The sequence below is a fragment of the Crocodylus siamensis genome, chromosome 2 (assembly GCF_052110815.1).
Source record: "Crocodylus siamensis isolate JL-2025a chromosome 2, ASM5211081v1, whole genome shotgun sequence".
Taxonomy (NCBI): Eukaryota; Metazoa; Chordata; order Crocodylia; family Crocodylidae; genus Crocodylus; species Crocodylus siamensis.
In genome coordinates, this window is record NC_143396.1 from 197,941,166 (window position 1) to 198,013,254 (window position 72,089).

The following is a 72,089-nucleotide window of genomic DNA, read 5'->3' on the forward strand; positions in this document are numbered from 1 at the left end:
GGGCTGGGGGGCCCCGGGCTGCATCCGAGCGGGCAATGAGGGAGGAGGCACGCGGAGGAGCTGAAGCCACCGGGTCCCGACGGGCACCAGCCTTGGAGGGGAGCGGGGTGCGTGGCTCGTCCCTGCGGTCCTTGCTCGGCTTTGCCCGGGCACCCGGGAGGTTCCTCGGGAGCCGGCCCCAGCCTTGGCCTGAGGGGCAGCACGTCCAGGGAGGCTCTGGCCCGCTGCCCCGTGCGCAGCGCCCAGCGCAGGCCGGCCGGGCCCCTGGGCACGGCTGGCCCTGCCCGCGCCGCCCGGCCACGCAGGCTGAGGGAGCGGCAAGCGGGCACGGCCTCCCCGGGGAAGCACCTGAGCCGGCCTCTCGCCCCGGGCACCGGCCGCCTGGCCCTGGGCACAAGGCGCCCCCGGCAGGAAAGGCAGCGCCCGCCTCCCCACGTGCAGGAGTGGGCTAGTCCCGAGGCGCTGGGTTGGCTCGAGGTGATGCTTTCCCCAGAAATCAAACACGTAACCCGAGGGCTGCAGCTTCCCTTCTCCACTCGCGTTTTACGCGTGCTAGCGCCGGACACCTCAGCCACGTGTGTGGTTGCCTGAAGGCGAGCAAGGGACGTCGCATCTTGCCCTTTCCTCGGGGGGAGAAACACTCGCAGAGGCGCGGAGCTGTCCCGCGCCTGTTTGCGGCGGGGCCGCGCCAAACCGCTCTGGGCCGACCCGCGCCGGGCTGCGGCGGGGCAGGGCCGGGGCCAGGGCCCGGGCAGGGGGGCTAGGTGTGCAGATGTGATGGGTTAGGCTAGGTGCGGCTGATTTGACCGGCCTTTGGTCAAAGTTCGTTTGTTAAAAACGAGGCGGATGAATCGCTTCGCCCCGCTGACTCGTCTCATCGCTTTCAAGGGTCCAGGCCGGGCCCATGAACGGGGGGCGGCGAATCGCGCGTTTTATGCGTATTCTTTATCCCCTTCTTACTCTTAGCGGCTTTGGCCGCGGGCAGGGGGCAGACGTGCACGCAGCTGCGTGGGAAGGCGCCGGGGCCAGTCCTTGCCCGGGCACCCCGGGAGGCAGCGCGGGCGGAGCCGCGGCCTGGACGCGGCCGGGGCTGCAGAGCGTTACTTGGGGCGCGGGCGTAAGCGGGGCAGCGGTCCTTCCCGCCCGGCCCCGTGTCCGTACACACGACCTGCGGCCGGGGCAAGGCGGCGCTGGGGACGGCACAGGGCTCTGCCCTGCCCCGCCCGCCGCAAGTCCCGACGCCGCGCTGCCTGCCCGCCCCTGCCGCGCATCCCGCGCTCCAGCTGCCCCTCCACCTGGGCGGGCAGGTGGCCCGGCGGCCCCGGCTGAGCTGCGGGCATCCCGGGGACCCGCCCCGCCCCCGCCCGAGGGCAGCGACTCACCGCGCGGCGGCTGCGGCTCCCGGCTCGGGCCGCCTGGCGGGGGGAGCGGGCGAGCGCGGCCGCCCCCGCCCTCGGGGCCTGGGGGCCGTGTGAATGGAGCAGCGGAGCCCCTGGCTCCTCCTCCCGCCGAGCCCCGCTATTTGAGCCCGGGGGCCCGGGCGCGGCGCCGCATCCGCGGGCAGAGGCGCGGGCGGCTGCACCGCCACGCCACGCTGGAGAGCCCCCTGACCCTGCCGCTGCTGCCGCCGCCCGCGGGGCTGGAGCCGGAGCCCGGCTCGCCCAAGGCGCTGGGCGCGGCCGCCTGGTGCGTGCCGGCGGAGCCGGGCCGCGGGCAGGTGGCGTGGAGCAAGTGCGGCGCGGGCGAGTGGCTGGCGGGCCGGCGCGACGGCATGGGCTCCGACGTGCGGGACCTCAACGCGCTGCTGCCGCCGGTGCCGGCGCTGGGCGGCGGCGGGGCGGGCGGCGGGGCGGGCGGCGGCGGAGGCTGCGCCGTGCCGGTCGGCAGCGCCGCGCAGTGGGCGCCCGTGCTGGACTTCCCGCCGGCCGCCTCCTACGGCTCGCTGGCCCCGCACTCCTTCATCAAGCAGGAGCCGAGCTGGGGCGGGTCGGACCCGCACGAGGAGCAGTGCCTCAGCGCCTTCACCGTGCACTTCTCGGGCCAGTTCACCGGCACGGCGGGCGCCTGCCGCTACGGCCCCTTCGGCGCCCCGCCGCCCCCCAGCCAGGCGCCGTCGGGCCAGGCCAGGATGTTCCCCAGCGGCCCCTACCTGCCCAACTGCCTGGAGAGCCAGCAGGCCATCCGCAACCAGGGTAAGCCGCGCCGCCGCCGGCCCCGCTGCCCTGCCTCCCCGCGCCGGGCGTGCACGCCCCCTGCCCGGGCCCGGGGTCTATTAACACGCTTGCCCTCGCACGAAACGGGAACCACGGGCAACGCATAAAGCCTTGGCTGGGGGAGGCAGCCGGGGACAGTCCTGCTTGGAGCGGGGCTCGGACGGGGTGGCCTCCCGAGCTCCCTTCCAGCCGGGTTGCTGGGATTCTGCCATCCTATCTAATCGCTTCCTTCCAGCGCCTGCTGCGATTAAAACTTCTGCAGCTGTAACTGGGAGCGGGGGTGGCTGGGGGGGAGGCGGTAAAAAAACACCCCTGCAGCAAGCTACAATAACTCAGGTTCAGTTCCCATCCCGCTTGGCACCGAGACGGCTGTATTTTTATATAGGTTTTTATTTTGTGAATCTCTCTCATTTGTTTGGTTTCTTTTCTTCTTTTTTTTTTTGGGGGGGGGGGTGTTACTTTGCAATAGTCTCTTTTCCTAATTGGAAATCGTAGGATTTTGCTAGCTAGTAGCTGCTTAAATTAGATTAGTAGCTGGTTAGATTAGATTAGGATGCATTAGATTAGTAGTTGTTAGATTATATTAATATTTGGTTAGATTAGATTCGAATAGATTAGATGTGTAGTTGGCTAGATTATATTAGTTGGTTAGTCTATGTTAGATTAGTATTTGATTAGATTCGATTTGATTAGATTCGATTAGATTAGTAGTTGCCAGATTAGATGCTTCGTTAAAAACATAGCAGCACTCGCAGGAAACCTGGTATCGGAAACCCAGAGCAGCAGTCCTGTTTGAGGGTATCTGGCACAACAAATTCAATATGCATTTACGAATAATAAGACATTTCGGATAATCCGAGAGGAAAGGATGAATTTAATTATTCCCGCTCTTTTTTTTAAGGCTAGGGCTCGTGAACAGCGCGGGGGCCCGACCTGCCTTCCAGAGGATCGGACACTGGAAGTGCATTTTCCAACATCCGCGTTAAGGCTGAGTTTATCCTCCGGGATAAGTCGAGTCCTGGCAGGGCTGGAGCCCGTGTGCCTTCGTCGTTGCCCGCGGGGAAGCTCATTCATAGGCCGCCCCCCTGGCAAGGACACTGGCCTTGCAGGAGCAATAGCATCCCTTTCGAAACTAGACGCTTGGGTTGGGGGGAAAGGGCTGCATCGCAAAAGAAACTCCCCCAGCATCCGCATTTCATACCTAGCAGTTTATTAGAAATGCAGCACTGGACACTGAAAAGGTAACAGCCGTGGTTTTGGATCTGTTTGGTTGTTAAAAAAAGAAAGTAAACGGCTGGTTAGTGAAAGCCATCATTGGATTAATTATTGGAAGCTTGTGTGGGGGGAAAGCGGGTGCGGACTCATTGATTTGACACTTAGACTTGTGCGAGAGGTGGAGGGGAGTCACCTTCTTTATACCGAGCGGTAGTTGAAAATCAGGATCTCTTCTACTTTTAGTTGAGCTGATAGGAAGCCAAGGACTTTCCGTGATTGCAAACCTTCCCATTTCCAAATACCTGCCCCAGTTTTGTTGTATTGTATTAGTTTTTCATTTGTTTTTAAACAGTCGTTGTCCTCGGGCTGATGCTGGGTTTCTGATGCTCCAGCCATCAGAGCGCATTTCTGAAGTCACTTCGCTGTGCAGAGAAGCGCTGCGCGTATTTAAACCAATAGCGCGGTTCCCAGCAGCGGACAACCCGCAAGAGGCTTGCAGGGAGGCGCACACTTCCAAGACCCTCCCAGAGCAGAGCACGCAGCAAACGGCCCCCGTTTACACCGGCTGGCCGAACCGAATTCACCGCGCCGTTTTGCTCTAGTAAAGAGACTTCAGTTGTAATCATTCAAGACCAGAAAAGAGCCCCATTATTATTATCCCCTCTCCCCCCCAGCTGGGAAATGCAGTGATTCTCATCGAGGGGCTCAGTATTAATCGGCGCGGGGGGAGCAGCGGGGGCAGAGGGAGCAAATCTTGGCCCCGGTGATGTTAAGAGAATTTTAAAATACGAAACAAGAAGCGAGGCAGGGAGGGCCGCAAAGAAATCCGATTTGTGCTGAATGGACCCTCTCCCTCGGCTCCATTCCTAGGGGTGCAGGAGGCCAGAGCAGACATTTTGTTGTTTTAATGAACGCAGTAACCAGCGCAACTGTACCGGAGTGCGGGCGCACGGTTCTTTAGTGACGCTAATGCGGAGCAGATTAATTCTACTGCACAGCAGCGCACTAATAAAGGCGTGTAAGGAATTGTTCGCTCGAGAAATCTAGGTTCAATCCTTCCCAAAAACCAAAAAAAACCCCAAAACCCCAAACAACCCCCAGCTTTCCCACCGCAACTTGCATCTAGGGCTCCTTTCGGCAGAGCTCGGCGGCCTCCAGGCAAAGCAGGTAGCTGATGTCCGGGGAAACAGCCCCAGGTCTGGGAACAATCGTCCCACAAGTCAAAGGCCGCAAGAGAGTCGGCGCGCTGGGGCCAAGGGCAGGGGCGCAGGTGCGCGCAGCCCCGGGCACTGGCCCCGCGCCTGGGGCCAAAGCCGGAGCGCGGCGCGGCCGCGGGAAGGAGAAGCCGGAGCTCAGGTGCATGCGGCCCCGCGGGGGCTCCCGTCCCGGCGGGCCGCGTTCACGCGGCTTTGCTGTGGGTGCGAGCCTGGCCTCCCCCCCGAGATCCGCCGCGCGGCCCGGCCCTGCCCTGCCCGCAGCCCCCGGCATCAGCCCCGGCTTCGCTAAGGCCCTGAGCTAAAGAGGGCCGAGGTGGTGGGCGCCCCGGGGGAGGCGCGGCCGCGCGCGGGGCTCTGCGGAGCGGCCGGGAGGCGGCGAGAAGCTCCCCTGGGCGCGGGGCAGGGGGCGAGGACCCGCCGCAGCACTGGGATTGGGGGGGGGGGGTTGTCTCTGCGGTGGCACCTGCTGCCAGTGTGGCCACGAGCCTGGTGCCCAGAGTGTGCGGTCTCGCTCCTGAGCCAGCCTAGGGCGGGACCCGGGGCGGGCACCGCGGGAGAGGGGCTGCTTGCGGGCACAGCACATGGGGACCCCGCCTCGACGGCGGGCAGCAAACATCTCCCTGTGTTGCTTTGCCTGAGCTGTGCTCCTCAAACACGACGGGGCTTCCCATTTCCCACTGCCCCCGGCCGGGCAGAGTCAGGACCCCCCCTCCCCAGCAAAGCCGCCTCGGCCAGGGCTGCCCGGAGGGGCCGGCGGGTGACCCCGGGGGCGGAGGAGGCTAAGGCGGCGCCCCCGGGGAGCGCAGCTGCAGGAAACCCGGGCCAGGCTATTTTGGTAGCCCCCGGGGAGGGAGCGGGGATCTGCCGCCGGGAGCCGTGCGGAGCTCCCGCAGCCCTCGACGCCAGCCCGGAGACGCTGGGCCGGAAGCCGCCCCGGCAGCAAGGTCAAGGGCGGGCGGCTAACGCGGGGCCCCGCTGTTGTTTTCTCAAGGTTACAGCACGGTGGCGTTTGACGGGCCCCCGAGCTACGGCCACGCTCCCTCGCACCACGCCGCGCAGTTCTCCAACCACTCCTTCAAACACGAGGACCCCATCGCTCAGCAGCCTCCCCTAGGTAACTCCCCGGCGCTGCCCGCCCCGCGCCCCTCGGCTCTGGCCCCGAAGCGATCCGGGCGGCGCGCGCTGCGGAGTCACTCCGGAGTCGGGGAAGGGGAGCGAGGGGGCGGCCCCCCGCGCCCGGGGCTGGGGGGCGGCGGAGCCCGGGCTGAGATCCGGCTAACCCTGTGCTCTCTCCGCAGGAGACCAGCAGTACTCGGTGCCCCCGCCGGTGTACGGCTGCCACACGCCCACGGACAGCTGCACGGGCAGCCAGGCCCTGCTCCTGCGGACCCCCTACAACAGGTAGGGCCCCTGCCTGCCCGCCCCGGGAGCCGGGCACTGGCTTGAGCCGCGCCAGGTGGAGCCGGGCTGGACTGGAGGGACCTCGCTGGGCTGCGTGCCAAGCGACGGGGGCCCCCACCAGCGGGCCCGGGGGTGGCACGGATTGAAAGGGGGACCGGCAAGGCTGGGTGAAGCGGAGCTGGACGGGGCAGGGCCTGGAGACACTCCTCGACGGACGCTGCCCTGGATCCATGCCGCAGCCCCAGGCAGTGTAAGTGAACCTGGAGGCGCCTTCCCAGTATTGTGGTTCTTGGCAGCAAGAGGCCTTCCCCTTCCCCTTCCCACTGCTGCTGCTGCCTGCTAGGCCGGCTGCTCTCGCTATGCTATTTTCGGTGTCGTTGGCAGCGGTGAATCAGAGCCCCCCCAGCCCTCTCCACTGGCATGAGCGCGGATTAAAACGATGATCCTAGGAGGATTAGGATGCTAAAGGAGGACTTCAGGCCCAGATCCTGCAGTCATCCGCGCCTATGCTTAGCTGGAAGAGCGGCAGGTCTCCCGATGCGGGTGAAGGGGATCCAGTCTCCTGCTGTTGCGTGGAGACTCCGCAAACAAAAACATTGCGTTGCAGGCTCCGATCCTGCAGCTCCCAGCGAGGGGCTCCTCTGAGCCAGCCCGGCGGCGGCAGGGGGGATCCCTAGCGAGTTTTTCCCCAGACTGACCCCGACTGCAGTCGATTTCCAGAGCTCTGCCCTCGCAGGAAGGGACTGCGGGTGTTGTGGGAAAATCGCTGCTCACTTGTAGCGAGCATCAGCAACGCCTGCCAAAATAGCTGTAATCTCAGAAACAGAGTTAAACAGCAGCCCACACTGCGGCTTTGCATTGCGAACGGAAACTGTTTCTTCAGGCTCCCTAGTAAGATACATTTTAACAGCGGGATTTTAAATATGCAAAGAATAAAAACATAAGATGGGTGAAAGCCATCCCCGCTTTGCTCGCGATCAGTGCGAGCAGGTATCTTGTCTCCCGTCTCGTCTTAGATAGAGGACCTTTCCCAATAGCTACTTTCCTTGTACGTAAGCTTGGCACGGGGGCCGGGTGGGGCTGCTACAGTTTTGCAATGTGTTTGCTGAGCAAAGAAGTTCCCCCAAATTTATTCCTCAACTTTTTGTGAACTTGGAGCCCGTCCCGCATCTCGGAGTTGCTAAGTAACTTCTGCACACAAAACAATGTGCCTCTGCAAAGGAAGTTGCCACTGGCCTTTCTTATAGGCTGGTTATATCATCTTCGATTAATCAACACTGGACGTGGGACAACAAAATTGTGTCACTTCCAGAAGCCACTTCTCTAATGAACGTGAGTTGACGTCAAGGGAAGGAGGGAATGAGGTAATGAAGGAAGGAAAGAAGCCTATCCAGAGAGATTAGTTGTGGAATAATTGGCGAGGAGAATTCCTTCGTGCAGTGGACGCAGACCGCGCAGGGAAATCTATAAATACGACTTGTCGGGAGGCTTTTCCCGGGGATCAAAATGACTGACTCTAAAACTGCGGGCAGCTCAGCACGCCAGGGGGTTCTCCCTAAGCAGCTCACAAGATCCCCGCGGATCTCAGCTAACCGGGGGCTTTCTGTCCTTTTGAACTAAATACGGGCCTGTAGGCGACTTAAACCCAAAGTACACCGGATTAGACTTTACCGGGGACGTTATTTTGTTTGCCGGGCCATAGGGCAGGAGTCTGGCTACAGAACTAGCAGGACACAAGTTACAGAAGAGGCTACATTTTGAAACATCTTTCTCCGATAGCTCATCCAACCAGGGTCAGATTTTTTATCTGAACGGCCATTTCTTAAACTGTTTGCAGCCCAGCACTTACGTTTGGTCACAGCTTTCTGTGGTTAGATCGGGGGAAATTGTCACGTCTGTCTGCACCAGCCGGCTAGCCAGAAACCATCTCTGCATTTAGAAAAGGTCTCTCTCCCCGAGCTATTTTAACCAGGGCGGCTTCCTCCTAGGAGACTTGCTTTGAATAGTTGTCGCCTTGCATTAAGCATTTACTGAGACCCCCACTCCTCCCCACAAATTAAGATCATGGAGAAAGATCCCTGCCCCCGCGGAAGAGCCGGTACCAAGCCTCCCGGCGCAGCAACGCGTCCCAGCGGGGGACTGGAGCGAGCAGAGCCTGAAGGATACTTTTTGTGCTGCCGCTGATGCAGGTTTTTTTTTTCTTTTAAATTTGCACTAATGATGTTTAATGAAGCAAGCCCGGCACTTTGATAGGCGCGTTCCTGGAGGACAGGGGAGAGCTGTGGCATGCTCTGGGACTCCAACAGGAGGTCCCTGCTTTCCACCTCCGCGCTGGCCGGGATGTAGGCATCGCTGGGTGGCACTTCCCGCCAGGACTGCGGCGTTTCGCTCCGGGCTCTGCAATGAGAGCCTCGCCTGCTCGCGGCTCCGGGGCTCCGTGCCCAGCTCGCAGGGCAGCCTGCCGCGACTTCCCCTGGCCTGAGCCGGGACCCTGCGCTCGCTGTAGCCACTGGGAGTTTTCCCGCTGACTTCAGAGGGATCAGACCCTTAAACCCCGCTGGAGACAGCAGCTATGGGTAGCCGTGTAAATCGGGGCAGGACTTGTCCCCTCTGCAAGCTTTGCGGACAAACAGGTGGGCGAGCTCCAGTCTCGCCGCTCCTCTTACAGGTGTAGATTTTAAGCTACCCCGTGTGTGAACGGGCTTTCCCTGCACGTTTAGCTCCCCCCCCCTCCCCCAAGACAAAGGGGTGACTAAAGATGTGCGGGGTTGGCCCTTCCCTCTTAAACCAGTTTGTAATAATGACCTGCTGCTCGGCAGAAGATCTTTGGAGAACGAGATTTCTTGGGGTTTTTTATAATCTCTCCCCCCACCCCATGTGATCGTGCTTATTTCCAAGACCATCTTGAGGAGGGATTGGGCTCGTCCAGTCCAAGTCAGGTTTGCAAACTAAGTTCTGGTGGAAACTGGCAGTCTCTCGGTTTCACTCCTGCATCTGAGGGTGGAGAAGCGAGTTGGATGGGAAATACATTTCTGTGTGAACAGGGAATAGTGCAGTAACCTGATTCCGCCCTAGCTCACCCGGCGGGTACATTAGTGAGAACCGAGCCTGCAGACTGCCAGCTCTCCCTACAGGGAAGCTCTTTGCCAGGGCTTAGTCCAAAATAAACCTGTTAGCAACTGGCCCAGTCTGGGATGGGGGTCCCGAGAATCCCTTAGCACAGTGGCATCCAGTCCATTCTGCTATAACAGGATCCTTCGGTTGCTCTGCTTACTTTTTCGGTACCTACGCCCTTGGAGCCGCTGATAGATCTTCGCGAGAGGCATGGGTTTTTGTGGGTGGGAGCTTTTATTGGGCCAACTGTATTGTTAAATTTGACTTAGTTCAGCTGGTTACATCTCCTGTCCTCGGCAGCTCTCCTGCGTAAATAGACATATATGGCCACTAACCTCCGCTCTGTAGGAGCGAGTTGTAAATGACCCTTGGACAAAAAAAGCTTACGTGGGTTTTTTTAAACCACATAAAAAGCTGAGCATCAGCGATGCTTTAATCAATGTGATAGCAGGGCCCGTGCTTGAGAAACTAGGCTGCAGTGCTGAGTATGGCGGAGCCACGCTCCCCTTGCTGCTGTGCTTGGAAGGATCTCCTGGGATCGGTTTCTAGCTCACCAGAGAGTGTCAGGTCGCGGAGCGGGACCTCGAGCGGGGCCCGGGGAGGGGAGCTCAGCAACTGGGATTTCTGAAGAGGCAGACTTGTCGAGGAGAGGCATTATCCACGAGTGTGAGGTGCCTAGGGGAGCAAACAAAAATGCGGGGTGGGACAGGGGCATTGGAGAGTTAGGGCCGATTCTCCGGCCCTTCACACCGCCGCTCGCTGGCTGAGAAATGTGATCGCGGGTGTCACATCTGCTCCTGCTGGCCCCTGGCACTTGGCTGCACAGACTCGCGGTGGCTCGCGGGCCGCAGCCAGGGAACAGCCGCCCCCAGCGCAGTTTGGGCAGCCGGTTCCTTTGACCTCTTCTCTCTCCACCCTTTGAGTGACTAAAAACAAGGCTTGGTCCCGGCCCAACGCCCTTGAGGCCGTCTCCCTCTGCATGCAACCCCGGCTTGGGTTGCGGAGGGTCGGGGAAGACCACCCTCTGCTTTCGCGGGTGCCCATCCCTCCATCCCTTGGCTTCTGAATTAGACCAGTGAGGCTGGGTGGAGCCGAGTCTAGTTAAGTAAATGTTTGCGGCAAGACGTCAGGAAGAGACAGGTCTTGTCGGGCCTGTCACAGCCCCTCGCAGTGCAAATGCTCCCCAGGAATCCCCCTGCGCTGAGGACATGGCCCCTTCCCCCATCCCCGAGCCTCAGTGACCAGCGCTGGGGTTTGAGAGGCTCCCCCTGGCCGGAGAGTTTGCACCACTGCGCGGGGAGTTAGCTCCAGCCACCTGGGAAAGACAGGACTTTCATTTGGGGGGGGTGGGGGCGGTTCGAAGTAAGGTTTTAGGTACCTAGTTTAGCACCCTCCTCCCTCTTACACCGCTGTGGATGTGTCCAGAGGGCTGCGGGCATCTGTGTCACAACCCTCCTTCGTGTGGGAAAAGCAGTGTTGTTCTAAGGACAGAGACGGCAGGGCTGCAAAAGATCCCTCAAGCCACAGCAGACGGCTTCCCGCAGCGCGCCTGGCCCTGGGGACCTTTCCATAAATGCTGGAGCATGGCATGGTTACAGGGACGTGGTAAATGCAGGGTGCAAGGCGGCTTCATGTAGCCCAGGGCGGTCGTGCTGGCCCGGCACTATCAGCCACCTGCCAGCTGGGCAGTGCCGTCTCGGCCCGTCATGCAACACCTCCCCGGGTGCTGTGCGGTGGAGAGGAGTCCTCCTCCTGCCTCAAAGCCCGGCCACAAAGCAGTCCCGACCGTGTCTGCTAAGTCGCTTATTTCAGATGGTTGTTAAGCCGCTTTTTTTTCTGGGCGTGTATAAAACGGGCCTTTTCTCTCTTTGGGGGAGAGGAAAGGTGGCGGGGCGGGGGGAGGTTGATGCCCCTGGGCACAGGCACGGGCTGCCCTGCGATTCCATGGAGTTCAGTGTCGTGTCTGGCAGGAGCCGGGGCTGCGGGTCCCGAGCAAGAGCCAGAAGCCAGCGGTGGCAGAATCGTGTCCAGAGTTAGGGCCAGCCTTTCCGTACCCGGCTGCCCAAGGCCGGAAGCCTGGATCCGACATTATTTATTTAAATAGGGTGGAGGGGCATGCTGCTTCAGAAAGAAGTTAGAACAGCGTTTTTCAACCTGTGGTCCGCAGACCCCTGGGGTCGGCAAACTACATCTAAGGGCCCTGCAAGGTGACTATGACTGATGTGTATACTCACCCGGACAATTCCAAGGGGGCCACATTTCCATTCCAAATTGTGTAGGGGGTCTGCAAAGGAAAAAGGATGAAAACCATTGAGTTAGACCATCACAACTGCCATCGACTGGGTCAGACCGTAGGTCCCTCTTGCCTGGCATCGGGTGGCACAGTGGCAGAGAGTGGATGCTGAGGGGGAGTGAACTGGGTACGACCAGGGTGTTTTCCACATTTCCTTTCTTCCCCTGCACATTCCAGCATGTAAGGTCTAGGATTTAAGTTCTTCAGACGGATAGTTTTCCTCCTAAGCTGCCTCACTCAGAGGGCTTGTGCTCTCAGATAAGAGAGCACACGCCTTCCTCTCTTTCTATATCCTGACTAATAATGTACCTCGCTCTGCCTGCCAGAACTCCCCACCACCTTAGGGCTACGAGTCCATGAGTGTGAGCCAGTGTGTTTAAAAAGAGGGACTTGATAACAATTGGGTCGCAGCAGGGACTTAAGCAGCTCCGAGCTCTGAAAGCAGGGAGGCAAAACCCATGTTCTCCTGGCCAGCAGCCGCCAGTCTGCCTCCTCTTAGCTCTCATCAGCAGAGATCCTGGTTTTCTCTGATTCAAAAAAAAAAAAATCCCCAATTTTCAGATTAAAAAAATAACCAAAATCCACATTTTGCCGTGATTAAAATGAAACACCACTATATATATATAATATATATATAATATGTGTGTGTGTATGCATGTATATAGTGGCGTTTCATTTTAATCTGTCTGATTCAGCGCCGCGTGGGGCTTCTTGGCAATATATGTGTGTGTATATGTGTGTGTGTATATATGTGTGTGTATATGTGTGTATATATATATACAATATATAATAAAACGCCACACTTTCTCTCTATGTGTAGCTATATGTATACATGTATAGATATATGTATACAGAGAGCGAGAGAGCGAGAGAGACGCATTTAATTTTAATCACGGAAAAATGTGGATTTGGGTTTATTTAATCTGAAAATTGGGGATTTTTTTTTATCAGAGAAAACCAGGATCCCTACTCATTAGTGTGTGATTCAAGGAACACATCGGATGTGACAAACCAAATGGCAGCAGTGACAGCCCATTTAAAAGAGCCCCCCAGATTTCCAGATACGGGAACACGATTCACCTTAAACTAGTAGCAGGCAAGGAGCAAAGAAGCAAGCAGAAAATATGTAGGCAAGTCTAAAGTGGCTTTGTTGTGCCCTGCGAGGAGGGAGAGGGAGTCCGAGAGGCGATGACTCGAAATAAATATACAGAATAAATATCATGTGTATGGGGGAAACAGCGGTCTGGCGGAGATCTGTGGCACAGGCAGCGGCTCTGCCAGGACGCCCCGCGTCTCCGCCGCGGCCAGGACGGGGCTGGCAGCGCTGCGCGGCCGCGCCTCGGCCCCAGCTGCAGCGGGGCGGCGGAGCCCTCCCCTGCCTCGTGCTGCTCGGTGTAGTAAACATGTTGAGCGCGGAAAATTTACAGTGAGTCACACTTGCAGAGGTTTAAAGAGTGGAGGAGTTTCGGTTCAGATTATAGCTCTCGCTGGGCAGGGGTCAGGAACTCGGTAATACTGCGGCGCAGGCCAAAACAAACTCTCTGTGATCTACTACTGCTTGCCTTTCAAGTTCCACCCCCCTATATATATGTGTGTGTGTGTGTATTTGGTGCTCGGGGCTAACTTCCTTCTATTCCCCTCCAGCTCATATCAATCCCTCTCGCAGAGCGATCTCTCTGCCCCCCTCCCGTTTTGCAAACATCCCTTTCACGAAAAGAAGGTCTCCTTAGTGTCGCCCCCGCAGGGCTGCCGGCGGGACCCACAGCAGGGCGCGATCCGGGCCGGGGATGGGGTGGGCCCGGTCCCCCCGGCCCCGTGGGTGCCGGCTTGGGGCCGGGCTGCTCTTGCCCGCGCTGCGCTCAGCCTGCCCGGGGTGAGACGAGGAGCAGTGCCCAGCAGGGAGGTGGGTGGAGAGGGGGAGCCCCGGGAACCCATGCACCAGCCCCGCCTGCTGGCCAGGGCCGGCGTCTAAGGGCGTCCGGAGCGAAGCCAGGGCTGCCCCTGCCCGAGGCTGCCGGCGGGGGAGCCGCTGGCACACTCCCTACCCCCTTGCCCCGCAGCCCGCAGGGAGTCGTGGGGGGTGGCGGTGGTTTCACAGGAGCCGTCGCCTCCTGCCCCGTCCGTGCCGGCCCCCGGGGCATGGAGCCCCCCGAGCCCAGGCCCGCAGCGGCGGTGAAGCGCCTTCCAGCGGGATCCGTCGGGGTCTCCGCTCCGGGCTCTGTCACCCCGGCCGGCCGCGAGCCGTGACAAGGAGATGACTGAGTGTATCGCTTATTGGAAACGCCCGCGGGGGGAGGAGGGCAGTGGGTAAGGTGGGGGAGGCTCTTATAAATGAACTGTCAGAGGGAAGAAAGTCCAAGGGAAATCTCCCGCTGGAAATGCACCGGGCAGGCTCTGCTAATAATAATAATAAAACCCCCAGCCCCGGGTCCTGGAGGATTTCATTACAGCAGCGTTAGGGGAAGAATTCGCGGAATTGCGAGCGCCGCGGCACCGCCCGGCACGGCCTGCCTGGCCCTGGCAGGAGAGCCGCGCGCTCCCGGAGCCGGCCGGCGGGACGTGGCAGGAGCATAATAGCCGGGCAGACGCGCCGATGAATAATAGCGTCCAGCCACGCTGACGGAATGGCATGGGGCATACTCTGAGCCTGGAGTCGTTTAATTTGTTTTTATATATGCCAAAGCTTCCCACTGGAATCTGATTTTGCTAGATCGCCTCTACCTGCCGTGAAAAAAACAACCCCTGTCTCAACAAAACGATATCAGATCACTACATAAGTCTAGCCTGTCATTAATCAAGCGGGCAACCTGCGTGGTTCTTGCGAGCTGCTGTTTCCCTGGCACTTACATCCATCGTCGAACCTGTTGGGCCGGGATGAAGACCCCGGGCGCGGGCGGGACTCTGCAGAAACGGGGTGGGGGAAATGTATAGGGCCAGAAACCTGAAATCCCAGACGGGCCTTTCCACAGAGCTTTTCCATGGAAGGAGTCCGTGGGGACGTGCTGTGCCGATGGAAAGCATCTGGTCAGGCCTGGCTGCATAGTGACACTCTCTTCTTGCTGCCAAGAAACCTCGGAAAAACGAGGACTCGAGTTCCCGAGCTAACTCTCCCTGTTTCGCTTCACCTCACTCACCTCTACCGCCTCATCTCGACCCGACGATCCTTCGCGGTCCCCTCCAGCCCGGCGATTCTATGATCTGAAGCTGTTTGCGGGTCAAGTGTGGAGCAGTATAATATGTCTGGGCTTGGGATCCCAATTTTTTTGGTTACAGCTCATGTCTCCAAAAAACAAACAAACAAAGAAAACCAAACACCCCCCCCCCGACAAACCCCAGACAAACCAAAAAACGGGTTTTGGTTTAAAAATAGAAAAATAACCAATTGGAGGTCAGTAATAGTTTTCTTTGTTGCAAGATCGTAACGTTTTAGAACAATTCCACTTGTGAGACTGATTTGTTGTTCAGCCACTTCATTTCCCCCCCTCTTGTCAAGTCACTATGTGTAGTAACATCCATCACTAGTCACGATAGTCGTTTGGGTCCATTAACCACACGATCCATTACATCCTTGAGTAAAACAATTATTTGATTTGCTTTCTTTTTTAAACAAATGATCTGCCTTGTGTAACCTACAAATCGGAATAGCTAATGTTCTGTGCAATTAAGATACGAAACCAAGCCTACTTTTTCCAGAGAGAGCTTTTTTGTGCATCACTTCCAGCCATTTGCAATTTACAACTTAGTGGATTAGCAAGAATACCTATTCCTTTTTAAGACATTCTTTTTCTTTCTCTTAAAAATGAATACCACAAAGCAATAAAAGGTTTCACATAAAATACATTTTCTTGGGACTGTTCTGTTTAAAGATACATTTAAAAAGAAAAATGAAAATATTGCTGCTATTTTAAATATTATTTTAATTTGATCAAGTCATTTTAGTTCTAATTCTAGATATTTTCATAACAGTGACAATTTATACCAAATGACCTCGCAGCTTGAATGCATGACATGGAATCAAATGAACTTGGGATCCACATTAAAGGGGTAAGGTCTTTCATTATTTTGTAATCTTCTACCACAGTGTAGTTTTATTAGTTAATTTTCTTATGCCTGGTATGCTGTCACTTGCACAACCCCCCCCCCCAATCCTATCTGAATGATGGGTCATCATCTGTTTGTAGCTTAAGATGTTGATCTTTTATGTCAAAAATTAAGTCTACTACACTAGTAAGGGTTTTGCAGCTCTGCTGTTTATGCCTTCTAAGATTTTTATATCAGATTTTTTCTTATACTTTAAGATAGTCAAAGGGGAAGAAATAGCAGTGTTTTCTTAAAGTAACTTGCTAGTTATCTTTTAAAGGAATGTCCTGGAGAACAATACATTGGTTTCAGAATTTTGACTATTTTAATATGTCCAAATGAGTGATCTCCGTTGTAGGGTACACATATGGGGTGCCAGATACATAACAGCTTTTAATTCAAGACTTTTCCAAGTCATAGACTACAAATATTTGAATTTAGGTTGGGATAACATGATTGTGAGAACCTATCTAATTATATCGTAACTAGCCATAAGCACCCAAATATACAACATGGATATGAGAGATTAATTTTATAGGCAAAGCCCTAACTCCAACTATCTAACAGTTTAATTAAACCTGTGAGTGAAGGATGGGACTCAATAAAAATTCTTGAGAGTGAATGATGAATGCTTACAGAGCTTGTGTGATTTCATAAGACTCTACCTTAAAAATATCATGCTTTATATTAAAGACTGACGTCTTCAGTCCTCCTTGTGGCAAGGTGGTATGCTCCTCATCTTACAATAACCTATGCAGTTTTGAAACCTGCTCTTTTCTGTACAGTAGTTGTGAACCCTTCCACAGTGGGCCTCCCCTGCTTGGGAAGATGGGTGTGCATGCTTGCATGCATGTGTATATGCACGTGTACACATGGGACTTCCCATGCCTGGAGCAAACTGCTACCTTCTAGTCCTTTTAGTTAGCTAAAGCATGGGCAATTCACAATTAGGCATGAAGGTGGTTTCACTCCTATGACACAGCAGGGCAGGGGGACATGGGACATGCTTTAATGTTATGCTACCTCCTATGCTACCTTCTCTTCTCCATTCCTTTATTCCTTTTCTGGTTTTAATCTCACTCTCCCCTTCATACTGTTTTTTCTTTCTCTTCTTTTCATGGTTTTCCCTTCTCTAGGCCTTACATCCTCTGTCCCTGCTTTTCCTGGCTCCTCCCATCATTTCTGGCTTCCTTCCTTGAACCCATTGTCCCCCTCCCACCTGCAGGGAAAGAGCTCTGGCCTGTTTTCTGCTTGTCCAGTATGGGCTTCCTGTTACTCTGCAGGCAGGAAGCCCCCCTTGGAAGCACTGCAGATCAGAGACATTGGTGGGGTGGCAGAGATGCAGGGTGTGGTGCTTATAGGGTCAGTGTGTCTCTCCCTCCTTTCCTGTTGGCAAGACAGTGACGGTATTGAGTGAGAGATTTTGAGAAAGGGTCTTTTGTACTGTCCTAGAGTTGACAGAAAATATAACCCTTCCTGCCCTTCCAAAACAGGACAAGCTTTAAGAGATGGTATCCAAGAAGAAATGAAAAGAGAATATCAAAGGAAGTGTATTGATTAAGACAAAGAAGGTGCATGGTTTTAGCATGTTAGATAGCACGTTATAAGTAACTGTTTTAAAATCAAGTGTGGTTAAAGCAAGTTGTTCTTTAGTGGTGGCTGATTGGCCCAGTTGAAGACTAGGGAGAGCTTGGACTTTGACTTGATGGGCTAATGTGGGCTGAAGTACAACTTTCCTTGTCCACACCAGCTCTTTAGAAGGTGCTAGTTAACACATTCAAATGAATCATCTTTTGATCCCTGTCAGGACAAAGCCAAAGGTCACCTATTGTTCCAACTAAGGTGAGTGAGAGTCATGAATTATTCTTACCCACTTCTAAGTGAGAGTGTTACCTCCTACTTGTAAGATGTCTTCAGGTGTTACAAAGTTTCAAACTACAAGACTGTTTTTACAAGAAGAAGTTGTAAAGACTGAAAGAAGTTCAGCTTTCAAGTATATATATTTAAAAATGAAACTCCCAAGTCAGCCTTCTATTTAAGGAACTGCCTCTATCTCGCACAGTATTGTGTGTAGGTTGGTTTTGGTATTGCATGATAAACCACTGCTGATCTGGTTCTAAATCTCATTCATGAATTGTATTTGAAGGTTAGAGCAGCAAGATAGTACTGTAGTAAACCATCTGTGTCAGCCTGGACTAGTAAAATGAGTATACAGCAATCCTTGTCTGAGGTATATATGAAATACATCAAACAGCCCTCTGACTAGAAAGGAAGAGGCATCCTTTTCCCTGCAAACTCTCACTGTTGGGTTCAGTTCAAGCTGTTCTTCTCTGCTGCTGCCTCTCTTTTCTTAAAAGCTACTTCCTACCTTTTATTCCGCCTTTACTGTTTGTGATTTCCTCTTTAAACTGCACCCTTTAAAACCATTCATTGCAATATTAGACACTGTTTTGTCTCTTCTGGAGAAAATATCCTGCAAAATGGAGAAACACATCAACCTTGACTGAAGTCCAAGTTATTAAAGCAAGGAAGAGGTTATTCTTTAGGGAACTCAGTGAAACAAAAAAGGACACAATAGAAATTTTAAAAGGAGTCCTGAAGAAAATAAATGGTCTTTCACTTGTCCAAAAGTACAGACTGTTAGCAGTGTAAAGTATGTGACCTAGGATGCTTAAAAGGAAAAGAAAAAAACCATGATGAATGATATATGGTAAAAAAAAAAAAGCTGAAAGTTTTGGTATAGGCCAAGATTGTAGAATCTGTAGAAAATCAGTGCTAGACATAGCCTCATCACTGGTAATATGAGCCAAAATAGTTATCTGTCTTCTCTGGCTGAGAGTTACAATGTACAGTACCTCCAACCTTGGTTGCCTTGAACAAAGGTATTCTTCCTAAGATTTACATCTTTAGGATATATGAACTGTTCGTAAGTGATTTCCAAGCATTTAATGTTTAAGATATTTTTCTTGGTCATGTAGTTGCATTTTATGAATATTGGAAATGATCTTTGTATTGAAATGTAGAGCTGCTTTATTTCTCTTCAAAGATGACAGTCCTTTATATAGAAACCCTACATCTGTCCTCCCACAACTTCTTCATGGCTAAGATAAGGTTTCTCTTATATGCTATGATGAACAAAGAAATATTACTTGTAAGCCTGCAAAAAATTGTGAAATGTAAAATGTTATCTTATGATTAAGAACTAAATACATGACATTTTACATTAGATGATTTGGTAGCCCTCTTCTTGAGATGGTAGTCAATTGAAGCTTTATATGTTCAAAAGAAAGCACTATAAAATATTTTAGGTAGAACTTTGTAATTAAAGCTACCTGAAAGTTTCCATGATAAGATGCCAAATTTAGTTGCTTATAATTTTGCGAGAGTTTAAATACTTAGACTGAAATTCAGTCTAGGCTGAGTGTTTGCTTCAGACTGATTTCTTTTACAAAGACTAAGCAAAATGGTTAGGAATGAGGTTAAAGAAAACTGTTGCTTTGCCCATATTTATAGTCATACAGTTATTGTATTGACTAGGTCTAGAAACCCTCTTCGGAATACAGATTTGAAATTTGGCAGGGATAATTCCCTGGTGCTAAACATGTGTCTTTTACTGTCATTGTGAAAGTCCAACCAAATCTCCCTCCCTCTCCCTGCTCAGTTGTCTTTTGTATTCTAATTTCTCAGTCTTATTTATACTCTGTTTTCTGTATGTCTTTTCACAGTATTTGATGAAGTGAACTTTGGTTCAAGAAACATTGTGCTCTATTTATATCTTATCTAGTTAGTTTATAAAGGTGGATATCTATCCTGCCTTCTGACTGACTTCAGACTACAAGGTTAACTAACTACCTCCACCAACTTCTCACCAAATCTAGCCAAGGGACATACTCTCTTATGTGCTCACATTGCTCTGACTGATTTGACCAGGTAGGTTAGAGGAAAAGGAGGAATGTAGAGGCATAAAGAGCCTGGGTACAACGAACTGGGGACAGGGGAGTAAAAAGAAGTATTGCAGAGAGTACAGATTAATAGCAGGAAAGTAGGAGAGGAACAGAGGCAGCTTGGAGCGGGGTGATGAAACTGTGTAGTCTGACTCTATATACATAATAAGGGAAAGTGGCAAAAGGGTTGCAACCACTAGCACGCTCCTCTAGAACTTGGAATAGAACCTTAGGAATCCTATCATTGTTCTGATGTCTGGTAAATAATGATGAAGTCCACTGACAAAGCATATTGCTTCTCTCCCCCTGTCACTCTAGTGACTTGTCCACACAGGGTGCATTTACATATGCATTTACATCACATTAAATTTACTGCATAGTAAATTACTGCACAGTAAGCAGTTTTTAGGCCGGTGTCTACATGTATAGTCGTTAAAGCACAGTAATACTGTGTGTGGACTGACTTGGGACTAATGTTAGTCCCAAGTCTGTCCACATACAGAGTGTTACTGAGTAGTAAGGCATCTACGTGTGTTACTGCGTGTTAACTAATCAGGCATAACTTTGACACCTGCATGATGCAGGTATCAAATTTACACTCAAGTACGGGCATGCATGTATAGACGCATGTCCGTACTGCTCAGTAATTTTCGGTTACTACATAGTACTTTTGGTTATTGTGCAGTAAATGTGCACATGTAGATATACCCACAGAGGATTTCACCCTTGTGCACCTATAGCTCAGCCTTACCGGCAGAGGTATGTCTTGTGGTATTACAAGTTCAAAACTTGCTGATAACTCATCTGGGGGTCAATATGTGTGCAATTAGTTGTTTAGTTCTTATTGTTAGAAACTTAGAAATTGCATTAAAGCCAGAAAAACAATTCAGAATAATGTTAAATTGGTAAATATTTAAAAGTTAGGGAATAACAGGGTTAAGGTCATCTCTGCCATCTTAATCAGTTCTCTTTGAACATATGCAGTATTGAACAGTCTTTGATTTGGAGCTACATGTTGTTTTATCTGTAGGACCTCTGCTTCATTCAGTAATGGAGAGGGAATGAATCCAGTTGGTGGGGGCAGTTTGTCTGTAGGTTCCCTCCCTGATTAGTTGCAGAAGTTGGAAGGTATGTAATGAATTAAGTAGGTGCTGCAGGCTGAGAAAGGAAGTCTTATGGTCAAGGTACTCAAATGTTACTCTGGAGAACTGGATTCCATTTTTTCAAACTTTTCACAGTTGGGCACTAATTGTATGTTCCTCATTTTCTGGTATGCTGCTTGAAAACATTGTAGCCTGATTTGTATTGGTGCAAATGAAATTAATGGGTGCTGTCATCTGACTGTATGTTACAGTCACTAAAACTCATGACCTCTTCATCTCAAGACAGGCACGCAAAATTAGCAGACATTTTTGATAATTTTGGTCTTAATATTGGTGCCTTACTTACTAGCTATAAAGTGAAGGAAATAATGTCACCTTACCTCACAGGGTACTTGTGATGATACAGTCTTTAATAACTGTGAAGTACTTCCTGTGAATTACATTACTGTACTTGGAGTAAATGGTGATGAGTACTGTTAAAAACCCAGGGTGATATTAAGATGTGGATGATGTACAGTAAACCAGAAATACCACCAAATACTAAATCATGAGGACAAATATAATAGCTGCTGCTTTTTCAGTTGGTGAACTGATCTCTAGCTATTTCTGAAGTGCTACTCTGTAGGTGCCAGGGATGGGGAAATATTATAATGTAGATCTAACTGGAATTGTACACACTAGTTAGTGCTGGGTAGGAGAAACTTAAACCCTTTCCTAGCTAATTATGCGCCTAAATGAGTATTCTATTATAAATCAGACAGAAAGCTGCAGGACTAAGAGATATGTTACCCAGATATTGAGTGAAAGCAATGAGCCAGTTTTTGCTTTCAGTTAATGAACTCCCATGTAACTGGGCAGTTTTTGGCACCTTTTTTCTTTGTTCTTTGCTCTTGAGTATATTCATTAGGCTCCCATGCACATTAGTGTGTATAGCCATTTGCTTTGTCTCACTAGAAAGCAAAACAGCTGTGTCCTGTGTAGAAGACTATTAAAATTGAACTTCATGGAAGATGCTTACATTTAGTTTTTCTGTAACAGATTCATAAAATAACCTGACTTTTCCCTGTATATACACATCATGTAAATTCATTAAATGCAAGTAATAAACTTACAGAAACTTAAATTTTCTGTGCTTGGGCTCAGCCCTCCAGTCAATGTGAACTGGAGTGCACAACAACCCAGCTTATGTGATATTAGTTATAGTTATTCCTCCCTTCCTTCCTCATGTCTAATAAGACTGTTATTTTCACAATCATTCTGTGAAGATGGGAAATACTGAGGCATAAGGAGTGAAATCCTGGTCCCATTGAACTCCCATAGAGTTCACTCCTACCCCTGCTGGGAGTGATTAAGGGCATAACTAAACGGCGTAAGGCAGTGCCATGCTAAGACTCACCATGCTGATTCTTGTGCTGAATCTAGCTCCCAAACCAGAAGCACTAGTATTGCATGAATACAGTGCTGCACATAGGTCAACAGCATGTACTAACATGGCCATATGTCTTTTGGTATAGGAGAGCATATGCAGACGGCATAGTGTGGGACTTGTGTTGCTTAAACGTACCCCAAATTATTTGCCCAAGGACATGCATAGTGGACCTGTGAACTGAACCAAAGTTTCCTTAAAATTAGTTTAAAGCCTTAATCTAGAGACCCATCTTTTTTCCTCAGTAAGGGTGGCAGGAGCCCTAATCAGAGAAATCACCTTTTCTAATATTCCTTTGCCTTGAAAAATGCAGATAAATACATCTTTGCTTCATCTTGCTTAATAGCATTACCATTAATAATAAACTGAGTCATCCCCACTCCCCACATAATTAATGAGAATTCTCTTTATTGTCTCAGTGTTGGCATACATTTCCCATAGCATTAGAATGAAAAATGTTTTAACAAATGGAATTAGTGTTATTTTTCTTTGTTTCTGTCCTGTTATCAAAGGGACTGACCTACACTCTTGCTGAGGCTCATTTTTGGCTCTCCTTTGAAACTCTAAAATTCCAATTCCTGCATTGAAGCCAAATTAAATTGTAACTTAGTGTAGTACCTGTCTTTCTTTTTCTGTCTTCTTTTATTCATCCTAGGTTGAATTTCAATGAATTAACAATCATTCAAGCTTCATACTGAAATTTACTGACTCTTCTTAGTATACCCTACAACTTCCCTTTTTGGTTTATAAAAAAATAATAGATTGGCTTAGTTTTCCAGATCAAGTTGTGGCTCGTTACACATTAGACAAACAATACCAGCATAACAAAGTAAAAATCGTTTGAGAGAGAAATTGCAGCTTGATCATTGTTAAATATTCAGATTAGAATGTAATTTTTTATGAGATTTTTTTTATTACCACTTAGATTGATACTGCTTTCTAAAGCTGCTCTGTTTTTCATCACACATTCTCATCTGTAAAACCTTCATTTTTATTGATCTTTGTGCAATCTGTACAGGAATGAGATTAATCATTTAAAAGAGCTACTCTCCAAGTGTTAAGGATTTGTTGGACTAATGCTAAAGGCAAACATTTCTAAATGCTCTACAGAATACAGTGTTTGCTTGGCATTTTATGTTGCATTTGTATCAGTCTTTGTTTTTGAGTTATCTAGGCTTATGTTTTATGCATCTATTTCCAAATCTGTTGTTGGCTGCCTACATGGGGTCATTTCAGAAACTAACTTGAAGAATTCTTGGTATTTAGGGCCCAATTCTGCCTTTGGATACATCTATGCAAGTCTCATTGAAATCCAACTGAGTTTTGTTTTTCAAGTAAGGGCAGAGTGGGACTCTTATGGCCAAATACTGCAGTCCTTACTTCAGCAAAAACCTTTCTTGAATTTTGCCTGTGTCACAAAATTAATGCTGTCATAACTACATGGCCAAATGCATCTGGCTTTACTTAGCTTTTATTCTTTTTCTGTATTAGTCAAAATATAACTTCAAGCATTAAAAGGGGGAATCACATTCTTTTCCTATCTTTTTCTCTTTGTATTTCCTGATGATTCTAATTTCCTATCGTACAGCTGACCCTTTGGCTTCAGTTGAACTATTCCCACAGGTAATTGTTCACCATTGAGAGCAAAGGGGTCACATTTCAGGCATTAGAAAGCCCACTTTCACCAATAGCATCAGTAATACTAAAACCACAGTTGTAGTTTGTTGCTGACAGCTGACAGGTAACAAACTTCACTGGCAATTTCCCATATTGGGTACACTCTCTTGCCTATGCAGGCAGACCCACTGGGCACATCCAGATGAGCCCGCATGTGCTTCTTGCAGCATATCAAACCCCTTTGAGATGCTGTAAGAGGCATGTGCAGGAATGAGAAATGTTTCCCCTCGATATCCAGGGGTCAAAAAAACCTGCACAGAAAAAAAGCAGGGCAGGGCAGGGTCCCAGACCATGAAGAAACCGGAGGCTGCTGAAGCAACCCACTTGGCGCGTCCACATATGCAAGCACATGTGCTTGCAGCAGCTTAAATAGAAGCAGTGCAAATTTGAGCTGGGGCTTTTTGCCTCAGCACACGTGCTCAGACATGCACTTGGTTGTGGACCAAATTGTGTCACTTGGGGCAAAATAACTCTTCCCAGCTCCACCCGGATCTTCAGCCAGGGGGAGCTAGAGCCCAGGGCTAGCACCTGTGCTGTCCCCAGCAGTATAAAAAGTTGCCCTGTCCTGGCCCCAGCAGTATAAAAGCCACCTTGGCAAGTAGCTCAGGGCTACTAGCTCTCAGGAGCTTCTGAGGCCCAGTCAATTGGTACCTGGGGACACTATGCCTTGGGTCAGCTGGACTGCTGAAGCAGCCCTGAGAGTTCCCTGCACCCTCTAACCACTGCAGCAGTCTGGCAGTGGGGGCTGCTGCTTGGCTGTGACCAGCTGCGCACCTGCCAGACTCGGATGGAGACTGCAGAGCCAGTAGAGGCATCTGCCCCTTTGGGCCACCTGCCAGTGGACTGCGGTTGCAGGGTTGGCCTCTGTGCAGCACTACTGCCATTTGTGGCAGCTATCACCCAGAAGATGTTCAGGGTGTGGTGGCCTGCTTTGAACTGTCAAAGCATGTCCTCCTGACCCCATTTTTCCAGGAGGTCAGCCACAGCCAGATGGGTCCAAGGTGGTCTCAGCTCTGAGCAGGCAGGGTCCTGCCACAGGCCTCCCTAGTAGGAATTCTGGTGCTCCCTATTGGAAAATTGAAAAATCGCTGGTAAAAAAAAAAAATCCCAAAGTCACTCTGTAATATACTCCCAAATCCATGTTCCTCCACAAGTAAAACAAAAGAACACTATAAAGACAGAGAGCAAGAAAGAGACAGTAATCAGCTGGACAATATTTTATTGATATATCTTAGTGTTAAAGCAAGTTTCTTATCATAATAATAAAGTGTGCTCTAAATACATGTTTCATGAATTCATGAATACATGTTTTGCTGCCCTCACACAGGGCAACGGCCCCGCACAAGGGGTTTGGCCCTCTCACAAGGGGTACAGCCCCCCAACAGGGGATTGAACCCCCACACAAGGGGTATGGGCCCCCAGCGGGAGCCAAATGGTTCCCACAGGGGCTACCACCCCCTTTGCAAGGCCCACATGCCACACTCCAGCCGCCCAGTTGCTGCCTCACCTGGCCCTGTTCCCCACCAGTTGCTGCAGCCGCCCCAATGGCTTCCCCACCCAGCCCCATCCTCCTGTTCCCCCAGCCCCCAATGGATGCCCCACCCATCCTCACCCCCACAATATGTACCCCCAGACCCCATGGCTACCCCCACAACCCCAGGCACCATCACTTACAAAAACTCCAGAAACCACCCCCCTGAAAAAAATGGAAAAAAAAGTCTCTGCTTACCTGAGAAGCAGGGTGGGGGGCTCCTGGGCCTCCTGGCAGAGCCCCCCGGACAGCACAGGGCAGCGGGGGGGGGGGGGCAGGAGGGCCCGGGCTGAGCCGCTGGGGCTGTCAGCCTGCCCCGCACTGTGCGGGCGGGGCCCCAGGCAGCAGGAGGCAGCTGCAGCTGCAACTGCCGGTAAGTCTCGGGTTTTTTTTTTTAAAGTATGGGGTGGGGGGGCAGGGAGGGGGAGCTTGGCGGGATGGGGCCAGCCCCAGCAGGGGTCGGGGGGGTCGGGGGGGCAGGGCTGGAGGGGCTTGGGGAGGCTGGCAGGGGTCGGGGGGCTGGGGGAGTGAGCGGGGCCGTCGAGGGTCCCCCCCATGGTCCCCTCCCCCCTCTTCCAGCCCCCTGACCCATTACTCACTGGCACCAGAGCCCTGGTGCTGAAACACGGAGCCTCACCAGGCGTGTGTTTCAGCACCAGGGCGAGGGGCAACCATAGAGATGCTCCGGCAGCCAGAGTGTCTCTGTGGAGGACCGAGCCTCTAGTTGCCTCAGGGTACGGTCAGGGACCATGCCCTGCGCTGCTTTTTCAAACGTAGATTTTTTTAGACTCCTGAGGAGTCTGATCTTCTCCCTGCGCTGCAAGTTTGCAAGTGGATGGGCTCACTGAGTACAAGTGCCTTATTTTATGTGATGTACGAATGCCTCTGAACTATTGGTCCTTCTACCATGAAAGATTCAGGGATGATATGCTAAAATCTCTTCTACTACATCTTTATTTTGATGTGCAGTCTTTGATTTTTTATTTAGTTTAAATGTAAGAATTCAAAATACATAGATCTCAATGTATCTGTTGAATTGAAAGATAGTATTTATCCCAGATAGATGTGCAGGACTGATATATTATTTTTATATGCCCATGATGACCACAGTACACAAGGCATTGATGAATCTCCCAGTTAGATATAAGTACTGTGACAAAGTGCTTAAAATCAAAGAATTTCCTCCTCCTCTTAAGATTTCCGCTAGAAAAATATTTACTTCCAATTATTTAATGTACTGTATGCATGCACTCAGTAATAACACATGGAGTTTGGGCTTTCTTCTAATTGTTCTCTCTCATGTGAAATGAAGTAGGGGTCTGAGACTCAGGCTGTAACAGATTTGAATGAAGCTGTAATGAACTTTGAGACTTACACTAATTTCTCCATTGAATCTTCCATATTCTTGTGTTAAATAAATTATGAAGAAATCAAGAAGATTCATATAATGCAAAACATGGTTTCAACTGACAGTTCTTGGTGTGCATCATGTTTGCTCTTCAGAAAGAAATTGGAAATTATCTCTTTCATAATCTGCAAAACCAGGCTGCTATCAGTAAGGAATAAGATCTCAGTTCAAAGTAGCAGTTTGTGAAATGCACTGGTGTATCAGTAGTTCCATTTGGTTCCAAGCTACCAGAGTGAGTCTCCAAATCCTTCTGAGACATGTGATGTCATCCTTACTCATGTTGAACAGTGCCTTCTGACCTGAGGACAAAGATAATAGAACTAGGTTATTCATGATAAGCACATAATATTGCTGGTGTGTTTTAAGAAATTGGGATTATGGTTCCTTCTTTCTAGGATATCTTTCTGAGCATTCCGTGGGTCAGTTCTGATGGCAATTAGTAACATGATCAAGGTTTTGCCTCTGCATATACAGTTGTGGCAGAGTATGACTTGGAATAATGGGATGAAGTAAAATGATGTAGGGAAAAACTTCATGAGAATTAAATTCAAGACTAGAATATGTAGCTGTTTGGTGACAGTCCCATACATGGAGACATGTCAGAAGAGAACAGGCTGGGAGAAACATTCCTAAGGGGATGTTGATTCCTTTTATCAAAATAATTTTTACTTCCTTTTGAGGTATAGCATTGGCCCTTTTCAGGAAAGAAGTGATTGGTGCTAGTCTTTGCCAAAACCCCACAAGCTTTCAGAATGAGGAAAGCCATGACTATCATGTCATTTGTGAAAAACTGAAGCATTTTCTTTTTTTGTTGGTTGGATGCGCTGAACTGTCCAAGCAAAGATGTGAGGCCAGAGTTTTACATATTTCACTCTGAAGAAAACAAATTAAGCGAGAGTACTGGCTTGCTTTTAAGAAAGCTATTTGTGACAGCTGGTCTGGTTGCCATGCTGAGGCTCTATCCTGAATGGTTGGATTAAAAGCTATTATTGGGATAACCATTAGGGATCCTGGGGGAAGATGCCTCCAAAAAGAGAAGGTGAAAAAAATACACAATGGGAGTCACCCTAGCAGAGGTTTAGTGGGCATGTACCATAGGGCTGCTTGGGGTTTTTTGTGTTAATGCTGTTGATGAAAGAGGTAGTTGTCATCAGGATCTGAAACCAGAGTCTGAAGCATCAAAGCACAGACCTCTACCACCATGAGTTAAACCAGGGGTTTAAAACTTATGGTCTATGGGCCAGATTCAGGCCATGGAGGTGGGTCATCTGGCCTGTGGAGCTTTTTGTGGGTTGAACCATTCACATCCATAAGCCAAATTTGGCCTGTGGGATTGATTGCCATGGTTGCTGAAACCCTTGCAATAGTGGCATGAATCCCTGCTGTTTTGCCATGGCTCCGGAATACAAGGAGTTAGTGTTGTCCACTCCCCCCACTTCTTCTTGCTACTGAAATCACACTTTTTGGTTGCTTCTGGTGACTAAGATTGGTAGCAGAGAAAAAAGGGGAGGGGGAGGGTGGCAGTGGTGTTAACTCCTTGTTTTCTAGCCCTGAGGATTCACTTAGACCACCAGCAGCCTGGATCTGGCTTGTGGGGCCCAATTAATTTGATGCTTCCGAGTTAAACAAGTACTTCTAGGAGGGATTAGCAGCAACAGGCTTCTAGCTGTCACGTGAACAAACAATCAAAGAAGAACATAACCACCATACTTCACAAGTGTTATATACTCTTAATATCTCCCTCCTTCCTCTTCTTTTGGCCAAATTAATGAAATTGTTTCCATACCTCAATTCCACTGTTTGCTATTGTAAGCCATTGATGTCTGGGATTTCATAAAATCTGACTCAGTGCAAGGACTTATGGTTGAAATGGAAAAAAATGAACCCACTGAAAGAAAGAAGTCTGGGGCCTCAATGGCCCCTGATAACAATGACAGAGATGCATTTGTTCTGGGCTTTCTGTCTTGCTTGTAACTTTTCATATGTATACCTCGTTACCCAAGTCAGTCTTGATGGGATCCACAGCTGCCATTCTAGTTACAGTGTAAAATTTAAGCTCCTATCACTCCTAATATATTAAATACTAATTCAGAGCTGAAAGCTTCAGCATTATTTTGACAATAAGATGCTCAAAGGAGAAAATCCAGTGATATGTCTAACTTTCTGTTAAAAGCATTCTAGTATTTTGAAGAACACCTAAATAGATTAATAAAATTTCTGTGGGGAAGACCTCAAAACACTACTTTAAATGTTGTCATGATGCTGCGTGGGGAATCTTGACGATTTACAGCTGTTGGGGATCTGTCCCTTTGGGTTTAACCTCAGTTGGTTTTACAAAGGGTTAAATTACAGTGCATCTTACAGGCTGATACGTGGGCTAAATAGTTGGGAGACTGATTTGTAATCTTTATTTATGAGTTCATGACTGCTATTTTTATAAATGTAATCACTTTCTTGGTACTATCTGGTAATATCTGAGTCATGAGGTGCTGACAAAAATCCAACACACTTAATGTGAAACTCAAAGCATTTTGCTCATTCCAAAAGATATTAGCAATATCCAGCTCTGCATTTAACTGACAAATAACATGCACATATGCACCTAAGACAGTTCTACTCCTATGCTTCTCTCCTTAATATTTTTCATGGAAATACATCAGCATTTACACTATGGCAGGAATCCTTTTCTATTTTCTTCAGGACAGCATTATTGGGCACTAATAGGTGCAAAAAGTGGTAATTCTGAGCTGACCCAAGCTGAGGAGGCAGAACCTTCCTTCAGTTTGTTGCATTTCAACCTGGATCTCTTGACAACAAAATTAAAGCCTAAATATTTTATCACCACATGAAGAAAAAGAACCTCTCGCTTGGAGTAGTGCACTGAAATATTTAACCCAATGCATTATTCCCCTCTTTATTTGCAGCCATGCAACAGGATATGAAAATGAGAACCACACTGCGCCTATGTTATATAGCTGTGGGGCCCAATACAGAATACACACCCATGGAGTTTTTAGAGGAATACAAGTGAGTATATTAGAACATTGTAGAGGAAGAAACAAACTTACCGATCGTTTATAAGGTGTTATCCAGTAATGTATCAACTAATGGGTTAGTGCTGATGATTCTTTTGCTAATTTTATAGTACTCTGTGTCTAAGAAAGCACAGAAGGTGACTTTTGATTTAATTGAAGGATCATATAAAATCTGCTTTTTACACAGTTGTTGTATGAAAACTCATGCATTTCTCCTTCTAAAATATACCCCTTGAGCCTTAGTCTTCACTGAATTTAGGATTGTCAAAAATTGGAGGCCCCTTTTGTTACTTGAAAGTTAGGTATACGGTAACTTTGGCCATCTATGGATTCTGCAGCTTGGAATTGTGTATGTAGTTCAGTTGACACCTGGTCAGTTTTGAAACTCTGAATTTGTGAAACTAACAATTTGAATATAATTTCTTGAAAACAAAAATAAAATAAATTATCACTTCTCAATAGTTAAATAACTATTAAACATTTGAAAGTATCATGAAGTAGCTGATTCTGTGGGAATTCTGAGGGAATTTAGCATGGGGAATTGTCTATATTTTACCTTTGCATAATTTCATTGCTGTATATAAACTAGATGAAGAGATGCTAATGCTATTCTTTCCTAATGGAAAAGACAAGTAATCATGATTGTATCGTATGTTAAGTGATCTACATGTGTTGAAGTCAGTCTGAGTGTTGTCATTGAATACAATAGGATCAGGCTTGTGGATATACATACTTTTGTCAGTGATAGCACACAGCATTGATGTTTCTGTTGTTGTAGGATGTCCGGCGAGTGCCAGGAGTAGCTCCAACTATTGTCCGATCAGCAAGTGAGACAAATGAAAAACGTCCCTTCATGTGTGCATACCCTGGCTGTAATAAGCGATACTTTAAGTTATCTCATTTACAGATGCACAGCAGAAAGCACACTGGTAAGTGTACTCATTGACTATTTTAAGCAAGAAGCTACCTATGCAGGTTCAGAAGGATGTTTTAAAGACAACATGGGGTACAGAAGGCCACCCTTATATACCTGTGCAGGGGGAAACTCATGTGACAGGTTCTATCACTTAAGTAGTACCTTCCCCAGAATAGTCGCTGTGGATCTACAGAGGAGCAGAAGTGAAAGGAATGGTGCTGGGAACAGCCATATCATTTGCCCACCTCCTCCAGCACTGTGGCATATGAACGACTTCAGAACCATTGCTACTTCCATCAGGAGGGTGAAGCCGGCTCCCATATTAAAATCATTCAGAAGAAATTCCTTCAAAGGGAGCCTCAGAGTTTTCTGTTTCTTCCCCACCCCCTTTATCTTTTCTTGGGAAGAACTGAGCATACCCAAAGAAATGTTGCTCATTACTGTGGGCTCACTGAGCATGCCTTAAGTAGTTCTTTATGAAGCCAGTACTATATATTATAGGAGCGGGATTCCATGTTTTTTTTTTATACCCCCAATGCTTCTTGAATTCAGTACAGGCTTTGGGAGCTCAGGAACTGCAAATTAAGCTGTAAGGGGTGGACAGCTAATGTACAGCTAATCCCTGGAAAAACTGTAAGCTGAATGAATTTTTATTTCACAGATTTATATTTTAAAGGAAATATATTATTCATTTTTTTCCTGGTTGTATACATTTGATTTAGAGTAAAATTGGCTGGGCTGTTCATAGAAATCAATGGGTAAAATGTTCAGTTAATACAATGAAGTATGAAAATAATGGAATACCATAAGTATTGTCTAATTTACCTGTACACAGCAATTAAAAAGAGGTTAAGGATAATTACTCATGTGCATTTTTAACTTCATAATGTACAATATTGCACGGGGCACAGTTTGGAGTGTTTGGCTGGATTTCCTCAATGTTGCTGAAGAGTATAGATTAAAGATACCTCAGACTGCAGCTACAATTTAAACTCTATACAAATATCACTCTATTCTCCATAAACAACTTTGAAATACAGTTTTGGAGACACTTAGTGGCCTCTCACAGCTATTTATAGCAACATTTTTCTTGGAAAAAAGTCTAAACAATTTTGAATTGTTTTCATAATCACCCTTTTTTCCTTCACTCTTAAGCTGATTTACTCTGAATCTTGATTAATATGATCTTAAATATGATCTTAAATTTTTGTTTTATTACATGCAGTGGCTTGCTTTTCCTGTATTATTTCTGGATGTATAACAAGATTTTTAGGTTACTCCTAAATCTTTTTAATTTTAACTGCAAAAGATATCTATGATTATACCACACATTATTTGGGGGCTGATCAATGGCATGGAGCAACAGAAGCCTCAGCAACTTCCAGATTTTGGTACTGTAGCTGGCCAGTTGCTTCCAAGTTATCTGACTCTCTTCTAAAGTGACCTGGAGAGATGAAAAGGAGAGAAGGCACATACTCATGTAAATAAGTTTGCTACCCTCTATACTTAGAAAACTTTGAAAAATATTACTTCAAAATGACCTTTTTTAGAGGTGACCCCAGAGTTTAAGATATTTGAACCCCAAACCTGGCTCTGAACTTCACAAGTTATTTCATATTCAGTAGTTTTTGAGGATTGGATGTGAACTTTTTGGTTGGATCCTATATCTGGTTTCTTTGTAACTTTAACTTTGTTTCTTGCATTCTAGTCCCATCGTTGGATAGACTTTTTATGGAAAGATGGACTGCTCTTAGCAAACACTGGAAACACTTTTTTCTTTTTTTCTGGGAGTGAGGGGGAGATCCTGTTTGAATCAGTTATAAAAAGTATTACTTCCTGGGAACAACATTTTCTGGGTTACAGCTTTTCTATTATTCTTGTCTTTCTCTAGCCTACTTGCTCTTTTTATGTGTGAGCTTCTCAGGGAGACCTAGAAGGGATCATATTGACCCCAATGTGACTAGGACGGAACTAGCAGGGTTGGGGTGTTGTAGTTGTGATGGTCTTGGAGATGAATGAGAGGCAAGGGGTTTTTTTGTGCTGTAAGATGGGGGGCACCTAACTGACCACAGCTCTCATAAACATCTCTCTTTGCTTGTTTGCTGCTAGATCACTAACACCTGAGCAATGTAATTCTAGATTCTATACTATATATACCAGCTGGTTTGGATGGAGTCAGCATAAGTCTTTTAGGAAGGAAATAGTCCTCCTTTTTTCCGTGCCCACATCCTTTTTCTTCTAGGCAGTAATCTGGCTAGTTGCATTAAAGTTTGATCATTTGCAAGGGTCAGTCACCAGATAAATGAATTTTGGTTGTGTCAGCTTTCTTATTCTATGGCCAGCATACTTTTTTTTTTTTTCTGTTTGTGGTGTAATGAGGTCTCTGAATACACTCATGCAGTTGGAAGCCCTTGCATCCTTCTTCATATAGTAATAGATCAGGTTTTGCCATAGCAGATACTTGATTTAAAACAAGATTTAAAACTGATTTAAAATGGCTAATTCTGTTACAAAGTAATTTTGGCTCTTCATTTTTTTCCCATCACCCACATATTTCCCAGAGACTGACTTATTAGATCATCTGCTTCTTTCCTGATGATAACTGCTGTATTGCAAAATCGAGTAGAGCTCTGAAGCACAGAACTGGAACCTGCAATCAGTTTTTACCAATGTTTCAACATAGCTTTGGCTGAAAATATGTTGACATTATGTACCTTCAAAGATTGCTTATCCATTGTTAACAATGTAATTATTGAAACATATATAACGAAAAAAACATGCTTTTTATCTTGAAATATTCTATGATAGTAGACTAGGCTTCTCGAGGAAATGCAAACATAAATATACATTTTAATACAGAAAATAATCTAGTAGGTTTAATGAAGCTGGCTTCCTGGATACAGTTTGAGATTGATAAGTGAAAGACTCTGGCATTGAAAAACATTTTCTTTATGCTTTCATAAACTTGATTTATAGGGGAAATGTTCCCATTTTTACGACTGGCCACTTTTCTGGTGATTTTTCTTGGCAGAGCTATGAATTTATTCTGAGTAGAAACTGTTCATCTATAGGGAAAATAGTGCATCAGCCGTTTTGTCTATGAAACCTACTTTTCATCCAAAAAAGGAAGATGAAAGCAGTAATCACTGGAGATTTTGTAGTAACACGCTGGAGAAATATGTGCAACCATGTTTCCATCAAGTATCTATCCTCAATGAAGGATGAGAATCTGCAACTAATCGAGTTCATTGTTTCAGCTCTGGGGCTTCACCTTTTAGTGTTAAAGGTCCAGATGTATGATGTCTAAATGTTTTTGACTTTTATTTCATTACATTTGAAGTGCAATAATATGTGAATGTTGGTGAGATCTTGCACCGTGACTGTATCCTGGTTATACACCACTGCTAGAGCCCTTTAACTATGGTATCTGTCTCCTTGATTTTCCTCCTGTGCCTCCTTTCATTCATTTAGGTGTTTATACGGCCTATATTAATATGTTTATATGGCCTATATATTGTTGTGATATCTAAGCACCTCATTGTCCTTAATTAACTTTATTTAAAGAACACTTCTAAGAGATGAAGCACTATTATTCCTATTTAACAGAGGGATAATGTAGGGTGGATGAAGTGGCTTGTCCAAGGTGACATGAGATATGTTCTTGAGCTAGGAATGGAATCTCAGGCACCTATACATGAGCAGTGAGGCTGTTTCAATGTGCTGTAATTACAGTGTGTCGGAGCAGGCTCAATTAATCGAGTCTGCTGGAACGTGGTAATTCTTTTGCTCCAGCAGACTCCAGCGTTCACGTATCAGTGTCACCACACTTAAAAATAGTGCTTTAACTGAAATTTGTCAAATGAGCTTTAGTTAAAGCGACCATGCCGCTATTCTATTCAATATATACTTAAACTTCTTCTGCAGTTAATTTGCAATTGAGACACAATAATCCTGTCACTACGTTATGTTTCACAGACATTCCCCCTCTTAACTCTGCCACATGACTAAATCCCTTGGAAGTAAATGGTTTCTGAGAAGCAGGCATTCCCATGGGAGTCTTTGTGGTCAAAGTGTAGGGAATCATTTTAAACACTTGTGGAAAATATCATCCTGTACATTAATAATTTCAGATAACAGACATATAAATAGCCCATGTTTAGGCTTAAGAGTCAATACACTCCTTTGGGTAACTGTCACAGGAAGTTATAAAGTTCTCTTTACAGATATTTGATAATTATGATTAAAATCTTGAAGTTAGCTACACTAATGTAAATCTGGAATTTTCCATTAATGTACTTGATTACATGATTTGCAAAAATGTTACTGAGATCAGAATGAGCGTAATCCCAGAATACTTAAAATTAAAATCATAATTTTCACCAGCATCTCAAAACTACTGCTTTATACATTACTGAGCTGTACAAACAGATATGTAATGTAGCGCATTTTAAATGGGCAAAAATAGGCTAAAAAGGCCAATATTTTTCAAAGTAAAAGTCATTGAAACCCTTACGTCTTCCTATTTTTCCTAATTTTCCCTAATAATTGCAACTAAAAATGCTCATTAAAAGGTTCAGTTTGCTTTCGCAGACCACATATTAGATGAACACAGCATCTCATGAGGTATACATTGCTAGTGTACCATGTAAGGTACAACATTCATGTAACATAATGCTTTTTCTCTGCTCATTTTCCTAAAGTAATGTAATGAATACTGAATCTTGAATTTTGGGTGATTGTATGCTAGATTTGATGATTTAGAGAAAAGTGTCTTTTCTGCTCTGTATAGATATTGAAGAGGTCTATTCTTGTTTACATTAAGGTCCTTTTACATGACTTTGGAAGTGCAAAAGGAGTTTAAAGTGAGAGTTAATGTCATTTATATGGATTCAGGCCCCTCTTGAATGTCAGAGTGATAAAGGGGACTAAGTGTAAATGTGAAGCAGACCTTAGAGATTCTTTATCCCTTTCTGAAAGAATACATGGCTTAGCTCTTCTATGTTGATCAGATTGTCCCTCCCTCTGCTACTGAACCAACTTCTTTGCATTCCTTTCCCCTGAAATGGATGCATTTCTATAGTATTTGTATGTTAATATGCCTGATAAAGCCCTTTATAATGAAAGGAACTGTACAAATTTGAGACACTCTTTTTAATATTTGTGAGTATATTTTGTGCCAGACAGACTGATTTCTAGGATCCTGAGTGCAGTTGTATGTGGGGGAACAGTTTACTCAATTTTTTGAATAAGGGCCTTTGAAAGAATTAATAGACTTGGGTGAAGGATTTGTACATTTGCATATGCAATACAAAGTGCTACTTTTCATGGTGATCTGTGGTTTTTGGGTAGAAATGTACTTTATTCTAGGATTAAATATTGGTAGTTTTTACACAGTTAAATTTACTGATCTTACAAATGTCATGCGTTTGGACTTCTTCCTTCAAATTCAATTTAGAGCAAACTGCAAGTTGTCTCTGTGCAAATTATTTTCTTCTAGAAAATGCTGAAATTGTTCTGATGATCTTCAGGAATAAAAAAGACATATTTTCTATTTTTATTATAAAATGTTTTGCTGTGAAAATGCACTTTTTATTCAGCTCTGTGAAGTCTCTTCCATTTGAATCTATTCACTTCTTTCTGCAACAAACTGATTCAAGGTCAAATTCTTCAGATCTGAAAGTCAGGCCAGACCCATTTATTTCAATAAGACTGTGTTGATTCATTATATTGATAATCTGGCCCTTTAAATATAGACTGTAAGAAAAAACACCTAGCTTTTTAGTGAAGTAACTACTATCTATTCCAATAAATTCCACTGAAACACCCAATTTAAGTATATCTTTCAAATGCTGCCTTTATCTTCTTCAGGTGAAAAACCATACCAGTGTGACTTTAAGGACTGTGAGAGAAGATTTTCCCGTTCAGACCAACTCAAACGACACCAAAGACGACACACAGGTATGGCTGCCAATCTCTCTTTAAAGTTTTTCTGAATGTTCAAATTCCCATTTGAGAAAAGTTATTTCTAGTTGCCAGGAGGGAACGAGGGGAGAGAGGGAAGGTGTGGGGAGAGAGGGGAGAGAAGGAAGAGGGAGAGGAAAGAGGGAGGAGGGGGAAGAAAACAATTTTTCCAGCATTTCAGATTCACAATTTTGTGCTTGAGTAACTAAGCCTTTGGAATTTGCAAACTTTTATTAAAACTCCCAAATGAAACATTTTGCTCTTTACCCCAGTGTGGGGTGGATAATAAACTCTTTTTTTTCCCTAACAATGAATGACTATATAAAAAAATAGCACCTAATAGTAATCTGACAAAGGTATTAATAATCTGGTGGTGTTTATGGTTAAATATGTAAGGGAAAAACTACAGCCTCGAAAGGCTGTGGAGTCACTGTGCACTTGCAGAAAAGAGGAAAAAATATGAAAAGATCTTATAAATATATGCCATGCTCATACACTTAACCGAGCACTACTCTGCATCCAGGGTCCAGTTCAGCAAATTATTTAAGCAATACTTAAGTGCTTAAATAATTTAGCAGTGTACAGTAGAAAGGAAAGAAAGGACAGAAGTGTGGCTAGTTGGTCTGAATTACTGGGTACCACCATCCAAAAACTCTGGGCAGAAAATAGACAAATTGAAGAATGCAATAGTAATCACAAATGTTCTGTCCTATCTAGAGTTTGACAATTTTTTTCAGTGAATGAATAGTTGATAAGAGTTCAGTTTTGCAGCAGCCAATGCTATTTTCGAATTCAACCTACAGTTCAGCAAATACCTTTGGCTCAAGAAAGTATGAAGAAAACACAGTTCATTTCAACATTTCCTTAATGGATTGCTTCAATTGTTTGAGCTAGATTCATAAAAGGATGTAGGCCCTAATTATGAAACTGCAGAGACAGAGGTGACAGTGGTCTCTTTATAGCTAGTAGCTTAGTGGTCAGGGCACTCAACCTGGAATGTGGGAACTAGGGTACAAAGTCAATCCTTTGCCTGATTTGAAGCAAGTATTTGAACTAGATCTTCACGCAAGAGATTGAAAGAGCCATACCTCAGGAAGAGGAGACAGTTGATTTCCCAGTTTCTACATTCTGAGATGTGGGAAACAAGTTCAAATTCATGTTCTTTATCACTGGGGAGATTTGAACCCAGGCCTTTCATGTAAACATCCTAGCTATTCAGTGAATGGGTGGGCGCAAACATTTCCTGCCTGAAACAAAATGTTTTCCTTTGATCGAAAAATCGAAACATTTTTGTTTCAGGTTGATTTTTTTTCACCAGTTTTACAGAACTGGATCTTTAATCCTAACTCTGGATTAAGGAATCTTGCAACCCATACAATCATAGAATAATTAAAATTTAAATAAAATAATTAAAATTTAAATTTGAGTTGGAATGGACCTCTGGAAGTCATCTAGTCCAACCCCCTGACCAAAGCAGGATCATCTCAACTATATCATCTCAGTCAAGGCTTTGTCTAGCCAGGTCTTAAAAATCTCCAAGAATGGAGATTCCACCAGCCTTCTGGGTAACCTATTCCAGTGCTTCACTACCCTCCTAGTGAGAAAGTTTTTCCTAATATCCAATGTAAACTTCCATTGTGGCACCTTGTGACCATTGTTCCTTGTTCTGTCATCTGCCACTACTGACAGCAGTCTAGCTCCATCCTCTTTGGAAGCATGTTTCAGGTAGTTGAAGGCTGCTGTTAACCTCCCACTCAGTCTTCTCTTCTCCAGACTAAATAAGCTCAGTTCCTTCAGCCTCTCCTCATAAGTGATGTGCCCCAGTCCCCTATTCATTTTTGTTGCCCTCTACTGGACTATCTTCAATTTGTCTACATCCTTTCTGTAGTGGGGGGGCCCAAAACTGGACACCCTGATGTGATCTCACCAGTGCTGAATAGAATGGAATAATTACTTTGCTCAATTTGCTTGCTGTGCTTCTGCTAAAGCATCCCAGTATGCCGTTAGCCTTCTTGGCAACAAGGGCACACTGTAGGCGCATACTCAGCTTACTGTCCACTGTAACCCGCAGGTCCCAGTTGGTCCCTAGCCTGTACCAGTGCATGGATTTGTTCCATCTTAAGTGCAGAACTTTGCAATTGTCCTTATTGAAGCTTATGAGATTTCTTCTGGTCCAATCCTTTAATTTGTCGAGGTCTCTCTGAGTCCTAGCCCTACCTTCCAGCATATCTACCACTCTCCAAATACTATCCATGTTCTTCATGAGAAATCCACCTAGGGGTTTGTCCTATCTAAGGAATGCTACTTGACCCTTAAGAGGAAATGGTGAAAGTTCTGTGAACTTGACCTGCTTGAACCTGAGATTATCGGACTGTCTTGGATTCAAACATGAAAGCAAGCAGTTTCCTGAAAAAAGTTCTTTGGGTTCTGCAAACTGTTAATCAACATGAACAATGATTGGCTTTTTTTGTGACATGGAAGGACATTTTAAAAACTTACTTGTTTGGCTTCACTTCTTTTTTTTTTTAAATTAACTTTTGATAGTTGCTTGGTAGGTCTCTAAATTGAGCAAAACCTTAGGTATATCGTTTAATAAAACTTGTCAAGTGGATTAAAGAAACCTAAACCTCTGTTTTTACTGTAGTGAGTCCAAATACATAAAAATTTAGGTAGAACAGAAAGGTAGAACACAAATCCAGGAATCCTATTATACATGCGCTCTAATGCACAGTAGCCTACTTTACTAATATGCATTAAAGCATCAGGTAAAAAACCATGTGATTCTGATAATGCATAGTAAGATAGGTTACTGCTCATTAAGTATCACTTAAAAAACATGCACATTTGTTACTGTGCATGAGGGCAGCCTAACATGCATTTATTTAGTACTTTACATTGAAGGTACTAAATTTAATGTGTATTAGGAAAAGTGCTTTAATGCACATGTAGACATGCCCAAAGAGTACCAAATCACAAGAACCAAAATTCTGTCTTGCAGACCTCTCCTTCTTTCTTGGTAAGTTACTACTTGCTTCAACTATGTGCAGTGCAGGCATTTTCTACCCAAAAGTGTTACAGGTAATTGGTCTATGTGGAAGATAAGGTATGAAAGTTTAAGTTTTGTGGCAGCCTGATTAATGACCTTTGAGATGTGTAGGCATGTAGCTGGGAAGAAGCAGTTACTATTAAAAAAAATTCCAGTGTTTTGCAAATTCATAAATAACTGATCTCCCCCACCCCTTCTCAAAGGTGTTGGCATATGGGAATAGACTTCTTTTATCTGTTTAGGTGTGAAACCCTTCCAGTGTAAAACCTGTCAGAGAAAGTTCTCTAGGTCTGATCATCTGAAGACTCACACCAGGACTCATACAGGTAAAACAAGTGCGTAAACTTTTCTTCACATTTATATTTCATTATTTACTTAAGCTAAGTCACTTTTACTATAATTAAAATGTTGAGACATTGTCTTTTAACTATCTGTGAATTTTCAAAAACACATGACTTAGACATACCACTGAAGTGATTTAGGAGCCTATATTACATTCACTTTGAGACTTGGGCTCTTAAATCTCAAAAGTCATATTTCAAAATGATACATAGGCTCTTTAGTGCATATCTGTACTGTGCCAGGCAGCTCCATGTCTGCTACATGCTGCATTGTTACTGGGAATGTGACTATGCTGCTTCGGTTCAGGAGAAAGCACACATGGAGCAGCAGAGCATGTTTTAGCGCAGCTCTAGGTGGCAGAGGAAGTGAGAAGTAGAGACATGGCCTGAGTCATTAAGTTCTTTAAGAATTTCACCACTGGTTACTCCATATTTTAGGAAACATTGACTTGGCAAAATATATTTTGCTAGCCTTTGTGCAAAATACTTTTGTGGGTCTAGTCCACAAGTATCTAGATTGTGTGAACTACTGGTGCTACAGTCATTGATTACAAAGGTGCCTTTTTGTAATAGCCTGAGCAGAGGGGTAGAGTCTAAATTATCCTCTGGCACCTCCAGGTTTGTGTTAAGGCCTAATGTGAAGCAGCCTGATAATGCTTACACTGTATGTATATTGTGATCTGTCCTTAAGATGAAGAGTGGTTATCTGGTTCAATCCTCTGCACAAATCCAGGAATGCTACTCATAAGAGGCACCTAAAATTTTCACACACAGAACAAAATACTTGCCAAAAGTGTCAAGGAACTTATGAAGAAATATAAGGATGAGATTAATGTATACTAGGGCCGTGCAAAGCTTCAGTTGCTAATTCAATTCAGCGGAGATTTGGCCCTATTCGGTGGCCAAATCTCCGAATTCAAATCAAATCAGGAGACTAATCTCTATGAATCTAATCAGAACCCTCCAAATTGATTTGGAGTGTTTTGTAAAGATTTGGTGATTTGGACACAGACACAGCTTTAAATGTTTTTTGTATGTACCTCAAGGTACCAGGCAGCTCGTGAATGTTGCAGTGGTGGGGTGGATGGGGCGTCCTACAGGAGCACAGGGGGTCCCCAGCATACTCAGCAGCAGACCTGGAAGTAGACCAGAAGCACTTGTGGGTGTGCCAGGGAGCGTGCAGAACATTTTGCAAAAAATAGTTACCCCTTTAGAGTTCAATATTACTAGATACCTTAGTCCTACTCATAGTAGGATATCTTTTTAATCTTTCTCCATGTTGCTATAAGGGCATTTAATTAGTTGTACTCTCCTAGCCAAGATGATGACGATGATGTTTTCTTGTCCCTATTGCAAGATATGTGTATTTAAGACTTAAAAAAAATAGATACAAATTTACAGTAAGCAGAAAGATTCACCTGCAGAATACTGGCACTTTCCAGGTGCCATTCACATAGATTCTTAAGATACTGAAGTTTTTAATATCCACTGTCTGCAAATGGTAAAGGGTATAATTGTAACCTGGGGTATACATACAGTCACAGGCCAGACTGGGCCTGAAATCAGGGATGGCAGTACTATGAAAGAAGGCCATTCTTTACTCAAGATAACTAACAATGATAATAGCCTATTGAAGATAAAGGAGGTTGTGATTTCTATAAATCAAGGCAAGCTCTGATATCTCTTAGTCTTTAACTTGATCTACTAAGCCACGTGAAACCTACAGCTTCCTTGCCCCCATTAGGATTTTACCTCATGTTAGCTAACCCTGGTTCACAAGTCATCTTCTTTTTCTACTGCAGATAAAGCTGCAAGCTCTGGGCTGTACCTGGTTCAAGTGACTACATTACAGTCAAAGGTTGACCAGAGCCTGCATTGACATATCTGGGCTAGCTTTAAACTGGCTGCACAAGTTCTGGTAGCAATGCAGCCTTGGCAGAATAAGGCTCAGTGCATGCTTGCCACCTGAGTATATATACCTGTGTTTCTGGGCAAGCTTTGGAGCCAATACTGAACTTCATGTTGCTGTTGGTATCCAAGCTATTTAGTTTAAAGTTAGAGTTTTAACTGCAATGTTACCATACCCTGAGGATCATGTGACTTAGGCACCAGCCAGAATGGGAGGAGGGAAAGGGTAGTTTTTAACATCCTACAGGCCCAGGTTGCCCTGTGGCAATGACTTCACTGCCAACAAAAATGAAGTGTCTTATAGCTAGAAAATTAGCTCAAGACAGCTAGCTTGATGTAAAAATCTCAGTGGAGGTGAAGCATCTATAGGATAACAATATTTCCTGAGTCTCAAAATGGGGTACTCTATTGTACGTGAGCTTTCCGGCATGCTTATCTGTCTCTGAGCTCTGGTCTCAGGTAAGCATACCAGAGAGAGCGTGGGTGACCTGAGAGCAGGGGAGAGGTATGGGACATTAAAGAGTAGAAGAAAGTGGAGGCATAGAGCATGGTGGGATGCAGGAAGACCAGCTACATTTCTGACTAGTAACACTGAGATAAAAAATTACAGTGCCCTGCTTCCATGAAGACTTTACAGTGGGATAGCTAACTTGAGGTAACTGCTTACTGAAAAAAAGAATACCATACACCTTTCTGGCAGGGAAGACATAGTCTGTGACATCTGCACTAGAGAGTAAGGGTTTGGGCTTTTAATCCCCTGCATGAGATATGGGTCACACTAGGGCTGTTAGTCTTTCTCCAAAGTGGTCAAACAGGCAAAGTGCATTTGTACTGTCTTCATGGTATTTGGACAACTTACCTACTGCAAAGAGACAGTAACTTGCACCCAATATAGCACAGTTGCTACTCCACGTATCAAGCAGAAAACCAGATTTGTTTTAGGTGCAGTACAACTCCCTGGTGCCTTAATTTGGGGATAGCAGCAAACTCACAATTTCACCTATAATTGGCAGTTTACATCAATCAGTATTACTGAAAAGAGACAGCATAAACCCACTCTTAAAATTTTATGATTTCTCAATTCTATCCCAGACTTTTTTTATATACTTGTAAAATAATCAGAGCTTTAAAAATCATTTAGTTAAGAGAACAAGACTGTTTTTAATATACCTTTATGTATCTCTTTATTGCTCAACATTTTGCAAAAAATAATTCCATGAAAACAAAGTCCCAACTCCCCTGAGCTTGGATATAACAGTTGTGCAATGAGATGTCCACAATGCGTGCCACAGCAGGTGAGCAATATAGGGGAGGTAGTGATAGTTTGAAAAGTTCATTCCAACCCTGTTGTGTATTGAATGTGGACCTGGAACCAGCACACATGAATCCAGGCTCCAGATTAAACCCTGTTTTAAAAAAATAAAATGAACACAAAATCTACATTAAAAGTCTCAGGATACAAATCTAGAAGAAAAACTAAGGATGTTTATACATGTGCTCTGGGAGGCAATGGAGGTGAGGGGTGATTTAATTAGAGCAGTTCCAAAAGCCCCTCTTATTAAAGCACCAGGACATTCAAACAGTCTGAGCCTGAACTGATTCAATCTTTGCAGGTTAGTTTAACCTGGCTAGGTTAAATCACCTTTTTAACTGCACAGACATCCCAGACATGCAGGCACATGCCTGCAGTGGCTCAGGCTAGAAACTAGGGGGCGCTACAGCAGCCCTCTCTTCCCTTGTAAAGCACTAAGGGGTGGAGAATGTGGCCAGGTCCTGGCAGGACACTCTGCTTAGCTCAGTAGGGAATTGATAAGTGTTTCTCACCCCCTAATTCAGTGTTTCTCACCCCATTAAGAAAACAACATAGGGACATTACCAGCTACCTGTTGATTTTACCTGTTGATTCAGCACAGACTGTAGCCAGGATGTGGTCTGCTAGCTAATACACAGACACCTGTCTGCAAGGCAGAGGGGAGGGGGGAATTCCTGCTTAGCAGGGAGTGGTGAGGGGGAGGGGGAGAGCGAACAGCTCTTCTTAAATGGCTTTTCCAAGGAAGGACATTAAGTTACCTGTTGATTAGCTCCAAAAAGCCTGTCTGCCTTAGTCATCTCCCACACCATGGACCGTAGCCAGCATGTGGTCTGTTTCTCAGGTATCTGCATAAGGCAGAGCGGAGGGGGGAATAATCCATGCTTAGCAGCAAGAAGCCAGACAGATGCTGTTGTGCCTGCAATTCTCTGCTGAGCTGCAGGCAGGGAACAGAGGGGAGGGGTGAGCCCTGCTGTGGAGCAGAGAGCACCACCCAGCCCACAGAGCATGCCAGGATACTGGGGATGTCTGGTTTACCTTAAACCAGCAAAGGGTCTGGGACAGACTTTGCATAAACCGGTTTGAGCCAAATCAGTTAAAGGTGACACTACATTCATCCAGATTTATCTCAAACCAGTTTCAGCCATTTTCAACTGATTTATGTGACTGAACATCTGTTCTGTTACAGATTTAAACTAGTTTCTGATTACTTAAACCGGTTTATGTGTGATGTCTGTCCCTAGCCCTGGACTGTCAAGTGTATCAGCATCCCCATGCTGAAAAATGGCAGTAGGGGCGCTTTAACTAAAGCTTATTCAATGAACTTTAGTTAAAGCTCCCTGTTGCCATTTTTCAGTGTGGGAAGGCTGGAGTCTGCTGGGGCATAGGAATTACCACCCTCCAGCAGACTTGATTAATTGAGTCTGCTCTGATAAGCTGTAATTATAGCGTATCAGAGCAGCCTCAATGTACATGTATAGGTGCCCCAAGTGTCAGAGTCTGTTCTAACATATGCTGCGTTTTGAGCTGGTGAGGACATTCCACCTTATGCCCCTCAGTTGCCAGAAGCACAGTCTGTTCCAGCACTTACATTCTGGGACACATCTAAATATTGATAGATGTGCAAAAAGATAATTTTTTTTATTTATGCACTGTTTGTTTTTTATTACTAATCTAATTTGGGGAATGTTAGAAAATAATGAACATCTTGGGACTCCAAAACTCCCCATTTTCCCCTAAGTGGAACATGTAAGATCCATTTAACTTGAACAACAATTGAAATTTTTTTGCTTTGGCTCACCAACCTTGAGACAAAGCTCTACAGACTTATTGATTTCCAGTGGCACTGGAATGGATTATTCCAGTGGGCAACGGATTAAGGCCTACATAACCACTGGTGTGTAAAGTGACTAAGGGCATATCTACAATGCAGAGTTTGTGTGGACATAGCTAAATTAGTTTTCAACTGGGGCAGTTTAGCAGTGATAGCACCCAGACAGAGCTCAGTTGCAGATGCTACATTCAGGAATTATAGATGGGGTTGTAATTTTTAAGAAATCTAGAAATAAAGGAAAAATGTGGTTGTACTTCAGTCCATATCTGTGCTAGTATAATTATGGGTTGTTTTGTTAACAGGTGAAAAACCATTCAGCTGTCGATGGCCCAGCTGTCAAAAAAAATTTGCCAGATCTGATGAATTAGTTCGTCATCACAACATGCACCAGAGGAACATGACTAAACTGCAGTTGGCCCTTTAGACAGTTCAAACAAATGAATAAATAAATGGGACTTTATGAACTACTGCAGACTTTTCAATCATCCTTGATCACATCTCTAGGAAAGCTACAGCTATCTTCATTACACATTTGAGACAAGTTAGCTAAACCGTAGGATTCTGTTCAGTTTTCTGACCTATGGATTTTTAAAAATGTCCTATTCAATAATGTTAAGTGGTTTTAATTTGTAACTTTGTTATGGAATTACCAAAACTGTTACAGTTTAAATATTAATATAAACTGTCGTTATTTTTGTATTTTTTCCCTCCAAAAAGTTCTGTTTTTATTTTTACTTGAACATTTCAGGTGCAAAGTACTGTGCCTTTTTTCAGTAATACTGTATGTTGGGTATGTATACATGTCAAAGCCAAACTTTGTGCTTGCTGCATTCGTACATATGCTGAGGTTTCTAAATATTAATACAACTATGCACATCCCCAAAAAACAAACAAATAAAAAACCAAACAAGAAGAAAAAGAAGAAAACACAAATGAGGAAAAATACCTGAGACATTTTAAATAAACTTTATACTTGTGCTGTCTAAAGGCAGGCTTTTAAGAGGTAAACTCTACTTTGACTTTCACAATCAACTTTAAAAAAATATATGTTTCTAGAGCAGCTAATGCCAGATTAACCTGTACCTTTCTGTACAGAAAAATGAGAATCTTACAATTAAGTTAACTTGCTTTTAACTTTGTCATTGACCCTCAGAAACTGTATTATCTGTGTCAAATACCTTTTTTGTACTGGTTTAAATTTATTCCACCATAAGAAGAAAGATCTCCTTCCATACAAGACTAATTCAATCATTGTAGACGTTTGGGATTTGTTTACAATGTAAAGCCACACTGGTTATGTGGCTAGCAAGCTGTATAAACTTAAAACCGAACTTTAAATGGGGCTGGTCCAGGATCTCCATTAACAGATTACTCTTAAGATAAGTAACTTAAAAAGACTCTTTGTCAAGTATATGTGAAAAAAGACATTATTAGTGTGAGGAAATATATTGTTTCAGGGTTTTGGGAGGAGGGGTTTATTATTTACTATTAATTGCTTGAAATTGTGTGTGTGTATATATATATATATATAAAAATATATATATATCTGATAATGTATTGCTCCTTAGACATCTACATTAGAAAGTGTATAAATATTAGATGCATCACTGTTCTGATGTTGTTGCTGTTACAAACCATTGATAACACTAAGAATGTAACCTGCATTTTTCACTGAGCTTTCAATTAAAGCCCATTCAAAGAGAAACAAATGAGAATCCAGCAGATGTCTTGTTTCATGGCTGGTATTACATTTCAAATGCCTTGTCCAATAGTATCCAGGGGTTTCTGTATATAAAGGTACCACCAGCACTGATGACCACTAGTTAACCTGTCCAGGTCTTGACCACAATTTATCCACCTCACTGGGGAATTGTACTGACAACAGAAAACAGTGTCATGTTTCATATTGTGTTATAAACCAGTTGCTTCAAGCTTTTTCTTTTACCAGACTGTAAAGTTTTCACTCACAACTTGTAAGTTATAACTAAATGAAATAATTCTGTAAGAAAAAATGCTAAAAAAGGAAATACCAGCTTTCTACAGAATGACACAGTAATAGTGAACATAGAGACATTTTAGATTAAGAGGCCATAGCTTGGATACCAAGTAAAACTTGATTTACAGCTGGGGTGGACTAAGTCAGCTCAGCAGGTTGAGAAGTACTCATTCTATTCTAGATGGTGAAGTGTGAAAAGGAAGATAAAAAACCCTCTGGTTTTGGTCATCCTGCTTGATTTATATTTTGTAAATAAATATGGCCTGATTTGCAATCCTCAGACTCAGATTGTGACCTTTTAACATTTTTGTATCTCTTCAAGGAAAAATAGATGATATGTCTTGCCAGATGATTGTTCTCTAATGTACTGCAACACAGCAAAACTCTTTGCTATGATGAGTTAATGTTTCTTTCTCAAACTGCAGCTGCATCCTCAAGAAAACTCAACAGTTAATTCTTCAAGTTCTCTTTTTCGCATGGGTATTGCATCATTGTTAATTACTGTTGGGGTACTGTGACTCATTTGTATCAGTCAGCTTTATCTTTTGCTGCCAAAAGACAGCATCTCTCTGGAGAAGCTCATAACAAGTGTGGCAAACATCAAATATTTGGAGTGAATGGTGTACATAAAACTCTGCAGAATTAAAAAATAAAACACCTCCACCTCTTGTCTTCCCAAATAATTCAGCTCTAGTAGGATTGCCCTCTGATTCACTCAGAAATGTTCTAGGACTACAGCACAGCCTGTTTTCCACTGTGCACCCAAAATAGAGGTCTGCCAGATATGTTTATACTATAAGCCAAAACATCCAACCTTTAGTTTTGCCTGCAAAGGTTAAACATAAATAAAACTATCTCTTTTGAAATATAACCAGAACTACAGTATAAGATGGCCCAGACTTTCAGTGCCCTGAAAACCACTAGGTTCACAGTTTTGCTCTTGTAGGACATTGTAAGCCAAATAATAATAAATGGTTACACAACTATAGTGGCAAAAAAATGAAGACCAAGTTTGTGTTTGTCTGAATATCTCTCACTTTTCTGCCACTTTTATGATGAAAGAACCTCGTAGTATAGAAATTCATGAAGATTACTCCATCCTTGCAGCATTCAGACTACAATGAGTATAGTTTTATTGTGGTTTTTAAGTCTAGTATTCTCTGGTTCGTTCTTCATGTCTTTTCCTTTCACTTCTTTTTTTTCAAAAGGTGATATCAGAAATGGAATATAGCTTTTGTTGAGGTGTTTTACTAATTGGATTGGACAGATACAGTGCACAGCCACTGTCTCTTTCAGCATGTAGTACCTTATCATGATTGGAGAAACTGGTTGGTGGGCTTATGTTCCTTGGGCCAAACCTCAATAAGATAGGTGATGGGGCCCTCATGTTGTTATATTTTACATATTTTGCATTAAGTTTCTGGAAAATGTTCAGTACTATGATTGATTGATCAAATCTTGTCTGTCACTACCTTCTGCTCTTAATCTGAAAACAGTGAATTTGACCATTTTTAGTGTGTCTTCCTGTTCCATAGCTTCAGTAGGTTTTAGGATAGAAGGACCATTGTACTGAGAAAGCCTGTCTGGAGTGTTTTTATACTTTTGCTGCCTTTTCACTTGTAAAACATAGGTTTGGAAAGGTCATCAAAGGTCATGTGGTCCAAACCCCTCTAGGAAAGCCACTCCCAAACTCCTAACATGTTCACAAAGAAGAGTAAAGAACCTGATTCCATTAATTTTTTATCTTGCTGGCTAAGTTTTAGGTATGATTTACATCAATTTTTTTCTGAAGAGAAAGTAAATGTGGTTTTTTTGGCCTGTTATGAAAACAAGTGGCTGAAAATGCCCAATATTTAATCCCACTATCCTATGTTTGGGTTGCAGGTTTACCTTCCCTCCCCCCAGTTTGCTTACTGTAGTAAATAAGATGAGAAAAAAAAGGAATTTTCATATTGCTATAACAATAGCTTCATGCAGCTGAAAAGAGAATTGTGAAGAACTAGCTTATTGCTATTTTCAGCTCTTGCTGTGGTGAACCACCTGGGCAATTTCTTTCAGAATTACTTCAACTATGCTTAATTTGAACTCTGGATTGCCTTCAGTCACCTACTAACTGTTCTTGGACAGCTGGGGACACGCCCTGGAAATGCAGGTATGTATTTTGAGTCAACAGGTCTTTTTCCTTTCTTGCAGAGGTTCTGATTAGACCCCATCTTGCTCATATGGCTTGTATATTCCCTCTGAAAGAAGCAGTAATATGGTTGATGGCACAGGAGATCAAATATGGAACCAGACTGATTTAAATGCATTAAATTCTTGTGCTCCAGTCTAGCAGATCTGCACTTGGCCAGCTTTTTACCTATCAATATTTCCCTTGGATAGTAGCACTTTTCAACCAGCCATCTCCACTTGGTTGAAGTCAGCTTATGTGGTTCAAAATGGCATTCATGGACTAGATATTCCAACCCTAATAGGTGGTGAGCACTAATTCATTTGGTTTCACTGGGGAGAAAAGAACTTTCAGGTTTTTAGATTTCAAACAATTAACTATTAGACTCTTTAAATCATGGAGGAGTTTGATGACATGGAAACTGAGGGACAGGTCTCAATAAGTGATAAGTAAAAATATATATATTTTAAAAACCTCACAACTATGGTGACACTGTCTAAAAATTAGACAATCAGGAGTAAAGCCAGGAATGCAGCCAGAACTGTTCTACCTTGAATAATAAACACAAGGATAAGTTGCCAAGTGAGGTCAAAGCAGCAAATGGTGAAGTGAGTTTAAGAGACAGCTAGACACTTTTATGGGGAGAGAGTGGATTGAAGGATACAGTGACAAAACAGGGGGTAGAGTTGAGATAAACTCAGAGGACAGGCTTGGTGGGCCAATGGCTTTATAATTCAGAGCGCTTGTGACTTGGAGGAATTATGTAAAGTAGCTGAGAAGGCTATCAGAGTTTGGGAGGGGACTTACCATCCGCGTCAACAAAGCCATGTGAAGAGCGAAGATAAAAAATGTCAGAATTATTTGTCAGAAGATGAGTCTGACAGATAGGAATTTGAACGCTAGCAGCTGTACTGCTCATTATTGTTGCTCTCAGCTTTCTTAATGTGATGACAGACTCCATACCAGTACTAAGGACCAAGCCAGAGTTGGTGAAGGATGGGTACCCCTGCAGTAGGTTCTTTGTTAGTTGCCAGTGGAATGATATAAAGAGTGTATATCCTGAAGGAAAGAACAAAGTTGTTTTTAACAAATCTTCTTAAAAGACTAAGAAAGTCTGAAAAAAAGGAAAGAGCAGCATCATTTTGAATAAGATTGTAACAATTATAAATAGAGGAAGATGTACAAGTACAGACTTGGAGATAGTAAATATGATTTTAATTTACAGGAAAGGTTTAAGTGCCGGCCTTTCAAAAACGCTCAGCCCAGGGATGCTCTTCTTGGAAAATCTGCCATAAATGATTGCCTAATTCATACTGGAAGACTATAAACCAGGAATTAGATTCAGATTCCCAATCCAATGCCTGAACACCAAGTCCAGCCTTTCCCTTATCTTTTGGGTTGTTAATTATGTATAACAATACTTAGCCACTAGAGGTCATACCCAGTGGTCATACCCAGTGGTTTGTTCTCTTTCTAAATTGTTACATGTTACAAGGGTTTCAGTGTATGTGCTGCTGACGTGCTTGACCGTCTCTTAACACTTGGAGGAATTTGCTAGCTTGCAACAGAAAGTTACAGTACTTACAACTGAAGAACCAGATATGCAGAATGTCGCTGAACACTTTTCAATTGTGTTTGAGCAGCCTGAGATCTTGAACATTTGTTCTTAATAATATACATTAATCATCAAGTTCCATAAAATGAGATTGATTAGGTCATTACAACAACTAAATTTTAAGTATGTGGTGGTTGATAAGAATATTGCCTAGAGGTCTAAATCAAGGATCAGAGCCTGTTGTCCTGCACATACACACACACACGCACCAAAAAGAGACATGTAATATGTCAGTGTGCTGCAACAGTTATTCCGAGCTGTGAGATTTGTGGTTGCACTAGAAGAAACTATACGGAAAAAGAGTTACGTGACAATTTCAAAGAAATGTGGAGTGGGTTAGTAGTATGATTTATATTGCCTGAAGTGGCAGTGGACTTGGTAAAATTCTGTGTATTTCTTTGTATATGCATCTCTAATTAGGTTTTTTTACTGTCTTGGAATGCCTGGAACATCCCAGTGACAAGCCTAATGCAACCTGACCCCATATGAAGACAGTTTGGGGAGTATGAACTACAGATTTTGATACAGAGGGTTGTCATACAGGACAAACAACCCAACAACAATCTAATATTTCTAAGCTGTGTAAATTCCTGATGTCTACTTTAGGCAGAATCCAAACACTTGTGTCAATTCTGTACCATGCCCCAGCCTGCCAAAAAACATTAATATAAGCATATTTATCTGGGCTGCAGTGTGTTACAAGAATTCATTAGGACAATATGTGATATGGTGCTGAAACAGAAGGCTGGATTTCTCTGGCCAGAGATGAGGAAGTCTAGTCCCTGCTGAACTTTTACAACTGATAAAGACAATGTCTGCTGGCAGTATTCATTTTTTACTAGGCCATCTGCATCTAGTCAAGGATAAGTTGACTTTCTGAAAAAGCCATTCATCAGAATCAACCCTGTACAACTTTCTCTTGATGAGTAAAGCAACACAAAAAGACCAAGATGGTTAATAAACTTCTCTGGGTGCAAAAGGTCAATACTGGTGTAAATAAACCAGTCATAGTACTATACAGAAGCATTGAAGTTCCCTGCATGTTTATATGGCTGATGCCCCTTCTCTTTTTAAAATCAGTGTTTGTTATCATTTTCTTTGCTCTGCTTTGGGTGACCTATACATCTTTATAACAGTGCTCTTTATTTTCTTAATTTTGTCATTTTTCTTATCAGCTTTTATCACCTATTTATATCCAGTAAGGCTGTGTGAAGCTTCGGGTGCTGATTCGATGTGGAGATTTGCCCTGATTTGGCGGCCGAATCTCCAAATCCGAATCGTATCAGGAGACCAGTAAAAAGGTCTGAATCAATTTGAAGCTCTCCCAATCGATTTGGAAAAGATTCTGAGAGCTTTGGAGATTCGGGGAGTCCCCACTCACTGCCACAGGGAGCTGGACCAGAAGGGAGCTCCATGGGGGGACCTTCACCAGGTCCCATCCCCTGCTGGCTCTCCCAGCCCCCTCCATGGCTGCCCCAACCAGCCCCAGCTCCCGGTTCTTTAAAAAAAACCCAAAAAACCCAAAAAACCCCACTCACTGGCTGCTGTGAGGTGGGGGAGCAATCCCTACTGCCCCGTGCTGTGTAGGGGGCTCTGCCATAAGCCCCCATCCCCTGCCTGCTCTTCCAGCCCAGTCAATGGCTGCTTTGCCAGGCCCCAGCATCCTGGCTCTTAAAAAAAAAAAAAGCCCTGCACTCATTAGTTGCTGCCGTGGCTGTTGGGCCTTCTGGGAGCTTGTAGCAGAGCCCCCCTCCCCCACAACACAGGACAGTGCAGGGCAGTGGGGATTGCTCCCCTCCCTTACCTGGAAGCAACTAGTGAGTGTGGGGCTTTTTTTAAAAAAGAGCTGGGACTCTGGGGCCAGGCGGGACAGCCATTGACGGGGCTGGGAGTGCGGTTAGGGAACGGGGCCTGTTTGATTAGGAGATTTGGCTGATTTGGCAGTGGCCGAATTTCCAAATCAGGTCTGGCTGAATCAATTTGAGGCAGTGATTAGAATCACCAAATCAAATTGCTGTCCCCCAAATTGGCCTATTCCAAAGTGAATACTAGCTGGTTCACACAGGCCTAATGTCCAGTACATTTGCTACTACCTGCTGGTTGATGATAGCTCATGATTAGAGTTTTGTTAATCCCAGGGTTCTCATTTCAGCCACATTTGTCTAATATTTCAGTTTTCTTTTGGTTTGTCTGAATGTGGTCTTCACAAATGCTTGCTATTTAGGAAAAAGTTTGAGCAAATTTAGTCTTCAGGAAAGCTATTTGTCCTGTGGAGTACTTCATTTGTCCATAGTACAAGTAGAATACAAATGATAATGTAACTGCACTGCCTTATATCAGAGGCATCCCAGACTGAATTCTTCTGTCCTTTCTCCCCATTTTTTCCACTGTAGAATTACCTTGTGAAATATCAAGGGAAAAATCAGTTTAAGGTACAGAAGGCATTTTGTATAGGCATTGTGTCTGCTGCTTATCCTGGGACAGCTGTTTGCTCAAGACAAACAGATCCCATTGTCACTCAATGACAAGCTGTCATGATACCAACTTCTGCATGAAGCTACTTCCAGGTAGCTGGTTGGGTGTCCTGGCTGAATCCTAGAGTCATTTACATTGGAGAACAAAACCAATAAAATGATACAAGTGCAAACAAGTGTAACCAAGTTCACTGAAAATCACTTTCCTGTAGTTAATTCAAATGGAAAATTTCCCTGACTATTTAGGCAAGATTAGGCCCAAAATGTATGGAATTTGTGAGATTTTCCTCTACCTGCTTTAGAAAAGGAACCATAAATAGTTTATGGATGTATTATTGAGACTATGGAAGTACTTACACATTGTGTCTGAATGCTATGAGTCATTCAGTTTAGTTGGATGCAAGCCCCTTTGATATATGATTGAAGATATATTATTAAGATAGTTGGCTGCTACTAAACAGAATATAAATTCAGGCAATAGAAAAACTTAAGATTTAGTCTGCTTTTTTTTACTTTGCTTGGAATGAGTGTTTAAGAAGATAGGACTAAGCTGAAAAGCAGACACGAATGAAATATTGTTTCAAGAAGTGAACTTGTTTTAGGAGCAGCGTATTGAACGGACATGACATATACAACTTTTTTTTTAATTGACTGGAGTTTTTGTCGTGGTATGTTGTTTAACTTGGCCATTTTTTGGAAATAGCTAACCACATTCCTGGCTCTGTTTGTAGAAATCCCTTTTACAGAGGGCTGGGTTACTTCTACTTTTACATTTGTTAAATATCTTTAATCAGACACATACTAAACTCGAAAACATTAATTCACAGCTCATTTGGAGTTTTCAACTCTAGTTTTAGATTCAGCATTGGTCTGATTCATTTTTTTCATAGCCTCATTTTGGATACTAGTAGCCTTAAAATTTTACTTCTTTCTGAAAAAACCAAAAATTATGAAGAAAACTCTACTGGGAATTTTGGATTTCTGTACAGCAGGAAGACTTCTTTGGCAGAATGGAATGAAATTTAATTTGTGTTAACCAGCTGAAGGCAGGGATAGCATGAAATGATTCTGTCCTATTCATGTCATATCTTAAAATATTTATGAAATTATGCTTCTGGACGTTATATGAATAGATTAGAGAACCAAGGGCTGCAGTACAGGATTTCCAGTTTGATTTGTTAAATCTATTGTAAACCTCCAATGCATGATTAATTATCTCCCACATCCATGTAATTCTTCTAATTACATTGGGATTTAGGGGGAGGAGAGGTTGCATTAGCTCTGCTGCGCTCTACTGTGTTGCCTTGTGAAATAACAGAAGTATAGGTTGCTAGTTTAAGAAAGCACAGCTATCTGAATGGGGGAATTCAACCAGAAAGAGAAGTTAAAATATAATTATGGTTGGGACTGAATTAACAGGTAGGCCCATGACATATGATTCTAGAGCTCAGGCCCAAGACAATATTGTTACATAATCCTGGAAATCATGATGGCCTATTGCCTTCTCCAAGCTGTTAGGAGGGGTCTGCTTCTCCTCCTCAGTGGCTGCCATTGTGGTAGATTTGTTGTATGGGCCAGAGTAGATATTTCTGAGTAAGTGTCGCAGCTGTGCAGAATGCAGACGCAGATCCCGAGTGAATATTCACCACACAACATAAAAATAAAAATGTTCTAGTTTTGCAGTTATGTATGACACATGGCAAAGCAAATGCCATGGTAAACTGCACTGGAGAAACACCGGTATAAGTGTGCTTGTTCTACTTGGGGCCTGTGAAGAAGTATTCAGCCAAAAGCTAACTTAAGTGCATTAAGATGCATTCAAACACAGTGTCATCAGATCCAAATATGCAAAAACCACCTAGAAAGGTCTGAGAAAGCATGAGATTGGCCTAGGTATCACAAAAACTTTAATAACGTATGTTAGGTTATTTTTGTTTGTCCCTTGGCTTAAAATCCAGGGGGTAGGCTTGGGGCCTCTATCGCATACTTTACCCTAAAAATACATGGGCTCAAAGAAAAAAAACAGTAAGTTGCAAGACTGTGGCTTACCTTTGTGAAATGGTTTGTGTTGTTTTGGACAGTGGGATAGTTTAGATATGTAAGATAAGTATTTATTTGACCTGGGGTTTGCAATTTTTTATTTCATTCACAATGCTGTTAGAGCATTTATTTGCATTATGTGTAAAAATGTTACATAAAAATATTCCTTTAGAATTTTAGATCCTTAAGACCGTATTGCATTTTTCATTTTATCTTTTTTCTCAACTTAAAGTGTGCCCTAGCTACAAATACAGGAAGTCATAAATGCCCGGGCATAGTTTTAAAGATACAGGATGCAATTATGCACAGTCAAAATTATACGTACCTTTAATTCCAAATGAGTCCTTTGAATATTAATATGACTAAGCTATATACTTACTATTTATTGCATGTTATAGTGTGTTTGGTGCTGTACAGACCAAAAGGTCTGTACAGCACCAAACCCATTACTATTGTCTTAAAACCCATTACTACTGTCTTAATATAACATATGCTAATTCCCTCCCCAGCACAGGCTAATCCATTTATCTTGTGTGGGTGTAGTGAATTGTTGTTAAGCGAATGTGGCTTTTGAACTACTGCAAATGTATTGTTATTAAAAGCATGTACCTGGGTTCAATTAGGGCTTTGCAAATACATGATTTATCAGCTTGGCAGTTAAACCAGAATGTCCAAGGGAAACGTCATTTAGGTCAAACTCAATTTCTTTTCTTGTTTATTTTTTCTTGTTGAGATGAAAAATTGAAAAAATAATATTCCATGTTGAATCATGTACTCCATGGCAACCTATACATGTGCAGGGTGTGGGGAGAAGGGGGCCATTTTAATTAGAGCAGTTCCCAGATACCTGCTCTAATTAAAACAGCTCACCATCACATGTATTAAGCACTCACCATTTCTCTCCCTGCCATGGTTTCAAAATGTCCATAGTATGCTTTATCTAAAGCGCATCCACAAAGTTCAGATAAAGCACCCCAGTGGCCTATTTGAAACGTGAGGGGTGGGGGGTCCTTAATATACCTTATGGTGAGGCAACACGGGCATGTTCTAATTAAAATGGGAATGAGCATGTCTACAGGCACCCCATATGACTGACACACAACATTTTGTTCTAGGACCTTTCAAGAAAATGCAAAGTGAAGGAGCAAATTCCTAGCATGACCAGAGGAGGCACAGTTCTTTTCCTGCTATCCAGTGCACAGCAGGAAGAGCATTTGCTATGACTGAAACAGACTGTGGCTGTACTTCCTCTGCCTTAAAAACACACATGCAAACAAAATGTGTTTGTGCATCTATTCCATGGTACACTCAGGATGATTTAGATGGCTGTGGTGTATGTTAAGAAAAAATTGTTTAGATCATTTCAGTTTTCAATGATTGGTTCAAATCCACATCAGATTAATAGCGATGAAAAACTGCTGCCATCAGTGGCATATATGATATGAGCTCAGTAGTCTCAGCCTAGTTGTTAGTGGACAGCTGTCAACATCTCAAAAACCTCAGTAATTAACTTACTATGTGAGTAATTCCAACCCTTATTAAAATACACTTTCCATTAAGACTAACTATAGTCTTACTACTGAAGATATGAAGGGTTTCCAAAGTCATTGTAGTTATAGAACTTTTTGGGATTCAAAGGTCTAATCTCTAGTTTCTATGCAAAGCTAACAAAAATGGACATTGTGATTAAACATTAATACACAATAAAATGAGAACAAAATTTTAGGTAAAAAAGTGAAGTTGTGTTACTTTCCATATATGTTTTTATTATATAAAATCAGTGCAAATCATATTCCACTATTAACTCATGCCTTAAAATACTTTAAAAATAAGTCTGTGGGGGAAGTGCATTTATGTAACTTGTCTGCATAAAATTCATTTTCCTTGTGCAGGAAGTCTTTCACTCAGTATATCTAAAAGAGTTGTATGAAAAATAAATCTATTTTTGATGATGGTCTGTAATCATTTTTCCCTTTACAGACTAAATATAGATGGAGGCAAACAATTTCTGCAACTGGCATTTCTGTCTGCACTGTGCCCTAGTAGTTTATAAAGATTCACACTCATCATTATTTCAAAAGATTAATTCTTTTTAAACAGTCAATTGAGCTGAACTGGATGTTAGTGGCATAGTAAGCTGTGTGTCACAATATACCAGATAAAGGATTATGGCCCACTTAAGAATTAATAACATTTTAAACCTCTACATAAACTATTTTTTTTATCAATAAACATTTCTTTGACAGAGGGCCAAATGCACTTACAGGTCTTAATTGTTCAATCCAGTGACTAATCCCCACTTGATCAAGATTTTACTGACTTAGCAGCTGTCTGGAGAGTGACAAATTTATGATTCAACAGCTATTCCATTTTTTACTTGAAACTGCATGATAATTTGTGGGAATTAGCTACCTGATAAGATAACAAGGATGGAAGAAGTCCATGTAATTCCATGCAGCAGAACTGGAGCATTGCAGAATTCTTTAGGATGTATTGGAAAGACACGAATGGCCATTAAGGGATTAGGCCATCATTGATTGAGTGGCTGCATAGAGTTGAGGTTTACTAAATCACGGGTATGCTAGGTCATTATCCTGGGGTAGAGCAGACAGTTGAAGTCTGTGTCCAAATGCATAAGCAGTAAACTGGAGTGAAAAATGTGTGCCAAAAATAAATAAATAAATAAATAAATAAATAATAAATCTGAACCCTTGTTCTTCAAGTACTCAGATTTCCAGGTCATACCCCTTGTGTTTTCTTTTTTGGCATAAGAAAAATCTGTTTCATTGCTTTCAGTATCAGCATATTTTTTTCTCTGTAATCTGCTTCTAGTGTTCTTCTCCCTATCAAATTGTATTAAAGTTGTGCTTTGTTAACACATGTTGAAACTCTGATAACACTTACGCTGATTTAAAAAAAGGTCTTAGTTTAGGAGTTTGCATCTCTACTTTTAATGGATTGCACAAAGCTAGTTCATTTATTTATAATAAATCTAGTTTGCTCATTTTGGTGTTTGTAGAGATGACGCTTTTGTAAGTCTATTTCATGTAACTGTTTTGTTTTTTCCTCTACATGTTACTAAAACTGATGCTGTTTTTTGATAGTTGTGTTTTGGTTTGGTTTTGTTTACCTGAAACAAATTTTAAAAACACTTGAATTATTTTTCATGAAATTAAAATAACCCTCCAGTAAGCGAGCAGTAATGTTCTAGGCCTGCTTTTCTAAAACATTCATTAATGGAGCTGGTAAGTGAGGCTAACTGCAAAAAACCCAGCTTCTGGGTTTCCAAGCATTGTCTGGGAATGGGAATCTAAAACTATAATTTAATTATGTCAAATGTGGGAATTTTTGTGACTGATTTAGGGCCTATGGTTAGCTTGAGTATATACTTTATGTTCAAACCTTGTGGGACAATTTCTTTATTAGCTGATTTAAATGCTCTCTTCTCCCAAGGGGATGGAATAGATGTAGCTGATATAATTCAACTTATAGTCCAGATGGATGCTACTGCTCTCAGGGTGACTTTTCCCCTGAAACAGTGTTTCATTTCTTTGGAAACTGGTAAAATACTAGTAGGAGGAAAACTCATCCTTTGATTAATGAAAACTGGTTTATTTTCCTAAACAAAGGAACAATGTTCATTTCTTAACACAGTAGTAAAATATACCACATTCAATAGAGATGGAGTGAGTGGTCAGAACTGGCACCTGAATTCCAGAAATGGACATTATTTATATAAAGGTCTGCTCACTGAAAACAGTGGCCCAGCAGGCTGGGCTAGTTCTTAGGTGATTCAGGCTGTGTTTCCTGACTGCCCCATCCTTATTGCATGATGTTGGTTAAGTTGCTTAATTTCCCCGTGACTCCGATCCCCATCTATAGGGTGGAGATAATAACATTTCACTAACTCACAGAGGTGCAGGGCATATAAACACAGTAAAAATCTGAGAGACTCTAAGGGTGTGCACAGAAGTGCTTTGTGCATGTTTTACATTGCTGTAATTTAGAACGCTTTTTATAGCACTATAAAGTAATAAACGCTCTGAAACATGACAGAAGTGCTCTGTTTGGTGGGAGGGCATCTGAGCCTTCCTGCACTTGCTAGGCTAGGGGGTAGGGAGCACTTCACAGTCTCCTGGGGCTTCTCTAGTGGTCAGAAATATGACCAGCATACAGAAATTATTTAAAGTGCTGTAGGTTGCTTAAGTGCTGTAAAATACAGTGCTTCAAATTTAATACCTCATTTGACAGGGGTTAATTTAAACCTCTGTAAAGCCATACACTTCTGTGAAATCATGGCAATAAAGTGCTTTAAATGCCAAACAAACCCAAACTGATTTCTGTACACAAAGGTGATACAGTAATTGGGAGTCTGTAAGTCTTGTAGGTAGAAGGGGCATGGAACTGGGCCCAGTGTAACTCTCCCTGATTTCAGTGAGGGCAACATCAAGGTAAGGAAAGGCTAGGGAGAGAGAAACAACATCTAACAAGTACATTACATATGCCAAAATAGTGCAATAATTGTTAATAGTACTGGATGTAATATTTGCTAAATGTTTTAAAATTAAAATGAGCTGACAAGCTTTGTCAATTGCAAATTTGGTAAGGTTTGACTAGTTTTTGTTTTAAGTTTCAACCTAAGTCATGAAAATTTAGAAAAGGAGGTGAGTAAATCAGGGAGGACAAACTGAGAGGAAGGAAAGTACAAGAAGAAAATCAATCTGCCAAATTAGACAGAGCAAGGGAACAGGAAGAAAAACAGGAAATAACCTAATAAAAGTAGAAGAGAAAATAAATAACTTTCAATGCTCCAACAGTTTCCTCTGACAAAAAAAATATTGGCAGAGTGAAGTAAAACACAGCCATATCACTTCATAGCTGTAGATGAAGAGAGAAATCAATCTGCATAGAGACTGCATATGCCATTTTTCATAGTGCAAAGATGATGGTTTTACTCATGTGTGGACAAGTCCCATACATGAAAATGACTGAAGAGATGGCTCTAAAGATGCCATTTGAAGTGAGTGTGGACATTTTACAAGGACATTCTTTCAAATTATGATAAAAACTTATGGTTTCTACTTTTTCTTTGTGGCTTTGTTCATTTTGATTCGGCGTGTTCTGTACAATATGGTGGCATGTATAGAAATTTGGGAGCCATTGTGGAATGTGGGCAAACTCTCTACAATATTAAACCAGTCTCATGGGGTTCCCTGTGCCAGCTTAAGGATTTTGGAGGCCCTGGACCAGGGATACAGACCTTGTTCTGGCACTGGCCAGTGGGTCCTGGAACTCTTTCAAACTAGCAGTTTGGAGCCCCATAGGATTGTGCTTTAAGATAGCACTGCCTGTGTAGTGATACACTACCACTTTGTAGAATGGGGTAGGAGCATGCAGAAAACTGAGCCACTGAATCAGTTAGTACACTAATCTACTGATTATTGTCCTTTGTTCTGTTATTATCTAGAAAGTACTTTTCTCTCCTACAAAGTGTGGGGATGGCTCTGGGGTGTTGCCTATGTGAGATGAATTCTTTGTTCACGCTGTTCACTCTGCCCCTGTGTGGATCTCAGTAACTTTGGTTAGGAAATGCCTGTAGGCATCCCCCATCATGAAGTTTGGGGTTTGGAAGTAAAATATTTGAGCACGTGAGAGTTTCACTGTACACTTTAGTGCATTTACTTTGCAGAATTATATGTAATCTTTTAAATTTACATATAAATATATAGGGCCAAGGTTTTGAAGTTTTTAAAAGTGATCTCCAATCAAGAAATAGAAAATTAAAGTGCACCAAAAACAAACTTCAGTCTTCTACCAGCAAAATCCAAGCAGCTGGGTCTACATTTGCCCAAGCATGAGAACTGCTATGGTTTTAGACTCCAGGGGTATATCTACACATGAAATTAGTATACTTGAATAAATTTCAGTACAATTTGTGTCACAGTTTATTGCTCCTGAGTGCAGTGTTTACATGTGCACCTGGAACCACAGCACGGTGAGCTGGGGTGAAGTTTCCCTGGCTGGCAGAGGGTGTAGGGGTCAGCTTGCCAGCCTTAAGCTGCTCCCCCCAAGCTCAGCGTGCTGTGGAGGGGCTGGCTGGGGCATGAGGGTACTACAGGACTGGGCTAGCTGGCAGGGAGCCGACACTGTAGCATCCTCATGACCCAGCCAGCCCTGGTCACCGTCTACATGTGCATTGCGGTAGAGTAAATAACTCCACCATAGAATAGTACTTGTGTTGTTCAGTGCTATCCTGCAGTGGAGTTATTTAGTTTACTCCAGCCTAATAGCACTGCTCAATGCAGATGGTGAAGGCAGTGGCGACATGTAGGGGGTGCACAGAGGTGCACATGTACCCCCTGAGAGCACCAGTGCATGCCCTCACCAGCCATGCTCCCTGTTTAGATGATGGGCGGGGGGGCAGGTGGGAGCACAGGTGCCCCCCCGCCGCGAGCTGTGGCTGGGGAGTGGGAGCGTTGGATGTAGGCCACAGCCGCTTTCAGAAGCACCACAGTCACTTCCAGGAGCACTGAAGCCACTTTTGGGTGCAGTGCAGCCGCTCACTGGTCAGTAAGTTTTGTCATGGGGAAACTCCCCCCCAATTGGTGAGACTGGCTGCAAGGAGAGCCCCCCCAAGTTGCTAACTGGTCATTTGGGGGGGTCACATGACCCCCTGACTAAGGTGGCACCAGTCACCCGTGGGTGAAGCTTTATTGTGGAGCTAATTAGACAACACTCCAGACAAGAAAGCTAACTTCTTTAACAATTTCTTTGCCTCCATCTTTTTGAACAGGGACCAGGGCATCCCCCCACTGGGATCCCCAGTGGACCCAGGGGAGGCGCTGCCAGGCCTAGAGTCAGTGAGGACCTAGTCAGGGAACTTCTGGTGGGTCTAGATGTGTTCAAGACAGCAGGCCCTGATGATCTCCACCCCAGAGTGCTGAGGGAATTAGCAGAGGTCATTGTGGGACCCCTGGCACAGCTTTATGAGCACTCATGGTGCTCTGGCAAGGAGCTGGAAAAGGGCCAGTGTGGTCCCCATTTTCAAAAAAGGAGGAAGGAGGACCCAGGAAACTACAGGTCTGTTGGTCTTACCTCGATCCTGAGGAAGCTCTTTGAGAAAATTATCCAGGAACACATCTGTGAGGGACCAGCAGGGGAGATTATGCTTAGGGGTAACCAACATGGGTTCATTCAAGGCAAGTGCTGTCAGACCAACCTGGTGGCTTTCTACGACCAGGTCACAAAATCCTTGGACACAGGTGTTGCAGTGGACATAGTCTTTTTGGACTTTAGGAAGGCCTTCAGCACTGTCTCTCACCCCAGTCTCGTTAAGAAATTAGGTCACTGTGGTGTCAATGGCTACACAGTCAGATGGGTCACAAATTGATTGGAGGGCTGCACCCAGAGAGTGGTGGTGGATGGGTCTTTTTCGACCTGGAGGGATGTGGGCAGTGGGGTCCCCTAGGGCTCAGTCCTCAGGCCCGCACTGTTCAACATCTTCATCAGTGACTTGGACGAGGGGGTTTAATAGTTTCATAGTTTCTAGGATCGGAAGGGACCTGAGTAGATCATCTAGTCTGACCCCTTGCCATGGCAGGAAAGGGTACTGGGGTCAAACGACCCCAGCAATGTGTACATCTAGCCGCAGCAAGGTATACATCTAGCCCAGCAAGGTGAAAAGCACTTTGTTCAAATTTGCGGATGACACTAAAATGTGGGGAGAAGTGGGCTTGCTGGAGAAGTGGAACAGGCTGCAACTAGATCTAGACAGATTACAGGGGTGGGCAGATGAGAACAGGATGGGTTTCAACACTGTCAAGTGCAGGGTAGTGCACCTAGGGAGAAAGAACCAGCAGCATACCTACAGGTTGGGGAACTCCCTTCTAATCAGTGCAGAGGCAGAAAAGAATCTTGGAGTCATTATTGATGCCAAGATGAACATGGGCCGGCAGTGTGGGGCTGCAGTCAGGAAGGCCAACTGCACCTTGTCATGCATCCACAGATGCATCATGAGCAGGTCCAAGGAAGTGATACTCCTCCTCTATGTGGTACTGGTCAGGCCACAGCTGGAGTACTGTGTCCAGTTCTGGGCACCGCACTTCAGGAGGGATGTGGACAGCATGGAGAGGGTCCAGAGGAGGGCCACTTACTTGATCAGGAGGCAGCAAGTCAGGCCCTACAAGCAGAGGCTACGGGACCTGAACCTGTTCAGCCTCCACAAGAGAAGGCTGAGCGGGGATCTAGTGCCGTCTACAAACTGGCCAAGCGGGACCAGCAGGCTATGGGACAGTCCCTGTTCCTCTGAGCAGTACCCGGAGTAACAAGGAATAACGGCCATAAGTTGACTGAGAGTAGATTCAGGCTAGATATTACAAGGCACTACTTCGCAGTCAGGGCAGCTAGAATCTGGAACCAACTTCCAAGGGAAGTGGTGTTTTCTCCTACACTGGGGGTCTTCAGAAGGAGGCTAGTTAATCATCTAGTCAGGGTTGTTTGCCCCCAGTACTCTTTCCTGCCCATGGAAGGGGGTCAGACTTGATGATCTGCTCAGGTCCCTTCTGACCCTACCAACTATGAAACTATGAAACTCCACAGTAGAGTGTCTTGTGTAGATCTGCCCCTAGTGTCACAAATCTTAGTGTATATTCAGAAGAAACCAGACACTTCAGAAGCTAAAATGTAAGGAAAGGAATCTTAAAGAAATCCAGCAATGAAGCAGCCAGATGAATTTCTTTGACTACTGAAGTAGTCATTCTGGCCTGGTGGTGGAAAAGGGGTTTTGGAAGTGTGGCCAGAGTTTGCTCTTCTCTGGCTATTTCTAGTGGTGTTATCTGTTGGGTGGTTAATAGGTCTTTAAGGTTGATGACAGATGCGTGGAAAAAACCCAATAAAATGTTGCTTTACCAGAAGAGGAGTCATGTCAGTTACATTCTAATAGTGGAATGAATCAGTTATTAAATAAAAGCACCAAAAAGCCCCTCTGAAGCATGTGATCTCTACAGACGTTGGGCAAGCTGGGTCAAATCGATGCAGCTCCTCTTCTGGGCATGCGCTGTGCTTGATGCAGGGGTGCATCAAGCTGAAAATAAAGAGCCACTTTTCTTTCTTTTTTCTCCATGTCTTTCAGCAGCCCAAAAACTGATGCTTATGTAGAACTGTTGTCATAGTGTCAGTCTGATCATTGCCATCAGATGGTATAACATTTTCCCAGCAGTTATTTTTACTAGATGCATTTTAGAGAGTAGTACAATGTTCCTTCCGAGGCAGGTAAGCTGGGCTGGTAAAATACCTAACAAACTCTCTTGGGAGTTTAAAGTACTCACTTCAGTATGTGCACAATTTTTGCATTATGCAGATTGTGATTCAAAAGGTGCTTGGAACTCTTTCTACATTATTACAGTAAATATTGGAACACCAGGTACTTGCCAAAAGCAACAGAATTATAATTAATTTATTAGTGTAATCTACATGAATGGCTTTATTTATTTACACCTTGTTTAAACTGAACCTTTATGGAAGCAGAAATTAGCTAGGAGGCCCAGCTTGCTAAATTAAAATCACAATATGTATTTAAAATAAATTATTAAAAGCAAAAACCCTAATATTATGAACTATTTATATTGGCTCATAGCATAGTATTATTTTTCTATGTAATTAAATAAACAGATCACAATTAAATGAAGTGTTTCCTTTTCATGGAGCAATGTTTACAAAGTTAGACTCATTAACAAGATGCACATTCATTAGTTGCTTCTGAAGATTTTTCAGATCCAAAGGAACCATTAAGTCAAGAAGTCAAATGACTAATAAATATCTTTACTATTCCATTATTACAAAATCAGAGCAAGCTGCTTTGTTGTTTACATCATTTCCAGTTTTAGAATGACAAAATGCACCAGTGTGTACCATGCAATGATTTCACCTTCTGACACAAATGAAAGGGATTGAACAGACATGATACATCTGGTTTATGGCTTTTAATTGCCTTTGTGACCCAGTTCATACCAAATCCTCTCACAGCAGAGGCCCTTTGTATGTATCATGAGACTAAATCTCAGTAAGAGATACACTGCTTAGAAAAACACACCACCTAAAAGAGGAACAATATTTCTTGCTCACATAAATCTTTACTGCTTGTAGGTGACCTGAGAAAGTGAGAAGCTGAGATTTCAGTTGACTGGTAAATGGGGTTGTTAAACTTTCTGAATAAAAACAATTGCTAAGGTACTAGCTTCTTTTTGTAATTAATCAAGATATTGGTGCTTACTAGAATCATTTGGAACTCACTACAGAATGTCAAACTAATGACAAACTTGGTAAGTTAGGTAACTGTTCGTGTGTGTGTACAATATATACTTTGTTAAAAATATACAGTTCATGCATATTTTATTATATAAGTACACATACATAACTATGCACAGTTATAAAAACAGTTTATTGCAAATAGTTACCATGAGGTCTATGGCACTCTATAGAAAACCCACACAAAAATTCTGTGAATAAATTTTTCATTTCTTTAGCTGGCTGAAAATCCTTGGACACATTGGGCATGTCCATACATGAAGGCAGATATGCTTGCAGCAGCTCAAATAGGAGCAGCACAAATTTGAGTCGGAGATTTTTGCCTCGGTGCACGTGGCTGGACATGCACTTTGGTGTGGAGCAAGTTGTGCCACTTGGGGTAAAATAACCCTGCCCAGCATCTCGTGGATCTGTGGCACTACTGCTATGTGTGCTACGGCTCTGCTATCTGGGCAGTTATTGCCCCAAAGATGTTTTCAGTGTGGTGGCCTACTTTGAACTGTCAAAGCATGTCCTCCTGGCCCCAAATGGCCAGGAGTCCAGCCACCTCCAGCTAGGTCCTGGGTGCCAGCCCTGAGAAGACTCCTCTGCCTGGGTCATGCCGCTTGCCTCACTAGCAGGCATCCTGGTGTTCCCTATTTAAAAGCTGCAAAATCTCTGATAAAAAAATCCCAAATTCACTCTTTAAAATATGCCAAAATCCATGTTCTTCCACAATTAAAACAAAAGACCTCTCTCTCTTTCTCTCTCTCTCTCTGTATATATATATATAGACACTTGGATTGTAAAGAAGTTTTTCCTTATGTCCATTCTAAATCGGTCTCCCAAAAGTTTGTGGCCATTAGACCTTGTTAGCCCTTGGGAAGCCCTGGTGAACAACTGTTCTCCCAGATCCTGGTGCACATCCCTTATATACTTATAGGCTGCCACCAAATTCCCTCTGAGCCTTTTCTTCTCCAGGCTGGAGAATCCCATGTCCCTCAGCTTCTCCTCACAAGGCTTGCTCTCTTGGTCTTTGATCATGCAGGCACAGGTCTCCTTTGGACTCTCAAGCTTATCCACATCCCTCCTGAAGTGGGGGGGCCCAAAACTGGATGCAGTACTCCAGCTGCAGCCTCAGTAAGGGTGAGTAAAGCAGGAGGATGACAGCCCTGGTTTTGCTTGAAATGCATCAGTGGATGAATACCAGAGTTTGGTTTGCTTTGCTGGCTATGACATCACATTGGTGGCTCTTGTTTATCTTGTGGTCAATCAAGACCCCCAAGTCTCTTTCAGTCATGGTGCTAGTGAGCATAGCGCTGCTGAGCCTATAAGCATGATGCTGGTTTTTCCTCCCAAGGTGGAGCACCTTGCACTGCTTTATGTTGAATGCCATCAGGTTTTGGTCCACCCACCTTGTGAGCCTGTCCAGGTTGTCCTGTATTCCCAGCCTGTCCTCCAGTGTGACTGCCTTCACCCATAGTTTAGTGTCATCCACAAACTTGGCCAGTCTGCATCTGATGCCTGAATCCAGATCATTAATGAAGATGTTGAAGAGTACTGGCCTGAGCACCTAGCCCTGAGGGACACCTTGCGCCACGTTGATTTGGTCCCATCAACTATTACTCTTTGACTCCTGAGCCAGTTCCCCAGCCATTGGACTGTGAGATAATCGAAGCTGCAGGTCCCCAGCTTAACCAGGAGGGCACCATGGGAGACCAAGTTAAAGGCTTTCTTGTAATCCACTTATATAACATCAATCTCATCTTCCTTGTCCAGGCAATGCGTCACCTGGTCATAGAAGGAGATGAGTTAGGTTAGGCAAGACCTTCCAGCAATGAAAACCATATTGGCTGGCACTCAAAAAATGCCTTCTGTTAGCCTGTTGCTGATGCAACCTTTGATGATTTTCTCCAGGATTTTTCCAGGGATGGATGTCAAGCTGACTAGCCTGTAATTCCCTGGATCTTCCTTCCTTCCTTTCTTGAATATTGGGACCACAGTGGCTCTTTTCCAGTCTTCTGGTACCTCTCCCAAGTGCCACGAGTTCTCAAATATCTTCATCATATGTCATACTATCATGTCCGCCAGGTCCTTCAGGACTCTCAGGTGCATTCCATCTGGTACTGAAGATTAATGGATGTTGAGTTTTTTGAGGTATTCCCTCACTTGATCTACATCAACTGAGGGCCCATCTCCTGCACCCTGGATGCTTTGCATCCCATCTGACAGGACGACTTACTTGGCCAGGTGGAAGACCCATGCAAAGTAATAATTTAGGAGATTGGCCTTTTCCTGAGTGTCAAATGTCAGCTGCCCCATTTGATTTAGCAGGGGTCCAATGCTGCCTTTTTTCTTTCTCCGAATTCCCACATGAAGAAGGACTTTTTGTTGTCCTTGATTCTTGTGGCTAGCCTGAGTTCAGTTTCTGACATGGCTCTTCTGGTCTGCTCTCTACAGATGTGGGCTAGTGCTGTGTAGTTCTCCTTGGTAATGATTCCCATTTTCCATCTGGTGTAGGCTTCTCTTTTTAGTTTCAGGAGGTCCAAAAGTTCCCTATTGAGCCAAGGGGGTTTCCCAGCCTGCTGACTTCCTTTCCTACAGGACAAAATGGACTTTCATTGTGCTCTGAGGATTGTGTCCTTAAGGAACAACCATTCCTCCTGGACTCCCCTGTCTGAGGGGCCATGGTCTCTTAGTGCCTGACTGACCAGTCTCCTGAGTTTGTGAAAATCAGCCTTCCCAAAGTTGAGGATTTCTGTTTTACTGAGGGATTTGGACTGCGTTGGACAGAGAAAGTGATCAGTTCATGATAAGAAAACCAAAAGCAAACATCAAAACATATAGATATTTAGAATTTATTTTATTATGATGATAGAGACACTGGTAGGATTCCAAATTGCTTTAACATTGTAAATATACCAATAAAACATTGCCCCATTGATCTCTCTCTCTCTCTCTCTCTCTCTCTCTCTCTCTCTCTCTCTCCATATATATATATATATATATATATATATGGAACAGACTCCCACCAGAGGTGGTGCAAGCACCTACTCCAGACTCATTAAAAAAACATTTGGATACTTATTGTGCTGGGATCATTTGTCCCCAGCAGACTTCCTGCCTATGGCTGGATTTGATGTTCTCGTGAGGTCCCTTTCAGCACTTACTCTCTATGAAATTTATGAATAGTTAGAGCTCCCCCTGACTCCTTCACTAACTAGGTTATGGAGACAGCTGCCTCTGCAGCCACAGCTCCTGTAAACAGGTCTCATCCTGTCTGGCAGCTGGGCACAATGGGTGTGTGATGGGGGGGATGTGGGGTTTGCAGGAGGGGGGTGGTAAAGAGTGTGGATGGATGTGGGGAGGCATGGGTTGTGTGGGTAGGTGTGGGAGGATTGTGGGGGGACTGTGTGTGGGAGGGCTGCTCAGGAGGACTTGGTCCCCACAGGGCACAGACCCCCCTCCCCATGGGGCCCACATGCCCCCCTGAAGGGCCCCAGTCCCCCAGTAGGGCCCACATGGCTCCTCCCACAGGGACCCAGCCCTCCCACATGGCCCACATGCCCCTCATATGGCTCCTCCCCGCACATGGCCCCAGGCTCCCTGCATAGCCCACAGGCCATCTGTAGCAGCAGTAGCCATCGGGGCACTCAGGGCATCCTGGCACAGCCCCCCTGGTGGTGTGGGGTGGTGCAGTTCAGCCCTGGCCGCCTGCCATCTGGTGCTGACTGTGCCAGATTGTGCAGGCCTGGCCTAGCATGGCATGGTGCCACGTACCTTTGGGCAACTCGGGGCCACTTGGGCTGTCACCCAAGGCCTTGCAACACTCATGGGGACTGTCTGTTGCACCAGGATGGGTCCTGTGTGCACGGAAGCGGCCTGGCCTGATGGCGCACGAGGCCCATGCAGACAGGACCCAGCCTGGAATGACAGTTCGCCGTGAGTGGCACAGGGCCCTAAGTGACAGCCCGAGTGGCCTGGAGCTGCTGGAAGGTGCACAGTGCTGCACTGCACTGTGCCATGCTGAGCTGCGCTGGGCTGGGCCCCCATGATATGGCACAGGCAGCACCAGATGCCAGGTGGCCAGGGCCAATCTGCGCTGCCCTGCACAATGCAGGGGGTGCTGTGCCAGGAGTCCCTGAGCGCTGCAATGGCTGCTGCTGCTACCCATGAGCTGGGGGCCATATGAGGGGGGCTGGGGCTGTGCGGGAGGGCTGGGGCCATGTGGAGGGTCATGTGGGCCCTGCAAGAGATTGGCTGGAGAACCACCCCTCCCAAGCTGCCCCCCATGGTCCTCCGTACCCTCACAGACCACTCCCCTCCAGCTCCCACCACCTCCTACTTACCTGGAACAGAGCCTGAATCCAGGCTGCTGCAGCATCGGGCAAGGGGAAGGTATAGATATGCTCTGGCTGGCTACCAGAGCATCTCTTTAGAGGACCCAAGCTTTTGGCTGCCTCAGGGCCTAGTTCTGGACCATGGCCTGCCCCATTTTTCTCTGTTTCTTTTTGTGGGTTTTTTATACCTGGATATCCAGGTACCAGATTTTGAGCCTGCGCTGCACATATACAGCACAGGAAACAGCACAGGGAACAAATATACAGCACAAGGAACAGGGATTTTTTTGTTCCCAGCATGCCTCTTGCCATGTCTCAAACTGCTTTGAGACATGGCAAGAGGCACGTGTGGGCTTATCTGGATGTGCCCCTCAGGTAACTTTAATAATGGGGATTTTTATTGAATTAAATATGAAAATAAGCAACACATTGACTATGCTGGTCTTAATGGACAAAATATACTTGGCTTTCATAAAGGCTGAGTGTTTGGATTTACATCAGTGGGAAATGGAAATTTTAGTCTTTAAAAATGCAAGGGCTTCTGACAATTAGACAAGAGTTAAAGCTCATGTCATTCTTTATTCACTTTGTGGGCCATCCACTAGAGGGCACCCATATGCCCACATATATGATATGTAAGATATTTCCCAACCTTTCACTCCTATCATACAGTGCTTATATTGAACATTTGTTGTTTCCAGGAGTTTGAATTCATTTGGTCTGTAGTGAATCCAAGTGTTATAAATTATAAACCCCATTCACTGGAATTGCAAAGCTGCATTGATGATAGTAGATGATTGGTTCATCAGTTAATGCAGGCTTCTAAAAGTTACACTGGATTTTTCTGAAGTCCTCTCTGTAGGTAAGCCACTAGTTCTCTTTCTCTATCTTCCCCCATTTCTGCCTCACATACAGACAGAACTTTTCATTGCCTTCTTTACCCAGTACCGCTGCACCGATCCTTTGCTAATGCCCTTTCAACAGCTTAGTTCATTATTGTGCACAGAATTATGGCATCAGAGGCAATTTAACAAAACTTCACCATCTCCTAACAGCAACAGCTAAACCTGTTTTAAACAAATCCCCAACTCTCAGTGTCCTAATTTTGTAAATATTCTGTTTTTGAATATTACAATATTCTGGTAGGTTTGATATTTTAAAAAATATTTTTACCTTTAAGTGTGTTTCTATTATGAGAAATAGCAATGTAAAAATGGCATCTTGTGTGAATCCACAGGCATATTTGCGAATTTAATTTAGAAAAAATAGTCACTGTTTCATTATTCCTGGAAGAGTCAATCAGCTAAGTTTATATGAACTGGATTCAGTTCTTACCTTTGCATTATTAGCAGAATTATTTATTAAGGTCCAACCTTGTGACCCAGGTCCAGAAAACATTCTCACTCAGAAAGAAACAAGCCTGTGCTTAGTATGTGCACTCCTTAAAGTTAAAGCAGTTTTTTTCTAAACTGGAACCTGTGAATAAGAAATGAATGTAATGAGGCTTCACATGTAACTATGAGAGCCTAATTAAGGCTTGAAGAACCACTGTCACTTGTGATGTATAAAGCAGGAAAGAGCTCAGCTGTAATTCTCTGGGCCAAAATGTGTGCACAGGGCTGAGAGTTAGAACAAATAGGTTTCTATTTATAAGTTAAGCACTTTTGGTAGGAAAATGATTGAGAAATAAATATAAAAACCCACTATGAAATTTTTATTGGCCCAAATTTTCCAAACTGACTAATAGTTTAGAGTGCTTCAATTTTCGGGAATCCTATTTGAGAAATCTCAAAAGGTCCTGATTTTCAGAGAGCACTGAACGTGCCCTCTGAAAATCTGAAAACCAGGTCCCCTATCAAAGTGTTTCAAATTTGTACTCATGAACAGAGACTCCCCCAAAAGCAGTAGCGGCTTGTGTAACTTTGGGTCAAAATCAATTTTCATACTAGAAATTCACTGAAGTTATTTATAGGTAATTACAGCTTAATTACAAATTCACTTCAAGAAATATTTTTATCGTGAATATTTTCAATTGTATTTATTAAATAAAACATTTCCATAATGTTTTATGATGTGTACTAGGAAGTGGAAGGCTCAATCCTCAGTGTAATTCCGAAGTTTCTCAGGCCAGTGGGCTAATGTCCCAAGAACACAACCAGGTCAGACTTCTCTCCCCCTTCCCCAGCTTCTTCTGGCTT

General features: G+C 44.3%; 1 protein-coding gene across 3 annotated transcripts; it reads left to right on the top strand.

Moving 5' to 3' along the window:
• The first annotated feature begins 1,563 nt into the window (after window positions 1-1,563).
• Window positions 1,564-47,242, top strand: WT1 (WT1 transcription factor). 3 transcript variants are annotated; one of them, XM_090032792.1, is made up of 9 exons: window positions 1,564-2,192; window positions 5,637-5,759; window positions 5,944-6,046; window positions 15,420-15,497; window positions 29,547-29,649; window positions 30,436-30,586; window positions 36,442-36,531; window positions 39,823-39,915; window positions 45,275-47,242. In XM_090032792.1, the coding sequence occupies exons 1-9, from the start codon at window positions 1,772-1,774 to the stop codon at window positions 45,394-45,396; spliced, it is 1,284 nt and encodes a 427-aa protein (XP_089888918.1). In that variant the 5' UTR covers window positions 1,564-1,771; the 3' UTR covers window positions 45,397-47,242. The 3 variants fall into 3 exon arrangements, with proteins under 3 accessions (XP_089888918.1, XP_089888919.1, XP_089888920.1); XM_090032793.1 differs by having other exon boundaries at window positions 39,823-39,906; XM_090032794.1 differs by lacking the exon at window positions 15,420-15,497.
• Window positions 47,243-72,089: the final 24,847 nt, after the last annotated feature.

Bases quoted from the DNA above. Each gene is read 5' to 3' on its own strand.
- WT1 (XM_090032792.1), top strand. From the start codon at position 1,772: ATGGGCTCCGACGTGCGGGACCTCAACGCGCTGCTGCCGCCGGTGCCG. The intron at 30,587-36,441 runs GTAAGTGTACTC...TATCTTCTTCAG, and splicing joins GCACAGCAGAAAGCACACTG to GTGAAAAACCATACCAGTGT. The intron at 39,916-45,274 runs GTGCGTAAACTT...TTTTGTTAACAG, and splicing joins GACTCATACAGGTAAAACAA to GTGAAAAACCATTCAGCTGT.